At 37.0% G+C, this 72089-nt stretch overlaps 1 protein-coding gene, 1 long non-coding RNA gene and 1 other non-coding gene across 3 annotated transcripts; 2 read left to right on the forward strand and 1 right to left on the reverse strand.

Moving 5' to 3' along the window:
- The first annotated feature begins 14783 nt into the window (after positions 1-14783).
- On the forward strand, positions 14784-27211 carry LOC146545687 (uncharacterized). The gene is given in 3 exon segments (XM_085227030.1): positions 14784-15220; positions 15222-15454; positions 26910-27211. Coding segments are annotated over 3 exon segments (972 nt in total).
- A 2055-nt stretch (positions 27212-29266) lies between these two features.
- LOC146545688 (uncharacterized) lies at positions 29267-42326 on the forward strand. Its single transcript, XR_014880879.1, has 5 exons — positions 29267-29407; positions 36655-36786; positions 38100-38299; positions 39567-39714; positions 42016-42326. It is a non-coding gene; the product is annotated as an uncharacterized LOC146545688 (long non-coding RNA).
- Positions 33792-33863, reverse strand: TRNAA-CGC (transfer RNA alanine (anticodon CGC)). The gene has a single exon. It is a non-coding gene; the product is annotated as a tRNA-Ala (tRNA).
- Positions 42327-72089: the final 29763 nt, after the last annotated feature.

The raw sequence follows: 72089 nt of genomic DNA on the forward strand, positions 1-72089 counted from the left end.
CCTGGGCTTGCAGCAAAACTCCAGAGAAGGAATTTCCAGAAAAGATCTTTTCCTACTGGTAGTCAGCTCTTCAATGGGTCTAGGAGAGGTGGAGCCAGGCTTCACCCATTCCAGCAGCACAGGTGAAATGCCTTCATCTGTGCTCCCATGGCTGACTCATTGCTCACCTCAAGTGATCAATCACAGGTTCCGGTCATGATTCAACAGTTCCCATACAGGTTCAAATGTTGGTCTGACCAGCTTATTACAAATCTTAATCAGGGAGATGTGGAAGGGGAGGATGGACACTATTATGAATTAGGGTAATGGGGAAGGGAATGAGGGTGATAGAAAAGATAGGAAAGAAGAAGCAAGGAGTCTTTATAGGAAGCAAGAGGGAGATAGTCACCACCATGGATCCAGCGTGGTTCATAGTTCAGTCACTGATCTTCAGTAGTGGTGGGTCATTAAGCACTGTTGTTCTGTTGACAACAACAGTGACCACAGCGATGATGGCCCCTTTTCAATGGTAGTACCAACCTATTTATAAGTCCAAAGTGGTTGAGTCAGCTCTCCTTGGAGTGGCAGCTTCTGGCTCTGGGATCTCAGCAGAAACTCCTTTGTTCCCATCTTCCAGGCCTTGCCAGTAGATAAGAGGGAGCAGGAATGCCTACCTGCATCCTGTTTTTCACAGAACACAGTATCATTCCCCAGTTTTCCCATACCAAGCTGGAGCTATTTAGTCACAGGCCAGATCTTCCACCACTAAACACTCCTGAGCACTCTCTTCCGGAAGCGAGCAGCTGTGGAGGAAGGGGCTTTCAAATGTCCACAAAGTGATGTTTATAATAGATAACTGCTGTTATCCACAATGTTTGTCAACTTGGTCTGTAGCCATTAACCTGAGTTTTCCTTATAACAATATTTTTTAGGAATTTATCTTAATATCCTACAATAGGTATTAAAATTCAGTCAACTAAGTCACACCATGAAAGTATCTTTTCAAGCTTGATGTGACCAGCTCATATATAAAGTGCAGTTCTGAAAATATATATAGTTAGGAAAACATGTATAGCTCTGATGGCCTGCTTTAAAGTCTCAACGATATCATTCTAAATTTCATAATGACATAATGAAGTTCAATTAGGAACATTATTGTTACTGCAATAAGAAAACTCAGTGACAATGAATAAATTGTTTCTCGGAGCAGCACTGCATGAAGCTTTGATAAATATTGTACTGTGTTTTGCCTATCTGTTAGTGGGTAACTAGTTATCATAAGACTACTTCACTGTAACATTATAACTGTTGATTAGCAAGCAGAACTCAGAAACTAATATTTTCACCCTTTAAATACAAAAAAACATTTGTTATTTATTGTTTTCCTCTGGTTTAACTATTCAGTTGTACAGTGAGCTTTAAACACATTGCAGTGAATCACAGTAAAATATATGAGGCTTTATATTTCATTAGTACCAACTAATAGGGTAACAAATAGATAACAGTTCTTTTTGTTTCCTAGAAACTCATTAAGTAAAAATAAAATAAAATAAAATAAAAACAAACAAACAAAAAAACAGGAAAAAAAAAAAAAAGCCAACCAACCAAACAAAAAATTTAAGAATTTGTACAAAAATGTATTTGAATTGAGTGGATAATCGTTTGGACATCTACATTAAGATCTTCTACTAGCAGCTGAGATAAACACTTTATGTGTGTTTCCCTGACCAAAAAAAAAATAAAATAAAATAAAAATAAAATCTTTACTGATCTGTTAATATTTCTCATTTCTCACACTTGAATAAAACAGAAGTTTTCAAAGGCTATACCTTCTCAAAACAAAATTATTCAACCACTGGACATCAGAAACTAAGTAATTACCATCAGAAATGCTATCTAGTGAATAGCTTGTGAAATTCATGTAGGTCATTGTCTTAGGTTAAGACACTATTTTAAAGTTTTGTCAAAACCGTAGGCAGTAGAAGTAAACATTTACAGTTGCTTATGTGTGTTCATATAAATGTACATGCAGTAATATATATTTTTTCCTAAAATAAATTGGTAATACAAAAGAGACCGGGGGAGGAGAACAACAACAACAACAACAACAACAAAGTAAAAAACTGTAAAACTTTATTAATAAAGACAGTGACATAAAAGTGAACCTTTATGACATTTCACTTTAAAGATAAACAAAATTAAAAGCTTTTAAGATACTGTAGAATTATTCAGATTGTTCTTTGAACAAGATGATGTTCAGCAGAGTTGTATTTGTTAAGTTCTTTAGTGAGTTCCCTTAACTCATGGACAATGTTTTTAGTTCTTAATTAGCCTCTGCTCTAAGCAAATCTGTCAACAAAGAACTGAGTAAAACCCTTACCATATCTTTTACTTAGGAATTAAGAGGATGAGTAATCACAAGGAAGAAAAAAATTACAGATGTGAGGAAAAAAAAAATAGGGCAGATGCTAAGGTACAATAGAACAAGAAACCTGACAGTATATCTTTCTGAATAATGCATGTTTGGTATTTGTATTTTTGTCTAGAGAAAAAAATGAGAGACATTCTCCTGTCAGCCAGAAATAATCTTAGGGAAAATGAAAGAAAGTCCTGTATGTATGGCTGAACATTTTTTCCTAGATTATTTTTATTATGGAGGAGTTACAAGCTGCTTGTTTAGGAACATGGTAACACCCTGACTAGAACATAAAAATGTGAAAACTAGAGGTCTGATTTTTTTAAAGACAAGTTTTACAGAGATGCAGCTACCACTACATTCATTCTAGCTGATCCTAAGATACATCAATATCTTGAAGTATCATTCAGTGTTTACTTTATTAGCAATTGCCAAGTGAGTCTGCTGGGATCTTCCTGTGCTACATTCAGTCAAGAAATAAATGTGTTTTGTAAAGGTATTAAGGAAATAAGTTTCAGACCAAGCACCATAGGTAAATGTCAGTTCTAATAATGGAACATAAGACAGAGATGCATGCAAATATTAGGCAAAATTTTAATAGCAAGGGTAATATATATAGTATTCTTTCACCTTTTGTCCATTTAAACTGCTGTCTTTATTGACACATCCCATTTCAATTTATCTCAAATTATATACTCAAACAGTAATTTGAAACACTTACTAATAATGTGTGTCCAAGATGCACAAAAAAAAAATACATTCTTCTGTTTCTTATTTACAGATGTATTTTTCATGATGCTGATACAAAATAGTGAGATTAATGCACTACTTATTGACATATGGTTTCAGTTAGTAATGTTATCTTGAACTTAATGAAAAAAGTAGAAAATCTTTACAATAAAAAAAAAATGCATAAATGTCTAAGTTCTTTAAGGTTATTTCCAAGAACTATTTCTTCAGCATACATATTTTACTTACAGTATCATTATTTCAGTGTTGTATACATTTATCCTTCAGCAATTCTATATTAAAAATCCATGAGAGCATAAATACATGAAGATCGTCTTTCAATAACTGTAGTACTTAAGAAGGAAAAGCATTCAGATGAAACCTTTCCAAAGCACACACAATTGATTTTATTGTCTGCAACATACTGGTTTATCAGTAAATCTCAATTTGACACAAGAATTGCAAAAAATTGAGAGTAAAAAGAGAAAAGGTCTTGGGATGTTCTGTGACAGACAGGGAAACAGGAATAGAGGGTGGATTTACAAAGCTTCATAGAAATTTAATAATTATCATGATTTATTGAGGAACTGAGAAACGACCATTAAAATTTGCAGCAGCTTACATACTGTTTGCAATAAAATCCTATGCAAACTAATCTAATCACATTGTTATACCATTTGGTGTACACACTTGATTTCATCAGTCTTCTTCTATCATTTACATGTAAAACAGATCTTCCAATTCCAGACAAGCATATGTCTTAGGGTAGCATAGGTTTGGGTATTTCTTAAATATTTATGTCTTCCTGAAATCTTGTTCTTCTGTGAAGCTGAAGCTTTCTCTAAACTAGATTTTTCATGCTTTAGTCAAACAACCATTGTTTTGGCTCTCCCCTCTCCCCCCTCACCTTGGAAAAATAAGTAAGTAAGTAAGTAAGTAAGTAAGTAAGTAAATAAATAAATAAATAAATGGGCTTATGTTGGTATTCAGGGAGACATATATTTCAGAGAGACAAAGCATTCAGTTCCTAGATTCTATGAAGAGTTGTTAATTATTTTGTTGCAGAAAAGAATGCAAAGAAAATGAATGTAATGGATATCTGAGTCTGGGCTTTCTTTGATTTCTTTGATTTTTGTAATAAAGTTAGTTAGGTTTCAGAGAGATACTGTTTGTACTGAAATTTGTTATTATTTCAGTTATGTCTTACCTGAAGGTATTGATGATGGCTATTCTCTTTTTTTTTCTTTTCTTCTCCTTTCCTCCTTTCACTTAATAAACAAACCAGAATAACTCATTAAGCTAATTTAATTTATATATTTTATTTTACTTTCACAAAAGAAAAAGGTCTATAATTACAAAGATAATTACAATAATTACAAACGTTTCCATAACTTTTTTATCTTTCACTCCTAAGTCTGTCCTTAATGTATTATCACAATGCACAGTTCTAGAATAATACTGTTGGACCTTATTTATGTAAGGGAAGTGGTGTTCAAAACCAAATGATTTGGTTTTTGTCCACCTTTGTAGACTGATTTGTCAAAATCTCTCCAAAAAATATGAGGAGTCCTTGTGTGAATTATCAGTACTTACACAGCCTTTGCACAATCCAACAGAAAAAGAAGACCGAGGGAGGATCTGATTAACATTTTCAAATGTCTGAAGGAAGATGGGAGGCAAATGGATGAGGCCAAGTTTTTCTTGGTGGTGCATAGTAAGAGGACAAGGACATTGAACTTGAACATAGGAAGTTCTGTACAAACATAGTGAAGAACTTCTTCATGGTGAGGGTGATGGAGCACTGGAACAGTTTGCCCAGAGAAGTTGTGTAGTCTCCTTCTATGGAGATATTCAAGACCTATCTGGATGCCTATCTGTGCAACAAATTGTAGAGAACCTGCTTTAGCACAAGAGTTGGACTCAATGATCTCCTGAGGTCTCTTCCAACCTCTGCAATTCTGTGATTCCATGTAATTCTCCTCAGTATTGATAAGGCACATCTTAAGTTCTGCATTCCATTCTGGGCTCCGCAGAATAAAAAGAGACAAGGAGCCACTGTACAGTGAGTCAAATAAAGGGATCACAAAGATGTTTAAGGGACATGAGCATCTTTCATATAAAGTAAAAGTGAGAAACCTGGAGTTATTAAGCCTGGAGAAGAGAAGGCTCCAGGTTATTTTTATCAGCACGCATAAATATTGGATGGAAGGTACTAAGAGGACAGAGTCAGGCTCTTAGAGATATCCAGTGACTGGACAAAAGTCAACAAGAATACATTAATATTCAGAAAACTCCTTGTAATCATAAAAAAGAAAGAAAGAAAAAAGCCATTATTCTATGGCTCTGTGATTTGTGATTATTCCAAAAATAATGGTAACTTATTAAAAAAAAAAAAAGAGGAAAACAAAACAAAACAAAACAAAACAAAAGAGTAAAAGCAAGGGAAAAGGAAAAGGAAAAGGAAAAGGAAAAGGAAAAGGAAAAGGAAAAGGAAAAAGAAAAGGAAAAGGAAAAGGAAAAGGAAAAGAGAAGAAGAAAAAATGGCAAAGCTATGTGCTATGCATCTTTTAACTTAAGTTATACTCCGAAAAATTCATATCAACCACTTCCAATTTATTGAAAAATGCACAAGATTCAATTGTCTAAACATCAGCATCATTGTAGGCATTGTGGGCATTCTTCTTGTTGATCCAAAATTTTATGAGTCATATCTGTGAACCTGATTCTCATATATGGAATATCTTATATCTCAGAACAGTGTATATGTTTAGACAAATTAGTTTCTTTCTAATATGCTTGTGCTTGGAAACTTGTAATTTTGTCTTAAATGGGAATGAACAAAAAGACTTTGTAGCCACAAAAAAAGAGGAATACCTAGCTGAAGTAAAAGATTGGAGTTTGCAGTGTCCTTGATCTCTAAGTTTGTGTGAAGGGGTGTAGATAGAATAAATTGTAATCCTTTTAAAACTGATGACAGTGAAAAGACACAAGTGATTTGTGAGCCTGACAGGTTTGGAATCCTTATACCAAAGATTAAACATAAAATATTTAAAGGGGAAAAATAAATAAATAATAAATAAATAAATAAAATTTTAGAGAGATTTTACATACTTTGTATTTATCTCATGGTTCTAGGAAGTCAGGAACTTTGCCTGTTGAATCTTCCATGAAAAGAACGGAGCTCTCACAATGTCACTTGAGTCTATCATTTAAACAAAATGATAATTAAGAAAAACCTGAGCTTAGCTGCAACTGCCTTTGTTGTTGTTGTTGTTGCTTTCCCTTCAAATCTAGCTGTGAAATAGAAATTACTCAACATGATTGTTTGGAATGGTAGGAGCAAATGAACTGCCACATAGATGTTTCATTTTTGTTTTTTTTAACTCTTAAAATGTCTTGAAGGATTATGACAGGTGCTAAAGGAACTGAGTTCTACAAAATTTACAAAGCAAAGCTTACTGTTCTCTCCATGACTCCTCCAGAATTTATCTTAGCCTTCAAAAATAGATTTTATTCTGTAAGTGCTTCTGTATTTCATATATACTGGGGAGAAAGTTAATTTTTTTATTTTTTTTTTAAGACATGTAAAATCACTTTTAAAATGGTGAAAAAGCAGAGCGATGAGAGGAAAATTACTTTTATGAAGGTAGAATATTAATGAAAGACTAGGCAAAGGAAAGAATAAATAAATGTCAGAAATCTGTTGTGTCTAAAAGTACCTACTGCAGTGATAAGCTTTAAAGAAAGCAGCATCATTAGAAGTGATTTTAAGTACTTCTTCAAAAAGCCTAGATTTCTGAGGCTTGACTAAGGTTTAATAGAACAGAAACAGCATTGACACAAAAGGGATTATTACTAGCTTTGTAATTCTTTTTTATATAGAAAAGCTGGAGGGGGGGGGAAGGGAGGGGGAGAAGTCTTCATATCCTCAATTATGTTTGGCTTTGGAGGACAATCCTTGGTCATGGGTTCTTTTCTTGGAAAATTGCTGTAATAGGATCATCCACTGTGACTGTCCTTCAGACAAACAAAATAACTTTTGGAGTACAGGAATAAAGAAAAGGTTTCAAGAGCCTTGTGAGATAAAGATGCTAGAGTCTCAAATGGCTCTTTGTAGAATCATGGGCAAAATATAATGCCTCTACTATCTATATCATGATGTTTTCTAAATCACATTGAGTACATTGAGGTGAAATGAATTAATGGTAGTTAGCTGTTACTAATGCTGGAATTCATTACTCTTTGCCCATTTATGATCTAAGTCTAGTTTTAAATACTTTTCTAGCATTCATATAAAATTAATGTAGATAAAAGTTTTCCTAAACAGCGATTTATTCTACTTGTCCTAAAAGGTAGGCAAAGAAAGAACAATACTAACGAAACAATGATGTGAGGGTACAATATATACCGTACTGTGAAATGCATTAAAAGGAGCAAGGAAATTTCCTATGAGGAATTTATTGAAAAGGAGATACATGCTACTACCTAGTCTAAATTCACGTTATAGACCTAGTGGTGCAACACAGCATTAGGCTTACTTTGTATGGATAGATGTAAATAATCTCCCTTTGGAAGCAGAAAGTGCCTGTTTGAACTAATCCAAAGGCAGTACAGTAAGTGTGAATATTCTGTTGTACGTAGGTCACTCCAAAAGTAGTGGTTTCTCTGGAAACTATGGAAACTCCATGGAATTCTCTAACTCCAGTATAGTGTTAGAAAGTGGCATTCCTTTTAATTCACAATATGTACTTTACAAATCAAGCACATACTCTTGGAGTTTAAGTTCTGCATTTAAACAGTGAAGACATATGTATGGATACATTGGCATACATATTCATTCTTTTCCAAGAAGTCATTGATACATGCTAATGTCTCTCTGGGCATGCACAATGATAGCTTTGGGGATCTTTGCTCCCTTACTTCATCCTCATGACAGTAGTCTTCAGGTTCCTTCCAGTGCCTGCTGGCCAACATTTTAGATGTTTTTCCCCAATCTGGCAAATTTCCATTCCTTGCTAGGCCATAATAAGCAACTTCCTATCTTGGTGCACTATAACTCAAAATAAATAATGTGAAACCCAAGAAAGAATCCTTGTACCTGGTGGATGCAAAGACAAATTTAGTCTATTGTGACTTCAGTGCTCCAGTGAAGCAAGGATCTTTCAGAAAAACAGGACTGTTCTCATACCAAGCAACATTAAACTGGAAACTTTTAGAACTAGTACACATCAGTTCCTTTTTTCTTAACTAATACATTCATCCTAAAACTAATATATAGATCCCTATTGCTGAACCCACCTCATAGAATAGCTTGAGTTGGAATGGAGCTTAAAGATTACATAGTCTGAAAACTTCCCCTTCAGGGGCAGTGTTGTCACCCACTGTCAGGTTTCCCAGAGCCCCATCCAACCTGTTCTTGGATGTCTCCAGTGATGGAGCATCCATAACTTCTCTATACAACATGTTCCACTGCCTCACCACCCTATGAGCAAAGAACTTCCTAACATGTAGCCTAAATCTCCCCTCTTTTCATTTTAAACTCCTCCTTCTTATCCTGTCACTAGCAGTCTGTAAAAGAAAGTTGGTCTCCATCTTATCTATACGCCCTCATTTAAATACTGAAAGGCCTCAATGAAGTCTCCCTGGAGCTTTCTAGTCTCCTGTTTGAACAAGACCATTTTCTTCAGCCCTTCTTCACTAGTTGGGTCTGTCAACACTCTGATCATCTTTGTGACCCCCTATGTATTATACCATACTGTCATAGCAATATATTGTCAACATATGTCAATGTTGTATTAACTGAATTAATTTTAGCAGAAGGAAAGATAGGTGTTTTATTACCTTCTAACTTTAAGATACATAAATTTAAAAACAGGATTTCAGTTTTCAGGAAATTACAATAGGAAAAAGAAATAGTCACTCTGCAATTATGTATATATATCTGTTAATATATATGTATGTGTGCATATATATATATATATATATATATATATTATTTTTTTTTTTGCCTGATCTTATCTAGTATGAAGTCATTCCGTGGATATAAATGCAAGCTTGATTTTCTCAGCATAACTCAGGAGGCATGGCAGAGAACTGGTCTCTAAAGGAGACTTTCTTTTTTTTCTCCTCTGCTAATTCATATCCAGAACATATCACCAAAGTAGATTCTGAAGAGATCAATACAGAATAAAACTTGGAAAAATAAGTTATTACTGCTATTGTTAGTTGTCAACAGACTACCACAACCTTGGATGACTCACCACTACTGAAGATCAGCACGACCAAGACATCACTAGATCAAGGAATAGTGAATCACATTGCTTTGGTGTGTTTGTATGTTTGTCTGTCTGTCTTTTCCCATTTTCTATTTTTTTCTTTATCTTCTTTTTCACTCTTTGCAGTAGCCACTGCCTAATATTGCTTTACGTGTAATTCTTACTAATCATGATTAGCGAATTAACCAATTTTACCTCCGAGTAGAATATTAGTTGTTAAGAAAGCTCCCAATAAATTGCTGTGTATTATTCCTCCGAGTCTTGCATGACTCCATTGCGGTAGTGACCCTGCTGACCAGGAGAGGCACATATCAGGAGACATATTCACCTCCTCAGAACCCTCTGAGTGGGATAAGATGCCATCTAATACATCTTAATAGATAAAATTTTGGTATGAGAACTCAAATTATTTTTACACATAGAAGATTTCAAGTAGCAGAAATATGATATCATTTTGTTTAAGCTAATGAGGAAAGAGTGAATATTCATGGAAAAACTATGAAACTAGTAAAGAATCTGGAGTCAGGTCAATGTTTGTCAAGCTGCCTCACCAAGAAATCATAAGAACTGAAATCTAAGTTGGTTGAGCCATATTCCATCTACCTTGTATGATTGTTTAGGAGGAAAACGTACAAAATCATAGCAGAATCATTAATAGTTCTGAGAACTTTCTATATAAGGAAACAATTTAAACAAATAATTATATAAATGGTCTTATTCAATCTTGTAGGGATATTATTAATTCAAAACTAAATGCTGATAAGAGTAATCAATCCACTGCAATTATAAACACATCCATCTTAATATTTTTTGCAGTGAAAAAATCTATTTGTACAATATTGAAGGTGACTTTACAACATAGGGTATTTTTAAAGCGAGTATAAGAAAGACTTGACTCATATCTCTGTTGTCAAAGATGAGTTGTTTCTTAGTTACATTCATAATAACATATAACATAATACTTCATAATAACAGTATAATATGAAAAACCTGAGGCATGACCTACGAAGAAAACAGCTATCAGCATTTGAACATGAACACATGAAAATATTACTTGCAAAATATAACAGACTGTCTTTCAGTTAATTTCAGGAAAATATTTGAAGACACATGAACTGATCCAGAGTAAGAACTTACAGACTGAGAAAAACAAATAAACAAACAAACCCTGAAAATACAAAGATTCAAAGCAAGAAACAAAGAAAGCATAACAAAACAAAAATCAGTGACTTGTGTCAATGACAAAGTATATAACCACAGCGTAAACTAATTTATTTTCTGAAGAATTATATAATAACCTACTAAAAAAAAAACAAACAAAAAACAAAATAAAAACACCTTGTGTTTTCATATTTTAAATTGCAGAGAGAAGCATGAATTAACAAAGTATTGTGATTATTATCTCCTACTTGAAGAGCAAGTACAGTATACAAGGAGATGAATATAATGATTGGTGTTCTTTAGGTGAATTGTTGCAGTCTACTCTAGAGCCCACACAGACATTTAATGAACATGATCATTTCCTCCATCATGCTTCATCTGCTCTTACCAAGAGCAAATCTTTTTTTTGCTTAAAGTCATTTAATATAAATAAATATATATTTTTAAATATGGGTAAATGATCTAGAGACAAGTAGACCTGCTTAATGCTAGTTCTACAAGATGGAGTGCTTTCATAACTCCTTAACAGGTCAATGGGAAAATGTGAAGTAAGGCACTAAAATCCCTGACTGTTGAAACAAACAATGAGATATCAACAACAAAATATTTTTCAGTCTTAATATTCATATGTAGCATAAGTACTTAATTTTATCATTCATGTTTTAAAATATTTTTAGCCTAGATACAAATGAAATGAAATGTGTTTAGCCTATGTTGCTGCATGGATTCTTTGCTATCTTGGTTACAATCAGTGTCAAATATGTGTTAAGACTTAAATCCTTTATTTCATATTACTCTACATTACTAGAAAAAGACTGATAAAATACTCTGAAAGAGTATGAAATTTGTGTGGAAATCATTTACTTAACATGAACTTCCTTGCATACTGAGTAAGCCCTACTTAATATACTTTGATGCACATTAATCAATAAATATCATCTGAAGCACATATGATTGTGGCAACTTTCATACCAACTTCTATTCCGTGTATCATATGCATGGAACAGTTAGAGTTGGAATGAATCTTAAAGATCATACTGAAAATATTAAAACCATTACCCTTTTCCTGTCTCTACAGTCCCTCATGAAGAGTCTCACTATCTTTCTTGTTTCTATTTCTATTGTATCTTCGTGTTTTATTCTTTGTCTATCTAATATTCCTCTGGAGCATGAATTCAAATATAGCATGGCCACTTGTCAAGGTTTTATGACTTTTGGTTATCGGTATTCTATATCATAACATCATGTAGTGCACTGGGAGTTAAAGAATTAATGCTACAGTTCCATGGATCATGGATAGTTCCGGGTACCTTGCTCTCAGAAGAGAAGAACTACATACTACATACCCCAAAGAACTTTGCATTATTTGTGTTTCCATTTTCCGTTCAGAAGGAAAAGATGAAAAGCCGTTTGCAGATTACTTTCTCCCCTTTTGACTGCCTAGCTTGTCCTTGTTGCGGGTGCCATCTCATCACAGCATTAGAATAAGGCCTTCAGCTTTTGGACACTCTCTCTCATTTTATTTGATTTATTAGCTTCAATTGTAATTATATTGTATTATAGTACGTTATCTTGCATTTTGATGTCTTAGTAAATTAGCTTGTTTCTCCTCAGATCATTGCCTCTGTTTTGTTTTCAGGCCCATCTTTATACCCTTTTCCCCTTTTTCCCTTTCCCAGGGCATGGGTCCATGGTCCCCCTGCCCTGCTAGTCATGGAACCGGGCAGAACCAGTCCGTAAACTATTGACTGTACACTATAGCTCAGGCAGCCTCCAATCCTGATGCCACCTATGAGTTCATTGGCATCAGTGAGCAATGCAGGTCCAATTGCATCCCTCCTGGTGGGGTCGGCTATTTCTTGACTCAGGAAGTTATCCTCAATGCATTCCAGAAGCCTCCAGGTTTGCCTACATCTCTCCATGCTATCTTTACAGCAGATGTCTGGGTGATTGAAGTCCGCCAGCAGGATGAGCACCTGCAATCACAGTGCCTCTTGTAGCTGGAGTTAGAAGGTCTCATCAACAGGCACCATTTGATCGGGTGGCCTGCAGTAGGCACCATCACAAGGCTCCTTTTGTTACCTCAGTCTCTGTCACTTATAGGCCTCCAACTTACTCATGACTGTTCTTTAGAGAAAGCTCTTCATATTTTATTCCTTTCCTGGTGTAGATAGCAACACATCCTTCCTTCCTTCCTTGCCTGCGCCTTCTGAACAACTTGTAGCTATCAACAGCCACACTCCCACAGTCATGGGGATCATTGCATCAGGTTTTAGTGACGACAACTATATAGTGATTTTCAAGCAGTACAGTAGCTTTCAGCTTCTCCTGTTTATTTACCAAGCTGCATGCATTGGTGTAGAGGCACTTCAGTTGGGTAGCTGATCTTGTTACTTCCTTAAAGAATAGAGAAAGTTCAGAGTCCTTTCTCTTAATTGTCATATGGTTAGCTTTATGTTCCCCAATGTTTTGCCCTCTCCCACCATCTGACATAAGAAGGCTGCGTTTTGCACAACTGAAAGGAAAAAAAGAGGAGTAATACAAATAAAGACAAATCACAGAAAATTAAAAAAAAAAAAAAGTTATATCATCAAGGAATACAATACTTTATTTTTGAGTGTGAGATTTATTTTTATTTTCTTAAATTTAATGCATACTTATTTGTTGTTACTCTGCATTGTCAGCTGAGAAGAATCCAAAGACATCTAGCTCCAAGAAGCCTATTGAACCTCCTTGAACATTCTCATTTCCCTACATTAAGGCCAAGTGCCATCCTGGGAAAATAATCTGTTGAATGGAATTGTTGTGAAGTGCTTTCCTGTCTTAATTTTCTGTCACATTCCTTCATAAACTATATCAACTATTGTAATAATTTACCTGTGATAATTCTTGATGGATGCAGAAGTATATAACTGAATGCCATCTTATTTTTGTTGAGTCATTTAATTTAGAATACTTGGCAGTAATGACCCTAACGTTTCTTAACCTGTATGTCTACAGTTGAAGAATGAAATACAAAGACAGAAAAGTTAATAGAGATCTCATCTTAAATTTATAAACATGAAGTTTCAGGTTTTGCATAATTTGAGCATGAATAATAACTTACTCATTAATCTTTACTTTTTCAGTTATCTTAAATTTTGAAGGAGGTGCTTGTATGCAAAGCAGCCATTAAAAGAAAACAAAAATATAGAAGTTTTGTGTTTGATATAAAAGAGAAAGAAAAAATATATAAATACTACATATACTTTATTAGAGATTTTTCTACTAGCATCAAACAACACTGTAGGTAAATAAAAGCTCTTTCTAAAACCATTTGAAATGTGAGAATTTTATTCCCTTTAGAAAACAATTAATTAAAATAACAAAATATAGCTACATTCCTTTTTTTAAACATAAGTAATTTTTAAAGCTCCACTGAATAACAAGAATCAAATCTTTACAATTAAAATATGCAGAGAATTTCAGTGTCAATACATAGTCTATTATGTTGCATTTTACCTGTTCTCCAAACTGGAACTAGAAACTCTAGAGAAATAATTGTATTTCAGAACTTGGAATCAAATGAAACACATAGTTTTCATGCCATTGGTGCTCGTTCATGGCATGCAATATTATAAAGACTAAAATGGCTCACAACTGAAGACTGAACCCTGGTGTAATTTTGTCATAGGTTTTGTATCTGACTTTAATTAAGTTCTTTATGTCAGATTGATGGTGGATTTGACTGCAAGGTGAATTTTATATCAGTCTGTAGTTTACTATTCATTATGTTTTTGTTCATTTGTTTGAATTTGTTTCATTCATCCAAAGCAGGGTTCACAAACTGTTGTGTCTTTGATGATCAATCACATACAATGAACAGTAACTAGTTACTATTAACAGTTCAAGAACTACTGTCAGTATTTAGTAAGTTTGATATACCTGCTTCATCTTTGACTAAATTTACCTCAGATGTTCCAGTTTTTGCCCACATGTGAATGAGTTCATATGAGTTCAAACTTCATATTTCTTCTGATATGATTTCAGGATTTAGCATACCATATTGTACCTTGTCCTTCAGCAAAGCATTGCATATGTGTACTTGTATATCTTCCTTTTGAGAACTTCTGGTAAGTAGAATTCATAGTTTCTGTAAGTCTATAGGTCCCAGTGAAAGGCATCCCAGAGCCCTGAGGAAAATTGGTGACATTGTATCCAGAGTGGTGGTCAATAGCTCAATAATGGGTTGGAGATCAGTGACAAATAGTGTCTCTCAGGGTTCAATACTTAATATCCTGATCAACGGTATAAACAGTGGGATCAAATGTACACTCAGCAAGCTTGTGGATGACACCAGGCTGTATGGTGCAGTCAACACGGTCAAGGGATGGAATGTAATTCAGAGAGACCTAGACAAGCTTAAGCAGGTGAACCTTATAAAGTACAATGAATCCAAGTACAAGGTCTTGCATCTGGATCATAGCAACCCTCATTATCAGTACAGCCTAAGAGGTGTAAAGATAGAGCACTGCCCTGCTGAGAAGGACTTGAGAGTGCTGGTGGATGGCAAGCTGGACATGAGCCAGCAATGTGCCCTCACAGACCAGAAAGCCATCTGCATCTTGGGCTGCATCAATATAAGCTTGGTCAGCAGGTCAAGAGAGGTGATCATGCTCCCCCTACTCTGTGCTGGTGAGACCTCGTATGGGATACTGCATCCAGATGTGGAGTTCTCAGTACAGGAGAGATGTGGAGCTGTTAGAGAGCATCCAGAAAAGGATCACAAAAATGGTCCAAGGGTTGAAATACCTCCCCTACGTGGACAGGCTGAAATACATGGTGCTGTTCAGTCTGAAGAAGAGAAGGCTCCAGGAAGACATGATAGTGGCCTATCAGTATCTAATGAGGGACTGTAAGAATGAAGGGAATACTCTTTAGCAGGCTCTGTTGTGATAGGATGAGGAGAAATGGTTTCATACTAAAAGAGGGGAGATTTAGATAGGACATAAGAAAGAAACTTTTCAAAAATGAAAGTGGTGAGCACTCGAACAGGCTGCCCAGAGAAGTGGCAAATGCCCCATTGTCATGGTTTTCCATAGGTATTCCGTATCATGACACCGTGCAAAATTTCATCCGTGAACAGATGGAATTGAGATGGCTGCTAGGGAACTACAGTTCCCAGAGTGCTCCATTTCTTCTCCCTTAGCTTCTGGGATGAAAGTGATATGGTCTTCTCTCTTATCTCTTTCTGCTCTACCTGAGCTTGTCACAAGGTTGAGAGATACTTTCTCTTTTCTATTTGTGTCTCTTATTACTCATGATTCCTTTTTTATTGTATTATATCACATTCCTTTAACATTTTTAGTAAAATATCTTTCTCCTTATCTCAGTCAGTTAACTCCTCACTTATCTCTGATTTCCCATGGGGAAAGGGGCAGGATTAGCCCCCTTGTCACAGACAAAAGGCCTTCAACCGGCAACACTCATTCCTGGGGACATTCAAGGTCAGGCTGATTGAGACTCTGAGTAATTTGATTCATTCAGGGGATTTGGACCAGATGACATTTAAAGGTCCCTTCCAACTCAAATGATTCTATGATTCTGTGAATATGAGGCTATGCTAGCTCGTGCATTAAACAGAAATCTCATTGTTCTTGCAAGGTGCAACTAACTTCTTCATATCTGAATTCAGCATAGAATTAGTTCTCAAATTACAATCCTTAAACTTCTCAAATAAATAAAATAGGGAATTAGTGGCTTACACAGTATGTTCATCCAAAAAAGCTTGAATCACGTAATACAGAATGCCAAAAAGCCTTTTTTTTTTTTTTTCCCCCAAGAATTTCCTATTTCACCTATCCACTTCTTACCTGAGAGGACAGGCCTCAGATCCAATGTTTCTTCTCAATTAAAGACAACTTTGCTTGTTTTTGTGACACATTGGCATACTCCTAAAAAATATTGTCTCTATACATTATAATAAATCAATTATTTTTTTTAAAATGGCTGTGCTTTTTGAAACTCATACTATTTTTTTATTATTATTATTTTAGCAAAATATTAAAAGATACTTCCTTAGTATATGCTGCTTTCAGTAAGTAGGCTAGCTTCCTTTAGAAATGTTTTTTTTTTTTTGGTTTTTCACATTTATTCTTCATGTTTTTTAAGTATTATACTTACTACAGTAATACACGCTTATACAAAAAAAAAAAAAAAAAAAGAAAGAAAATCTTCCATATATTAATATGCTGAATAATACTTTATGAATTAAAGCTTTATAAGATACTTGTATATTTTTCCTGTAGTATGACTATCCTATTACTGCATGTTAAGGATCAACAGAATGTCCGTATCACAAAGGGAAACTATAGAAAAATCAATATTTTTAGAAGATAAAATAATGAGAATTTTAGGTGCTTGAGCTATCCAACAAAAATTAAGAGATGTCTTTTGCACTCTTGATATGTACATGACAGCTGTTCTAAAAGTAAAGTCACCTATTTTATTATGTTGACTAACCATGTTAGAGGTGGATTTTAGTGGTATAGCAATACAGACGGAACATTCCTGCTAATACACTATTAGATTTTGTCACCATGTGACAGATGGCAGAAGAGCTGCAGACTGTCAAAATGGTATCTAATGTGGAAGTGTGTATGAAACAAAGGTGCATAACTGAATTCTTCCATGCAGAAAAAAAACCTGCACCCAATGACATTCATTGATGATTGTTGAAATTTTATGGAGACAAAGCAATGTATATGAGCATAGTGAGGTGGTGGGCGGTGCATTTCAGAAGTGGCAATAATAATGTGAGAAACAAGCCATGTTCTGGAGGGGCATGCACAACTAAGATGCACCACAAAATGAGTGTCTTGTTTAGCTCTCTACACAAATCAACAGATTAAGACCAGCAAACTGTGTACAGAGCTGAGTATCAACCTCACTACATTGGAAATGACGGTGACAGTGCTAGAAAATTGCAAATTTTGTGCCAAGTGGGTACCACAAATGCTCACATAGGATCAGCAATCACACCATATTCAAGTTTGTCAGGACCTATTGAAAAAATATGAGGCTAAAAGTGATAGTTTTAAAAACAAAACAAACAAAATATCCACAATATTTTACTTTTTTTTCAGTCATTTCTCCAGTGATTACGCTGAATCTTCAATTCTACATCACAGTTCTTCAGTATAGTACTATAATCATCATTTGAACAGTTGTTACATAATTATAGCACGAATAACAAAACAGCTGATGCTTTACTAATGGCAAAAAATTCAACAGAGAAATAGAATCAAGGAAAAATAACCATGACTTCAAATTAGGAAAAAAAGCTTAAGATTCTTCACAGCCCTAATTATGAAAGTGACTGTGGTTACAAAGTTTTATTATTATTTTTAATTAAAATTATATAAAAAACAACAATACTATTGTATTTAAACTAATAGCACTAAGAAGAAGAAAAAGGAAGGAAAGGAAAAAGAATCATTAAAAATGCAATGTAAAGTTTGTTGTGAATCAAGTAGGAAAATAGGACAAATTTTCTCTTTAGTTGTTCTTAAAGAAGTGATCAATAATATTTTCAGTTCATCATCTAATGATCGTGTTGATCATCTGATTAACAGATTCTGCTCTATAATGATCTGCAATGGGATACCTAGATTGTTGTATCGTTAAGAAGGCTTTCTTTTGCTTTCATTTTTGCTCTTGATTTCAGACAAAACAATGGAAGAAATTAGAACTCTGAGAACTAATGAATTTGAATCAAGATACAAATCCAGATCAGTTGCAGTGATTGACCACAGCTGACAACACATGAGCATGGCTGTTTGTCCAAGTCATATTCTTTTTTTGACATTAAATCTGATATTATTTCTCAGAGGTAGCTAGTTGTTACATGATTTTTTCTGAAGACATAACAGAAGAGTATAAACTAATGTAAGTTAATTTTTAATTATTAATTCAATTATTTAAATCATTATTTACATTCTTATATTCAGATTTTGAATGCTACTGCTTTTTCTTACTATGTTCATAGTTTGAATTAAAACTTAGTTGGGGAAAAGAAAAAAAGAAAAAAAAGAAAGTAAGATTCTTAGTTTGACTCTCCTTTCTTCATGGGAGACTTGACTGACTCAAGTGATACTTGTGATTGTAACTGATTATTTATGGCTCCCACCCTCTCTCCACAACAAATCTGAGACTTATTGTGTGTCTGGCCTTTTGTTTTATTTTCAAGGATATACCATATATGATCCAAGGCCTGATTCTTCATTCATTTTGTTAAAAGTGGAGAAACACAGTTCTTCTCCTTGAAAACAAATTGCTCTGGAGGCTGAAGTCCTCAGAGAATTCCCAGTGATTTTCTCAACGTGTCTGAGATTAGTGTATTGTATACAGAATTGCAAACTCTTCTGCAAGGAAATATGATACTTTAGCAGTGACTAGACAGCTTACAAAATGCACACTTCCTCATATTGGGACAGAGAATCACATAGAAAACATATTATGAAGGAAAATTACAAGTATGTAAGACATGTCAGGATCTATCTGTCTGAGATCCTAGCAACTTTAATATAGAAACATACTCTTTATGCCTATATTAGGTTGTCTCTTTATATTGTATGAGGATCTTGTCATGTTGAATCTCTGCAACTTGCCCAAGATGGCAGTGCAGTGCCCTTTCTTATGGGTAAGTAGAACAAAGCACTAATTTGTTTCACCAGCTTTTGACCATTTCTTTCACCTCCACAGATATGTCATGTTTTGCCGGTAATATTTCCCCAGGATCTGATAGTCCATGATATACACTAACTGGTTAGTGTAACGGTTTTCTATCTGTCCCCTTTTTTTTCTTATTTCAGCAAAGGAAACATTTACATGAGCAATTGCAGTAGAGCAATCTATGCTTCTTTGCCATCACTAAATCCAAGAGGAATTAATATTTTAATATTTAACTGGCTTTTCATAGGATAATCACAGAATCACAGAATCACAGAATCACAGAATTGTAGGGGTTGGAAGGGACCTCTAGAGATCATCGAGACCAACCCCCCTGCCAAAGCAGGTTCCCTATACCAGGTCGCACAGGTAGGCGTCCAGGCGAGACTTGAATATCTCCAGAGAAGGAGACTCCACAACCTCCCTGGGCAGCCTGTTCCAGTGCTCCGTCACCCTCACCGTGAAGAAGTTCTTACGCACATTCGTGCGAAACTTCCTATGCTGCAGCTTATGTCCATTTCCCCTCGTCCTGTCTCCACGTACCACTGAAAAGAGACTGGCCTCACCACTATGGCCGCCACACCTCAGATATTTATAAACCTGGATCAGGTCCCCTCTCAGTCGTCTTTTCTCAAGGCTAAACAGACCCAGTTCACTTAGCCTTTCTTCATAGGGGAGATGCTCCAGGCCCTTCACCATCTTTGTGGCCCTCCGCTGGACTCTTTCCAAGAGATCCCTGTCTTTTTTGTACTGTATAATCTTTTAGGCCTCTGTGGTTTGACCACAATTTAGATTTGGTTGGCCACTTCTTGCCATGTCAATATAAATAGCTATAGTCAGGGTACTTATCTGTCATTCTAGGATCATGCATGTCAGTAATCTTCAAGAAGGAATATGTGTCAGATATGAAAGAATGATTTTTTAGTATGATTTTTTTACAACACAGGTCCACTCCAGCCACTATGGATGCTCAGTACATTATCTATTACCTTTGACAGGATAATTTTCAGGTCACAAAATAATGCATAATACATGTATCTTTGCAACAGCTCTGAACAAAATATCTCATCTCCTTTTTTTGTTCATTTTTGAAATGAAAATGCAGAGCAGATAAATAGCTGTGTAATAATATGTTTTTTCCCTTTCCTCGTATGTTACTCATTGCATCCATGCTCTTCATAATAGATGTATAGATAGATAATTCATTGGCTGGATGATTGCTCTTAAGAGAGTTGCAGTCAATGGTTCATTGCCAAGTGAGTGACAAGTGGCAGTTCTCAGGGATTGATGCTGGGACAGGTGCTGTTTAACATCATGAGGCTTATTTTTTTTCTGGCAACAAATTCCTCATGAAGAAGAAGAGGTTTCTGCCATGAGAAGCCTCATGACCTGCCTCTCTCCCTCCTGGACTTGCTCTGTGCTCTAACACGATGCTGAAGAAGAACAAAGGTGTCTGCCATCAGATTCCTCACTACAGAATTCCTGCTTGCTGATGGACTCTCCTGGGCCTGCTACCTGAGTCCTGCTGCTTCCTCCTGTCACCTATGATTTACAAAATCAAACTCTATAACCCAGAGTTAGGTTATAAAGCAGGTATGTTTTTATTCAGCATTTGGCACCAAGCTGGGTGCAAGGGGGATAGCTCCTCTGAACTTGTACAACGCAGGACAAAAGCTTGGTACAGATATAGGCCGAACTAATACATAATCAGTGTTTTTCCCAGAATTCATATACATATTCATTACATTTCCAAGAACCCATCAGCATATGGTCCCTCCCTCTTGCACGTGCACCATGGGCAGTGGGGGTCTTCTTCTGGTGGTCATGGGATGAAGGCTCATTGTCTTCAACCGAAGTAATCTGATCCCGACCTGTTCCTTGTGTGATGTTCTCTTCAAGTTTACAATAGAGTTTCAAGATGTTCTTTTCTTATCTGGCCTCACATCCTGATTACCTGCATTCATATACAATAGTTAACCCTTATCTTGTCTTCTCTTTACTCACATTCCTATACAATAGTTCCCTTATTTATTGCACATCCTGCTTGCTACATTCTTTTGTCTTGTCTTCCTTTACAGCTGGCCCATGTTTACCCTTCATCCCCTAACTCACCTGCTTGCTGCCCAAAGCCGGCCATGCTGCTGCTGCTCTCTCTCTACCCCCCTCCGCTAGTTCTGCCTTGGACCTTCGAAACGTCGTGCAACGGGACTGCTGCTGGATCCTGGTGGTGACTATCCCCACTTTACGCAATTCTTGCTTCTTTCCTATCTTTTCTATCGCCCTCCTTCTCTGACCTGTCTCCCTGATTAGGATTTGTAATAAACTGGTTGGACTAACATATGAACCGTTGTTTCTTAATCTCACGCAATGTATACAGATATTAAAAGAACCTCATCTCCCTCCTATAAATTGGAGCGAGACACTCACTTTAAAGGAAATGGGTTGTTTCATTTTTAATGCAACTTGACATTTGTGACAGGAAAAGTTAATGACATTGTAAAACAGCTTTCAAGTTCAAAGACTAAAATAAACACATGCATGTTACACAGCTTTGAACTCTTCAAGAGATGAGAAGAAATTATTTATAGTGTCATATGAATGGAAATAGATATATCTAATATGAAAAGAGAGAGACTCTCAAATGGTAATTACAGCTAGAATAATCTGCTTTCATTGTCCAAATACATCCTCCTTATTTCTTAGTATCTGACCTGACCATTTCAATGCAAACTTTCACTTACTCTACTATAACTCAGTCATCTGGCCTTAACAAAACTGTAGGAATCTATGGAGTAATTCATAAGTTAACTTAGTACATCAGTATACAGCAGTGTAAGCTTTTTTCATTATATATTTATCCAGAGAGAAAAATCTTAACATGTATCTGTCTTTCTCCTCATGCTCTTCCCCTGCTCTGGCATCGATACTTCCCATGAAATGCAGCTCTTCATGGAGTGTTCTTCCCTCAGGTTGCAGTTCAAGATCTGCACCAGTATGAAACCATACCATAGGATGCACTCCTTACAGAATAAAGTGCTCCAGTGTGTGTCTCTATTGGGCCATAGTTCTTACTCATAAACTTGCTCTCCTTGTGAGCTGAAATACTTGCTAGGATCTTGCTCCTCCAAGGGCTCTATATCAACAATATCTTCCTTCGGGGTGCATCTACTGACGTGCGGAACAACTCTATAACCACAAAGTAGTTATAAAATCAGGTATGTTTTAATCAATGCTGCGCAGACACTGGGTGCAAGGGGTATCGTTCCTCCTAACTTGCACACCGTTAGGAAAAATCACACTACAGATACAGGCCAAACTAATACATAATCAATAGTTTTCCCAGAATTCGGATACATATTCATTACACCCCCAAGAGTTCATTGGGGAGGCATCCCCCCAGACTGGTTTCTTCTTGCCCTGTGGAAATCTAATCACCTCCTTGCCAAATGTCCTCGGGCTGTTCTCAAACCTTTATCCTTATGGCCTTCATCCTCCTTGCTATCCCAGACCCAGTGTCTGCCATCCCTTATTTTCTAACAGGCTCTACATTCTTGCTTCTATAAACTATCTCTAACTATTCCCCTTCACCCTCCTTATTCTCAGTCACTGTGAAGCCTTCTTGCCTTTTTACTTTCACTTATGGGTCCCTTCTCACCTTTCACTACCTGCAGAAGCTTGGTATTCTCCATGGGCTGCACTTGGACAACCTGCTACACGGTGAGCTTCTCCAGGGGAATCTCTGCTCTGACACCTAAAGCATTTCCTCCTCATTTCTTCCCTAATGTGGAATCTGCAGAGTTCTCTCGACTCTTTTTTTTATTATTATTTTTTCTTTTATTTTTTTCCCCACTCCTAACAACTCTTGCCCATCAGTAGCTCTTGCTAATTTATCTCAAGAAGTTCAGTGAGCTACAGACAAGCAATAGTTTCATAAATGGCTTAAGATATTACTGATAATTTTACCAAGAATATATTACTAGCCAGCTTGGCGTTCTTTTTTTAGTGTTCTTTTTTAGTCTTTCATAAATTTTTAGCCTTTCTTAAATTTGTCAGCACAGAGATGCAACCAATATCACTCATTGGCTCAACTTTGTCCAGCAGTGGGTTTCTTTTGGGGCTATCTGGAACTAGCTGTTTTACATGGGAGCATCTCCTGGTCTCTTATCACAGAGGTCATTCCTGCTGCTCCCCTTCTACCAAAACCTTGTCACATAAGCTGAGTACAGACTATCATTGCGGTTTATAAAATTACATTTATATCTTTGAAGATTTCCAGGCTTTTAGCTGCTCAGCCTCAGAAACGACTACACAGCCACTTGTAAGTTGTGAAGTTACAGGTTCCGTAGTCTGTTATAAATGTGAAATCATATTCTGCTCGTTAGAGGAATTTTTAATTCTGGACAAAGAAAACATATGCTGTAGGATGTTAACAGCAGAGAGGGGAAGCATTTCCATTCAAAGGAACCAAATGTTTTTTGTATCATCTGAAAGAATACATTGTAGAATAAATTTTGACATATCTTTACTGCTTTGTGATTGAAAAAGCATGAGGACTTTATTGAAAATGGCACAGGCTTGATTAATTATTGATTTGGGCAAGTATAACAGAAGCCTACTGGACATAAGAGTGAATTACAAATATATTAGAATGGTACATAATTGGCAGTGTCAATACAAGTAGATGCTATAGTAATACTATATTTGGTAGAAGACAACTGTTTTTCACTGCAGAAAGTAATTACCTGTGGAATTACTGCTCCAATGTACTTTGAGTATTTGTCAACTCAGCTGCACATAGTTAGACTTTTATTTTAAAAAATGTATATGCTGGGTCAAGCCCTATAGCCTTCCCTAGTTAGTGTTCTACAGCTTGCTTTGTCACTAGATAGGAATATTCTTATTTAAATCTCCTAATTGGCAATGCATTGATTGAAGAAGAAAATTTAGATACAGTACACGAAGAGAATCAGAAAAAAATAGTTCTTAATTTAATTAATTAAGCAAATGAAGAAAAAAAATATTGTTTAAAAAATGAAAAAAAAAGAAAACAATATGTTATTTTCAACTATTCATCAACTCTTTATTTAAAGTTACAGCTGATTATTCTGGTTCCTGGATGACACAGGTTTAGAGTTTATTTATCACACAACAATTGTTACACTATTTTCTTAAAGCACATTTTGTTTTCATCTTCACCTTCAATAGCTAGAATACATTTGTTTCAAGTAGATAATAAAATAACAAGAATAATAATAGTAAAAATAAAAAAAAAAAAAGCACAAACCTCTGTTCTTGATGTTTTTTTCCTTTTAGTATATGTGAACTTAAATCAAGCCAGGCAGGATTCTGAAGTGACAACATCAGGCTAGAAGCAATTTTCTTCTTGAATTTCTCTCTCATCTTGAAAGAAGTTGTTCTTGTACCGCAAGAGGAAACTTTTTTTCAAGACTTCCAGCTTAAGAGGGGCTAACAACTCTTAAATAAAATAGAAAATACAAACACAGAATCACAGAATCACAGAATGGCCAGGGTTGGAAGGGACCTCAAGGATCATGAATCTCCAACCCCCCTACCCCATACAGGGCCACCAACCTTCACATTTAATACTAGACAGGTTGCCCAGGACCCCATCCAATCTGGCCTCAAACACCTCCAGAGACGAGGCATCCACATCCTCTCTGGGCAGCCTGTTCCAGTACCTCACCACTCCCTTGGTAAAGAACTTCCCCCTGACATTCAACCTAAATCTTCCCTCCCTCAACTTCAAACCATTTCCCCTTGTCCTGCAGTTACCTACCCTTTCAAAGAGTTGATTCCCCTCCTGTTTGTAGGCTCCCTTTAGGTACTGAAAGGCTGCAATCAGGTCACCCTGCAGCCTTCTTTTCTCCAGGCTGAACAAGCCCAGCTCCCTCAGCCTGTCTTCATAGGGGAGGTGCTCCAGTCCCCTGATCATCTTTGTGGCTCTCCTCTGGATCCTCTCCAACGGCTCTCTATCTTGTACTGAGGGCTCCAGATCTGGACTCAGTACTCCAGATAGGGCCTCACGAGGGGCAGAGTAGAGGAGGACAATCACCTCCTTGTCCCTGCTGGCCTTCCCTCTTCTGATGGAGCCCAGGATACCATTTGCTTTCCAAGCTGCAAGAGCGCATTGCTGGCTCATGTTAAGCTTCTCATCCATCAAGACCCCCAGGTCTTTCTCTGCGGGGCTGCTCTCAAGGATCGTCCTTCCAGTCTGTATGGATGCCTGGGATTCCTCCTGCCCAAGTGCAAAACCGTGCACTTTGCTGTGTTGAACCTCATTAGGTTCGCCTGGGCCCACCTTTCAAGCCTGTTGAGGTCCCTCTAAATGGCATTCCTTCCTTCCACCATGTCAACCGCACCACTCAGCTTGATGCTGTCAGCAAACTTGCTGAGAGTGCACTGGATTCCATTATTGATGTCATTGATAAAGATGTTAAAGAGCACCGGTCCCAAGACAGACCCCTGGGGGACACCGCTAGTTACCGGCCATTGATGACCACCCTCTGTCTGCGGCCTTTTAATCAATTTCTTATCCATTGAGCAGTCCACTCATCAAATCCACATCCCTCCAATTTGGAGATAAGGATGTGTGTGGGGGACCATGTCAAAGGCCTTGCTTGAGACAAGATCAATGACATTGGTCACCTTTTCCCTTGTCCACCAATGTCGTCACTCCATCACCGAAGCTCACCAGATTGATTAAGCATGACCTTCCCCTGGTGAAGCCAAGCTGGCTGTCTTGGATCACACACTCATTCCTCATGTGATCAAGCATGTTGTCCAGGAGGATCTATTCCAGAGACTCACCGGCCTGTAGTTCCCCGGGTCCTCCTTGCTCCCTTTCTTGTAAATGGCAGTGACGTGACCCTTCCTCCAGTCATCCAGGACCTCACCTGACAGCCACGACTTTCAAACATGATGGAGAGCGGCTCGGCAACCACCTCAGCCAGCTCCTTCAGAACCTTGGGATACACGCCATCCGGCCCCATAGTCTTGTACACATTCAGTCTCATGAAGCAGTCTCGGACTTGCTCTGTCCTTACAGTGGGGGGGATTTACTGTCCCAGTCCCCACTTTGAGGTTTAGGGATGCAGGCTCAGGGACGTGAGAAATACCGGATTCCTGGTCTCCAGTGAAGACCGAGGCAAAGAACTCATTCAGTACCTCATCCTTCTCTTAGCCCGTTGAAGCCAGTTTTCCTTATACATCTACCAAAGGAGGTACACTTGCTTTGGCCTGTGTCTTCTGGCCAATGTACCTGTAGAATGTCTTCTTATTGTTTTTCACATCCCTCACCAAGTTCAGTTCTGCCTGTGCCTTGGCTTTCCTGATTCCATGTCTGCAAGTCCACACAGCATCCCTGTATTCTTCCCAGGTGACACACCCTTATTTCCAGAGCTTGTATGCACCTTTCTTTGCCCTCAGCATGCCCAGCAGGTCCTTGCCGAGCCATGCTGGTTTCCTGCCTGCTCTGCCCGCTTTCTTATTCAGAGGGATGGAGAGGTCTTGAAGAGTAGCCAGCTCTCCTCAACATCTTGTTTTTTAAAGAGAGCATCCCAGGGGATATTGGCCAACAGTCCATTGAACTGCTTTACAGCTTAAAGTTTGCTCTTCCAAAGTTCAGGGTCCTGACACCACTCTTTGCCAGACCCATATCCCTCGAGATCACAAACTCAACCAGGATGTGGACACTGCAGCCCAGGCTGCCTCCAACCTTTATGCCTTTAATGATCTTCTCTGCATTGGTGAGCAGCAACGCTTCACCTCTGGTCCATCTGTCCAATACCTGGACCAGAAAGTTATCATCAATGGATTCCAGGAGCCTCCTCTTGCAGCTTGCCCCTTTCGGCTTCTGGCTGCCCAAGATGGCACCCAAGGTGAAGAAGGAGGCCTTACCACCAAAGACGTAGGCAAAGGCTAAAGAACTGAAGGCCAAGAAGGCTGTCCTGAAGGGAGATCACAACCACAAGAAGATCTGCACATCGCCCACCCTCAGGAGGCGCAAGACCCTGCCCCTGCGGCGGCAGCCCAAATATGCCCGGTTGAGTGCCCCGAGGAGAAACAAGTTTGACGATTATGCCATTATCAAGGTCTCTTTGACCACAGAATCAGCAATGAAGAAGATAGAGGATAACAAACGTGTTATTACAGTCCCAATTTAAAAATAATAGTAATATTAATAATATAATAAAATAGTTGGTAGCAGTCATACAAAATGGCATATGAGTGTATTTACCACCTTAGGGAGTCAAACTCACATTTATTTTCTTTCAGAGGAAAGCCCTAAATACCAGGCGGTTAGTTTGAGGATAGTATGGAACAATCACTTTATGCAACCACATGAGGTTAGTCCAAAAGATAATGGGTGAACCAGACATTATAAAGAAAAAATCAACTCTGGCTCAGCTGAAACCAGAACAGCACTGTACCAATAACACTTTGAATATATATATATATGTACATATATATATAAATGTATATATATGTATTCATACATAACAATGATAATAACATTTAATGCTTTACTAGCGGTAATTTTGTAGTAACTTGCAATATTAAAATATAAACTTGCTGTTAATATTTGTGAGAGGTAGATTGTGTTTTTGCAGTGGAAGTTTTCAGTATTTTCTGTATATAGCGTAGGATAAGTAACCTTTTACAAAGAAAACTCCTGAGCAGAGTAATCTCGAGACTGGGGTGTTCCAACCTAGGTAGAATTGGCATACGCACGGTAGTAAAGGAGAGACAGAATGAGTGAAAATATTGTCCTCCTATTGCTATAAAAAGTCCAGAACATACCCAAAGACAATGGGTTGGTAACAGACATTGTATGGAAGTGTAACCATATTTATGGAAGTGTAAACATAACTATGGAAGTGTAATGTAGCAACAGCATTGGAAGACTGTGAGCTTGAGATGCTCAACCAATGAGTGCCAGGAGAGGCTTTTCCTGTGTCGGACCCAGGTTATATAGCAGAATGGATTTCACTGACTAGTGCAATTTCTCCCTTATCAGTAGAGGGTATGTGTCCATTATTGCACTAATGAATAAAGTGCTCTTCACAGAGATCTTTGCCTGATTAGAAATTTTTGATCTTGAGTGTGTTTCTCGCATATTGATCGTTATTGCTGTTGAAATCTTGCTTTTCTGATGGTAATGTAGTAACTTGGAGCCCTTTGGGTCACTATTACAAGACTTACTGAAGTCTCGTGTCCTTCTATAGAAGAAACTCAGAGATCTTCTGTAGCATCCAAATTGCACAAAATATTGTGCCAATGTTGCATTTCTGTGGATCACTAGGAGAGCTCAGATCAGTCAACTTGTTCAAGTCAAGTCAATTTACCTGCGGTTTACAAGTAGAGAGGGAATGGTGATAGCTGTGATGGTTCAAAGCTGTCTTGGGCATAGTGACAACAAAATGATTGAGTTCTCTATTCTTGGTGAAGTAAAATGTTAGTAAGTTTACTATACAGTTTCTTAACCTTTCTTTTTATTATAAATACTAATTACAGTAAGCGATGTGTCAAGGGAGATTTTCAGTTAAAAATGTATGAACTTAACCACACATTCTCACATCTGTTCTTGACTTGACATTTTTCTAAGTCTTTACCGAAAATTGTAAAAACTAATCATCTTTTCACTGAAAAGCATTTCTAATAAATAGAGTTTTAAATGCAAGTAACCCCTGAGCTTTTATTTTAGTTCACTATTATTGTGTTGGGGACCCAAAAGGCCCTTAATTGAAGAATGATCCTGGGATGGAACAAAGTATTCTGACAGTTTTAAGGGAAATTATATCTGTGGCTGTAGCAAGTATCTTGTTTTTCAGAGAAAATTGACCTTGGTAGTTTATTTTGTTTTTACAACAACTTGTTTTGCAAGCAGGTGATCCACTTGGGCTCTGTATCACGTGTTGACCATGCAGCTATGGCATGCTAGTGAAAAGAAGCCTGCTGACCCTGGAGAGAATAAAAGCAGGAGAGAGGCTGTGGTGGGTGAGAGAGGAAAAGTGCATTTTAAAACAGTTGGTACCCTGCTGACACTACCTATAAAACACACTGCTGGCATGTTTCTTCTCCCTTTCCTTTTCAGAATTTCACTCTCTCTCAGGATTCGGTAAGTAATAGTGTGCTTAGTTGTGTAGGGAGCTTCTGCATGCTGCTTACTGGTATTATCTAAAATGCATGTGTGAATGTGTGTATACTGAATAGAACTCGTAACCCTCTGTGCTGTTCTAATAGTTTGCTTGCCTCTGCTCCTGAGACAACCTGTCTCTGAGATCCAAACATACCCTGAAACAACTATTCTGCTAAAACAAACAAACAAACAAATAAATAAATAAGGAGAGTACTGAATTTTTTAAATATGACTGTAGCTAGTGTATACACATTGCTTTAGTGGAGGAAAAAAAAAAAAAAAAAAAAAGAACCTTACTTTTTCTGGGATGAAAAATCAGCTTACAGTGAGATCTTAAATAGAATGGCTGTAATAAAAGGAGGCATAGAGATCACCTAGTTCCAACACTCCTGTCGTGGTCAGGGTTGCTACCCACTAGATCAGGCTTCCCAGGGTCCCACTCAAACTGGCACTGAACACTTCCAGGGCTGGGACATTCATAGCTTCTCTAGGAAGCCTGTTCCAGTGCCTCTGAGTAAAGAATGTGTTCCTAACATCTACTCTAAATCTCCCCTCTTTCAGTTCAGAACTGTTCCCCTTTGTCCTATCACTATCTATTTATGTAAAAATTCTTCTTCATCTTGTTTATAATCTCCCTTTAAATATGGAAAGGCTGTAATGAGACTCCCTGAAGAATTCTATTCCTTGGGCTTTTAGCCCAACTCCCTGAATCTTTCTTCATAGGAGTAATGTTCTGTTTCAGCTCTCTGATAATCCTCATGGCCCTGCTCCAACAGCTCTGCATTGTTCTTATGCTGGATGCAGTACTGCAGCTAAGTTCTCACAAGGGTAGAGTAGAAAGGAAAAATCTTCCCTTCCCTGCTGGCCATTTTTCTTCAGATGGAGCCCAAAATGATGTGGCCTGAATGACCCCCATTGAGTGCTGCTGTGCCAGACATGTTAGAACTCCAGTATGAACTGGAGTCAAAAGCAGCCAAATTGTATGCCACCACTGACATTGCTAACGCCTTCTTTTCCATTCCTTTGGCCACAGAACATAGGCCACAGTTTGCTTTCACTTGGAGGGGCATTCAGTATACTTGGAACCGTTTGCCCCAGGAGTGGAAACACAGCCCAACCATTTGCCATGAGTTGATCCAAGCTGCACTGGAACAGGGTGGTGCTCCTGAGCACCTGCAGTACATTGATGATATCATTGTTCGGGGCAATACAGCAAAAGAAGTCTTCACGAAAGGAAAGCAAATAATCCAAATTCTTCTGTAAGCTGGTTTTGCTATTAAGTGAAGCAAAGTGAAAGAACTTGCCTAGGAGATTCAGTTCATAGGGATAAAGTGACAAGATGGGCGTCGTCAAATTCCAGCAGATGTGATTGACAAAATCACTGCTATGTCTCCACCCACTAATAAGAAAGAGACCCAATCTTTTCAGGCCGTGGTTGGCTTTTAGAGAATCCATGTTCCAAACTATAGCCTCATTGTAAGCCCCCTTTATAAGGTGATGCAGAAGAAGGGGTCCTGAGCAGCAGCAGGCTTTTGAACAGATTAAACAGGAGATAACCCATGCTGTGACCCTGTGCCAGTACAGATGGAACAGGATATAAAGAACATCCTCTACACTGCTGCTGGAGAGAAAGGTCCCACTTGGAGTTTGTGGCAAAGAGCCTCAGGAGAGATCTGAGGCCGACCCCTGAGATTCTGGAGTTGGGCGTACAGGGGGCCCAAAGAGTGCTACACTCCAACTGAGAAGGAGATCTTAGCAGCGTATGAGGGGGTTTGGGCTGCTTCCAAAGTAGGTAGTACTGAGTCACAGCTCCTTCTGGCACCTCGACTACCAGTGCTGAACTGGATGTTTAAAGGAAAGGTTCCCTCCACCCATCATGCTATTGATGCATGCCACTTGGAGTAAGTGGATTGCACTGATTACACAATAAGCAAAGATGGGGAACCTCAGCCATCCAGGAATCTTAGAGGTGATCATGGACTGGCCTGAAGGTAAAAAGTTTGGAACATCACCAGCAGAAGAGGTATCGCTAGCTAAAGAGGCCCCACCATACAATGAACTAAAAGAAAATGAAAAGAATATGCCCTTTTCACAGATGGATCATGTCATACAGCGGGGAATAATTGCAGATGGAAAGCTGCTGTGTAGAGCCACACATGACAAATTGTAGGGGCCACTGGAGGGAAAGGAGAATCAAGCCAATTTGCAGAGGTAAAGGCTGTCCAGCTGACCTTAGATGTTGCTGAACGGGAGAGGTGGCCAATGCTTTATCTTTATACTGATTCATGGATGGTGGCAAATGCCTTATGGGGGTGGTTACAGCAGTGGGAGCAAAATAACTGACGAAGAAGGTGTAAACTTATTTGGGCTGCTGAACTGTAGAAAGACATTCCTGGCAGAATAAATGATATGGTTGTAAATGTGCGCCATGTAGATGCTCATGTGCCCAAGAGTCGGACTACTGAAAAATAATAAAATAACCATCAGGTAGACCGCGCTGCCAAAATTGAGGTGGCTCAAATAGATCTGGACTGGCAGAACAAGAGTGAATTATTTCTGGCTCGAGGCCCATGAGACCTCGGGCCATGAAGGAAGAGGTGCAACGTGTAAATGGGCTAGAAACTAAGGGGTGGACTTAATTATGGACGTTATTGCACAGGTTATTCATGACTGTGAAACATGTGCAATAATTAAACAAGCCAAGAGGATGAAACCTCTCTGGGGAGAAGGGTGATGGCAAAAGTATAAATATGGGGAGGCATGGCAGGTTGATTATATCACCTTGCCACGATCTCGCAGTGGTAAATGTTATGTGCTTACTATGGTGGAGGCAACCACTGGGTGGCTTGAAACATATGCAGTACCCCATGCTACCACCCGAAATACCATACTGGGTCTTGAGAAACAAGTCCTGTGGCAACATGGCACCCCAGAAAGAATTGAGTCAGATAATGGGACTCATTTCAAAAATTCTCTTGTAAATACTTGGGCCAAAGATCATGGCATTGAGTGGATTTACCATATTCCCTACCATGCACCAGCCTCTGGTAAAATTGAACGATACAATAGGTTGTTAAAAACTATGCTGAAAGCAATGGGAGGTGGTACATTTAAGCACTGGGAGAAGCATTTGGCAGAAGCCACCTGGTTAGTCAATACTAGAGGATCTATCAATCGTGATGGTCCTACCCAATCCGGCTCCCTACATACCGTAGAGGGAGATAAAGTCCCTGTTGTACATGTAAAGAACACGTTGGGAAAGGCAGCTTGGCTTCTTCCAGCTTCTGGAAAGGGCAAACCTCTCTGTGGTACTGTTTTTGCCAGGGACCTGGGACCACTTGGTGGGTGATGCAGAAAAATGGTGATGTTGAATGTGTACCACAAGAAAATTTGATGCTGGGGGAGTGCAGTCGATAATTCTATGTATATGTATATAGACGTGTGTGTAATGCGTTTTAATTGTTGTTTGTATATATGTAAATATATTAAGCATGATGTAGTGATGTAGAATAAGGGATGGAATGTCATGGTCTTGTGATTTTTAGTTTTCAGTATTCCACATCATAACATCATGTACTGCACTGGGAGTTAAAGACTTAATGCTCCAATTCTGGATACCTGTCCCTGTGCATCACGGAAGTCGTGGGATCCAGCCCTTCGGGGTGGGGCGGTCTCTTACTGTCTTGCAGTGGGTGTTGGAGGGTGCTTTCCTAGCTGTACCAAGCTTTTCAGGTTTGACTCAGTCTCAGGAACTCTCTCTCTCCTATATTTTATTTGATTTATTAGTCTCAATTTCAATTAGATTGTATTATATCATGTTATCTTGCATTCTGATATTATAGTTAGTAAAATACGTTTTCCTCCACAGATAGTTGTCACTGTTGTTTTTGTTTTCCTTCCTTGAGCCCCACTCCTATATCCCTTTCCCTTTTCTTACCCATTTTGTGTATGTGTAGGGAGCAGGAGGATAGGGGGGGGGACACCAGGGGCCTACTGTCCCCCTGGCATGGGCATAGATTGACCTAGTTAACTCCATGACACCAGGATACAGTTTGCCTTCTGGGCTGCAAGTGCATGCTGTTGGATTGTGTCCAGTTTTTGTCCACTTGGTCAATCCTCCTCTATTTCTTAAAAATGGAGTGATGTTTCCCTTTTTCCAGTCACCAGAAACTTCACTTAAACACTGCTACTTTTCAAACATAGTGGAGAATGTTCCTGGCATTCACATTAAAGCGGGATGCTGGAATGAACATCATGTGGCCTGAGAGACACATGTGAATTCATCCTCATGAGGCAGCCTCAGACATGTTCTGATCTTAAAGTGGAAAGAATTTTGTGTCACTGATCTCTGAAAAAAAGATAATGGAGATGCTAGGGATTGAACCCAGGACCTCACACATGCGAAGCGTGCGCTCTACCACTGAGCTACATCCCCACTTACAAATACTGAATATCCAATTATCATGAAAAGTGTTTTGTCAAATACCTTATTCCTGGCCCTCCATTGTGTGTCATACCACACCATAGACTTGTATACATTCAGATTCATTTGATGGTCTTGAACTTGTTCTTCACTTACAGCAGAAGGTATTTTGCTCTTCCAAGCCCTGCTCTGAGTTTCAGGGACTTGAGAGATGCAGAAAGCCTGACTGCCAATGAAGACTGAGGTAAAGAACTTGTTGTCTATCTCAGCTTTCTCCATGTCTGTTCTTGCCAGTTCTCCTTTTTCATTTATCACAGGGAGTACACTCCCCTTGAACTTTCTTTTCTGAGCAATGTACCTACAGGCTGGGGGATGACCTGCTGGAGAGGAGCTCTGCAGAGAGGGACGTCCTGGTGAACGATAGGTTGGCCATGAGCCGATAATGTGCCCTCGTGGCCAAAAAGGCCAATGGCATTCTGGGGTGCATTAAAAAGAGCGTGTCCAGCAGGTCGAGGGAGGTGATCCTCCCCCTCTACTCTGCCCTGGAAAGGCCTCATCTGGAGTACTGTGTCCAGTTCTGGGCTCCCCAGTACAAAAAAGACAGGGATCTCTTGGAAAGAGTCCAGCGGAGGGCCACAAAGATGGTGAAGGGCCTGGAGCATCTCCCCTATGAAGAAAGGCTAAGTGAACTGGGCCTATTTAGCCTTAAGAAGGCTAAGAGGGGACCAGATCCAGGTCTATAAATACCTAAGGGGGAGGGGAGGGGAATGGCAAGGACAGACTCTTTTCCAGCAGTGTGTGGAGACAGGACAAGGGGAAAACGGCCAGAAACTGGAGCATAGGAAGATCTGCACAAAGATGCACAAGAACTTCCTTATGGTGAGGGTGACGGAGCACTGGAACAGGCTGCCCAGGGAGGTTGTGGAGTCTTCTTCTCTGGAGATATTGAAGACTCACCTGGACACCTACTTGTGTGACCTGGTGTAGGGAACCTTCTTTGGCAGAGGGGTTGGACTCAATGATCTCTGAAGGTCCCTTCCACATTACATCTAGTAAATATCTGTGACAAAATGCAAAAGATATTTTAAATACATAGTAAATCATCTAGGTTAGTAAATTTCAAAACATTTGTAGTTTACCTTTGCAACACAGTACCTTTCTCTAGGTGTGATGAGCAACAGATGATTTTGAAGAAGTTTAGAAATAGCCAGAATCTATGAAGTGCAAAGCATCATAGGATGATCACATCTCTAATGTTACAGTCTGTCCTTTATCTTTATTTTCTGGAAGTTTACTTAAAACTTTTAAAGTAGATGAAAGTAATTTGGTCTCTATTGATGAATCTCTTAAATCGCTTGTCATACAGCATGGAATATCTCTATGGCTAGTTGAGATCAGCTGTCCTGTCTGTCTCCCCTTAATGTCTTATGCACCCCCGGACATCTCACTGACAAGGCAGTTTCATTATAAAAGTCCTTGATTCTGTGTAAGTGCTGTTCAGTAATGACTAAACACTTTGTTATAATCACTATTTTTATAAAAAATCATTTTTCATAAATTTTCATAAAAAAGGACAACATCACATGAGCCTCTATGAAGAAAAGTAACTCTACCCCAGCCAAAACCAGGACAAAGTCTATAACAATACATGAATAAAAATTCTACTTTTAACTTGTATGTCATAGTTCAAGTTTTGATAGAAATTTTTTTTCCTCAGAAGAAATTTTCGTTTTACTTCCCTTAAATCTTTTGGTCAAGAAGAAAGCATTCCTGATTGCACCATAAAGTAAAAGCTAGAGATTCCTACTTAAGGTCAGTTACTTTACAAATGCATAAATAATATATAAAATTAATCTTTATTCCTGCCATACTTAGGTATAATTAATTTTAAAAAGATTCTGCTTACACATCTCATTCTCTTACTTTCTTCTTGTATTCATTTGTTAACATTAACTTGTTTTAGAATTTTGCTAGGCATTGAGGTAAAAATTCTATAAAAATAGTGACTGAATGTCTACAAAGCCGTTCATGTTCCTAACAGAAACATTTCAAAACATCCCAGTCTTGTACAGCTCACACAGAATCTCAGGAGTCTAAGTAAGTAATGTAGCTACAATAGAGGGAGTGCTGTGGGCTTCTCAATTTTCCTAAGTCTTCACAATTTAAAGAACATATAGATAATTCTCTTTATACTGTTCTACAAGAAGCTATTGTAGTCTAAACATAAATTAACAAAAACAAAAATTTTATTGTGTACTTAGAAGAAGAGATTTTGCATTAATCCAACACAGCCACTTCTGCTGTTATAGAAATTGATATGGAAATTGAAAGCTTGCAGTATAGTTTAAATAAATGTTGATGACCAAAGGAATGAAATACGAATTCTGAAGATTGCCTTCAGTTTGTTATTTTATAAAAGTAATTTTAATTCATAACTATTATTTAAATGTACACTGTTAATCTATATTTATTCACATTTTTATTTGGTTTGTGTTGATTTGCCTTGTTGCTCTGAAGATATTACATCAACTTAACTACTGAAAATGGACTTTGAGATAATTGCATTTGTATTGCTTAGGAATAATACTACACATAATTAATAGAAGAGGCATCTCTCTTAGAGATGAAAGCTACAGGTTTAGCCTCGTAGATGTTATATTGAAGAAAGTTTTAAATATGCATTTTGTACTTCTTATAGTATCCACAATTCCAATAATTTTAATTTATTCTACTGCTTCAACAGTGCTCATATATAAGCTATGCCAGAAAAAAAAGCTTGTTAATAAATGAACATCTCTTCCAGCCCTTTCATCTGAATTTGCGGAACACTTTTCCATCTGGAACAACAGGATACTTGAAGTTTTATGTCTTGAGACATACAAAGCAAGACTGGGCATAGATGAGAAAACAGAAGAGAGGCAAAACAGCATCACAGGTAAAAGCTTTGAGATGAGTAGAACCAAGAAAAATAATAGTAAAAAAAAAGCACACGAAGAAGTTTATCATCACATTTTTTATGGTCTAAACATGTTTTCTCCCACTCATTTTTTGATTTCATGTCTGAACTCAAGTTATCACAAGTGAGAGACAAAGGGACACGATCAACCTCTTTTCAGTGGCCTGTGGGTACAGACAAGGGGAAATGGACATAAACTGGAGCACAGGAAGTTCTGTGAAGAACTTCTTCACAGTGAGGATGAGGGAGCACTGGAACAGTCTGCCCAGGGGGGTTGTGGAGTCTCCATCTCTGAAGATATCCAAGACTTGCCTGGACGTCTACCTGTGCAACCTGATGTAGGGAGCCTGCTTTGGCAAGAGGGTTGGATTTGATGATCTCTAGAGGTCCCTCTCAACTCCTACAATTCTTTGATTCTATGATTCTATGTATGTTTGTTATTATGTTTCAGTTTTTTTTTTACTTTTTTATGTTTTGTTTTTGTTTACTAGCTGTGGTTGGTAAATACAAGAACAATGAAAAATGTTATTAATGAGATCATGTTCTTGGAAGAAAAAAAGAAACATAAGATTGACAGAGCAGGAAGATCTACGTTCAATTTAATTGTTGCATTCCACAGTTCAAAAGATAGCAACTTCAGTTCTCTTTGTTTTTAACTTTTACAAAGCCCTTTCTGTAGCCTCACTTCATCCTCTCTTCACTGAATATATAAGTATAACCAATTGTATCATCAATGGATATACAGATGATGTGTATATATATATATATATAATATATATATATCCAGGAGCTTGGCTAACAGAATTTATATTGGAGTAATGAGAGAAAGTCACTCGCCCTGTCCTGGGCTCACAAGATGAACTCCAATAGAGCAGATCTCCAGAGAGATCCTTCCCCATTGGCAGTCAGCTCTTAAATGGGTCTAGGAGAGGTGGAGCCAGGTTCGACCCCTTCCTGCAGCACAGGTGATTTGCCTTCACCTGTGCTCCCATGGCTGACTCATTGCTCACCTCAGGTGATCAATCAGAGGTTCAGGCCGTGATTCAGCAGCCCCATACACCAATGGACTATGTAGCGATTCATTCAATAGTCATCTTATGTTTCCAATATCAACTTTACTGTGGCCTCAAGGATGGCTTCTGCTGGCTGAAAGCCAAAGCAGTTGCAGTAGCAGCAACAGCATCAGTTACTAATTTAAACTATTAACTTTACTTCTAGGATATCTAGTCTCAGTATAATCAATAGATTTTCATTTATTAATTTACTTGTTTGTTTGCTTATTTATTTCACAGAATTACAGAATCAGAGAAACACCAAGGCTGGAAAAGACCTACAAGATCATCCAGTCCAATCATCTACCTATCACCAATAGTTCTCACTAAACCATATCCCTCAACACAACATCCAAATGTTCCTTGAACACCTCCAGGGTCAGTGAGTCCACCACCTCCCTGGGCAGCCCATTCCAGTGCCTGACCACTCTTTCAGAGAAGTAATATACTTTATAATTTATATTATCATTTTATTTATATTATTTAATAAAAGAATAAAACTGGTCTCTGTGAATGTGTCTAAAATATACTATAATGCTAATTAGGTCCAAGATGTTAGTGTTGGCAGCCTGTTACTCTTATCCTGCCTTGTATTTTTATAGAACAGCTCAGCCTTGCTTCCTCCATATAAGCAATCCTGTGTCCAAAAATCTTTTAAATAACTGGAGAATAGAGTAAAATAAGTTGAATAGATAGTGATATAATTTACATGCTTTCAGCATAAATGCTGATCCTAATCTAAGTAAATCTATATGATTGAAATGAAGAAAAATAATCTGAAAGGCTGTAAGCTATTTAACCTGCATAACGCTATAATTTGCAAGTTGTTTCCCAAATATTTTATTGTCTCTCTGACTTGCGAACTGTCATCTGCTATTCAAAATTTATCTATCTGTCTGTCTATCTATTTATCTACCATATTACCTTTAAATTATTATAGATAGCTCTTGAATTAGATATTTTATTCCTTTGCCTCTCACTTTATTTCTTTTCCTGACTTTTTTTTTTTTTTTTTTTAAGAAATATTACTTGATTGTGTGTTTTAATAGGTTGCATGTTGGAAGTATTATATAATGAATCAAATATTTCATAGAGGACTAGCTAGAAATTAAAGAGTAAACAATTAGAGAAATAAAAGGAGAGATTTGTGAACAAAATGAAAAACCACAATATATAGATTTTTTCATACTCCTATAACTACTTGAGAGCAGAATGTTTTATTCTATGAGAAAGTTGTCCTTTTCAGTAGGGACAAGTATAGTACAGTCAATGGGAATATAAACATCTCAAGATGTGAGGGGATTTCAAATCACTAAAATAATTAGATTTTTGAGCTGAATTTACTAGACTGTATCCTCTAATAGAAAACAAATGCCTCATTTCACTAGGAAAAAAATTAGAATTGGAACTTATAAATGTCCCAAAAGATTTCAAGGACTGGGTCATTTGTAACAATAATAATAGCTTAAACAATATTAAAAAAAAAAAAAAAGAGAGAGAGATAATTGCACTGTTTTTGGCCTTCAAGTTTTACTCCCATTAATCAAGATAAAATATAGTCAATGTGTATTAAGCAATTAGTGTTTGAATATGTATGTTCAATAGCACCATTCAGAGTGATTTGTTTCTAATCAAAACACTCTTTATGAAGCTGGGATATGTAAAAGACCACTGGTAACGTCTTTTTTAATACTTCTTTATCTCCAGAACTGCAATGTCCCAAATGGTATGATATTGATATTAATGTCAGTTGTCTGCTAGAAGAACAGCGAGCTTGCAACAAGAAAAGACACAACAAAGAGATTTTTCAAATGTGCAGATGAAGAGGAAAATAACAAAGGAGAAACCAGTTCCTGTAAGAACAAGAAATAAAAACAACTTCGATAAAGTATGCTGTCTAAGTTAAATAACAGCACTAGAAAGTGACCCTCATTTCTTTTTTTTTTTTTTAATAACTTTTGTTGTTGCTATTTCCATTTTTCACTGCCCCTGCAGCATCAATATAATCATTTAGGGCAATGCTGTTTGAATATTTTAAGCAGAAAACAAAGCTGGCAAATTAAGCCTTTACAATTTGTTTTTTTTTAAAAAAAAAGCATAGTGTTAAGACATCAAAAAGTAGTATCCTGATTTTGTCGTAAATTAAAGTGTTTTTTAGTGGTCTATTCTGCTTTGTTTTGGTGGTATCTTATAGAAACAAAATGGCTTAAGGGTATATTCAAGGTGCAGGTAGCCACAGATACAACAGATACAAAGAGATGAATAAAAGCTATTGGGCAATGCTTGTGAGATTAACTCTTAACAGCAGTGTCATTGCCTTCCCAGCTTCCCAGTGCAGGATACTGTGTGAGTGGGCATCACAGCTGTCCTGAGCACTTGTTCTTCTGCTTCTACCTGTCTGTGAATCTGGCTCTGCCCCAGAGCACCTCACTTCTGAAGGTGAATTTTGACAGAATAGCCCATGAAGAAATAGGCAGTTTGTACTGCCTGAACATTGATGGATGGATTAGGGTCCACATGATCATATTAGTAAACTAAATAAGGCCCAGGCATGCTTTAGAGCACTGAGATTCAATTGTTTGTGACGGTTTATTATTCTTCTGCTTAGTATATTTCTGGATCAATATTAATAAATTTTCTTTCAAAATACACACAACCCAGCATGCAGTGCAGTATGGATGTTTCTTTTTCTGTGAGACAGGATAGATTAGATACGCTGCTCTGGTAGAAAAGAATATATATATTTTTTTTAAAGGGAAGAGACATGGGAATGTCATTAGGAACACTGAGTTTAAGCCAAGGGAAGATACAGCAGCATCTGAGGGTGGCAAAACTAATGGGATCACCTATGCCACTTGAAAGAGTGCTGCAGATTCAGAAGCACATCTGAAATGCTTATATAACAATGCACATATTGTGAAGAACAAACAGGATGAACTGGAAGCTTTGGTCTTTTACCAGAGCTATTACATCATTTGTAATAAAGAGACATTTGTAATAGAGAGTCCTACAGCTGGAGTGTTGAGATGAAGGAATACTGTCTGTTCAAGATCAGGGCTGTGATGTGGAGATGTTGCACTGTACATAAAGGAGAAAGCAGATTGCACAGCTCTTGCTATCAGGGATTCTGGAATAGAGAGCCTTTAGGTGAGGCTTAAGTAGATGGGTAGCAAAGGAGATGCTGCAGAGGCTCACTACTACTGGCTGCACACCCAGGATGATGTCATGGATGAGTTATTCTGCAGGCAACTAGAAAGAAATTGTGTAATTGGTTGCCTCTGTCTTTATAGGAGTCTTCAACTTCTCACACACAAACTGGGAATATTATATTGCTGCAACAGCTAGTTCTGGTAAATTCCTAAAACTTATTGAAGATAGCTTACCATAGAAAGTACTGAGCCAATAGGGAAAGGTAGTTCTGTTGCTTGAAAAAAGAGACGGCCTGTTGGGAGTGGTGACGGTAAGCAGTTCTCTTGGCTGCTGTGTCCATGATTAACTGAATTCAAAACTTGTAGTGTAGGAAGACAAAGATCAGATGAGTTTCTACCCTCTACTTTAAAGTATATCTTGTACTTCAGGAGAACAAACTTAAAGCTTCTTGGGAGCTAATTAGCAGTGCCCAATGGGAATCTGCTCTGGAGAGCCCAGGGGAGGTCCCTGCTGACTGAAAGTTAGACAACATTATACAAGGTGTAAGAGAAGGCCCAGAAAACTCAATTTGTTAATATAAACTGAATAATCTTCTGATTAAATAGAACTACCTCTTCATAGTCAGGGGAACATTTGTCTTCTAACTGGATTTAATAGCCAAATCAGAGTTAGGAGATAATTATGACATCTAGGGCTATGGATTGCAATAGCGACACAGAGTTCTCACAAAATCTGAGTATGAGAAAAGTCTGAAAGTATAAGACATTACCTTGAAACTTAACAGAACTGATTTTTATTTTTATACGGACATTTATTTATGAGATTATTTCCATGCTGGTCAGTTATCAGAGAAAGGAAACATTATCTCTGTAAAAAATAAGAATCTAGACTTAAGGATTCATATTTTTAGTCTGCAATTTTGTCATGGTTTTATGCTTTTTCATTATCGGTATTTCACATCGTAACATCATGTAGTGCACTGGGAGTTTAACTGTTAATGCTCCAGTTCCAGATACCTGTCCGGAAGAGAAGAACTTCATTCCCCAGAGGGCTCTGTGGTCAGAGAGGAGATATAACTCCTGGCAAGGTCACCTGATGCTCTCTTCTTCGTCGGCTCTTCTTTGTCTGTGCTTTTTCGCCTGCTCTTTGTCTGCTCTTCTTCATCTGCTCTTCTTCATCGGCTCTCCTCCTGTCTCCCTGCTGTTCAACTGTAATGCACATCTCACCTCAGAGTTGTGGTGAGGCCTATCCATGTTTCAGACATTCTCTCTTTCATTATATTTGATTTATTAGCTTCAATTTCAATTATATTGTATTATGGTGTGTTATCTTGCATTCTGATACTACATTTAGTAAATTAGTTTTTTTCTCCTTAGATCATTGCTGCTGTTTTTAATTACTTTGGGGTCCCCTCTTTCCCTTTTCCAGAGGTGAATCCACAGATCCCTCAGCCCTGCTAGTCATGGAACTGGGCCGAATGAGCCCGTAAACCGTTGACAAAATTTTCTTTTAAGAGTTAATCGTTTTGAAAATCAGATTGACAATGGGAAAATTAAAAAAAAAAAAAAAAAATTGTTTGCAAAACCAAAACAAACAAACAAACAAACAAAAAAAAAACAACTCAAAGCAAGTAAAGTATGCAGGAAGTTTACAGGAGGAATATTGTAAACATTTAAGACAGACTTATTCTTCAGACCCCGAAGGTCTAGCTGTGTCTGCATATGAGTGTTTAAGTTTTTAAAGAACTAGAGCTTAGTTTACTTTTCTAAGTTTCATAATTTGCTTTAGTCTCTACTGCATTTTGAGATACCGCACGATATCTTGCCTGATTTCCAACTGCCAGCTGAAAGGGCAGAGATCAGTTGCAGGTCCTGTCTACCAGCCTCATGTAGATGTCTCAAACAATTCTAGGAAGTTTTCAGTGACATTTGATATTTATGTTTACATACTACCTTCTGTTAGCTACCTTCTGTCTTGCTCCAATTTATAGGAGGGAGATGAGTTTCTTTTAACATCTGTATACCCAGCGTGAGATTAAGAAACAACGGTTTATATGTTAGTCTGACCAGTTTATTACAAATCTTAATTAGGGTAATGGGGAAGGGGAGGACAGACACTATTATGAATTAGGGTAATGGGGAAGGGAATGAGGGTGATAGAAAAGATAGGAAAGAAGAAGCAAGGAGTCTTTATAGGAAGCAAGAGGGAGATAGTCACCACCATGGATCCAGCATGGTTCATAGTTCAGTCACTGATCTTCAGTAGTGGTGGGTCATTAGGCACTGTTGTTCTGTTGACAACGACAGTGACCACAGCGATGATGGCCCCTTTTCAATGGTAGTACCAACCTATTTATAAGTCAAAAGTGGTCGAGTCAGCTCTCTTTGGAGTGACAGCTCAAATCCAAAGTGGTTGAGTCAGCTCTCCTTGGAGTGGCAGCTTCTGGCTCTGGAATCTCAGCAGAAACTCCTTTGTTCCCATCTTCCAGGCCTTGCCAGTAGATAAGAGGGAGCAAGGATGCCTACCTGCATCCTGTTTTTCACAGGACACGATGGTATCATTCCCCAGTTTTCCCATACCAAGCTGGAGCTATATAGTCACAGGTCAGATCTTCCACCAGTAAACACTCCTGAGCACTCTCTTCCGGAGGCAAGCAGCTGTGGAGGAAGGGGCTTTCAAATGTCCACAAAGTGATGTCGATTGTCACACGGTAGCACCCATCACTTGCCTCCTCAACAAATCAGTCAGAGTCTTATCACAAGAAATACCTCAGGAAGCAAGCTTTGAGCCAAAAAACAAAGGATTCTCACACTTCTAGTTAACAGAGCATTAGAATCTGTTATCACACTTTAAAGCAAATATCTATAAATGATCAGATGAGTAGATCTCTGTGAACTAACAGTGCTAGCAATCTGACTCTCATGCCTAAATTTAAAGCCTGCAAGCCAAAGCCTCAAGTGAAGTACCAAGATGAATACAGCTTCTAATGTTCAGACATTTAAATTAATACAGATGAATCCCACTCTAAATCTCTCATAATAAGGGAAAAGTGAATGGTATAATATTCTTTCTTATAGATGACCGCAATGAAACTACTACTACTATCTGTTCCAAAATTTTTCCTTTCCTTTTATTTATTTATTTTTTTTTGCCTTTCCTTTTCTCTTTCCATTATGCATGAATATCATTTACCAAACTTTCTGTAAATGTAAAGCTCAAGAGATTATAATGTGTATTCCAGTAGTGCTCACATTGGAGATTCAGCAATTGGAAAAGAATTACATAATTCATAGACTGCTCACATGCTTTGGATTTTGACCTATCCTCTGAGATCAAGGATTAAGGTGAAGAAACTTGTATCAGAGAACTTTGTCAAACTTCAATTACTGTTTTATTCAAGATAAGCTATTCTTTGCTGTTGCTTGTACGTAGTACGCAAGTAACAATTTATGCAGTGATCAGTCTTCACCAACATAAAGCAATAGCATAAAAGTACATGCATAGCATTAGATATATAAGGACTTATTGGTTTGCAATATTTCTTTTTCTTTTCATGGTTTCTCTATTTTTCATCTTTCCCAAATGTGTTGTAAGTAGAATTCAAGTCAACACAGACCATCCTGAAGGCCTCTGGAATGTGAATAGATTCTAAATCCTGTTTAAGTGATGTAAAAATCTTGGGGTTACTTTTTAGATAGTAAAGCATAGTAATCGTAATTTAATGCAAACAGTGAAGATCATTCTGGTGACTCTTTTCTTCTCTTTCCTTCCCAATTTATTCACTCTATTCACCAATGTTATATGAAAGATTGCCAGCATAGATCATACGTGCATATAAGTGCAATATAAATAAATAGGTGTGTTTTTTTTTGTTGTTTTTTTTTGTTGTTGTTTTTTGTTGTTGTTGTTGTTTTCTCTTACTTTTACACTTGATTATTTACAAAGCAGCCATTCTCCAACTGGGTTAGACATGGTGTCTGGTATTCTCTCAGACTCTGGGCATTTCTGGGTTTTCAGGACTCAGAAGTCTTAGGCATTTTATATGTTCAAGTTCTTACCCTAGAGGGGAAAATGAAGTTGGTGGAAATGACATAGAAGGAAAAGAACTAATCTGGCTGAATAATCCAGCCAATCTTTTTGTTCTGTTTTGCTCTGCCAGAATAGCATGAACTGTCTGGGCTATGACCTTCCTCCTTATTTACAAGAAAGACATTGCTGCTATTTTGGATCTAAAAACATTACACACTCTTAAAAATAAATGTAGGATTGTTTCCAAATTCTCTGACATGTTTTGTAGCAAACACTCTATCCCTTTCATACTAAAAGGACCTGTGCCTCCACTGCCTGGGCTCCCAGAACCACTGTGGAATCTGAAATACAATCTGTTAAGTGCTGCTTTCAAAATTATACTCAGTAGACAGTCAAATTCTTTTAAGATTAGAACTACTTGACATAAAAAACACCATTCAAGATAAAAATAAAAAATAAATAATACAATTATGTTCAAACACAATAATAATCTGCAGCCTTCTGACCAAATTTGGGCTCAGATCAGAAGCATCTGTTAAGTATTCTTTAGCATATGGCTTTTTTTTGGGTCACTTTTTTCTGCTCTTGACTTGTCTTTCATGAAAAGAAAAAAAGAAAGAAAGAAAGAAAGAAAAAAGTATCTCCTTAAAGAAAACTAAGCACTTATCCTGGTGAGTTTTTTTGTTGTTGCTGCTTTTCTTTGCTCTTGTTGATTTTTTTTTCTTTTTAATGTGCCTAAGAGATTAGTTGAATCAGCATCTGCTTTTCATCTCATTTACATTCAACTATGAACTCTGATTTCACCCACGTGTGTCTATTTCTACAATTTATGTGTGAACTGATTGCTGATGCTGCTTGATTTAGGAGTATCCTATCTGCCAACAGGGTATAGATTTATTCTTAAGCACCTTATTTAGAAATTGCTTTTCCAGTCTTTCTGCAAGACAGACTAATTTGGAGATATTTCACTCTTTTAACACTGTCAGTGCATAATGTTTATCAGTTATTTTGAAAATGTATGTATAAAACCCTATGGTCATAAAACCAGAAAGGAAAATTTAGAAAATCCATTTCTGTTCTCCAGTCCATTTTGTGATGAAAATACCAGTACAGAGAGTTTTGCTGGCAAAGTGTCCTATCCAATTTTTCTAATGATACCAATTACTCATAGTTATTGTATATGAATTTATGTTTTCAACAGAAGGTCTTCCAAAAAGATTCCCAGAGAAAAATATGTTTTTATCCTGTAGATGAAATCATTTTCAAAGAAGCAATATTGTCAATGAATCCCAGGTGTTCCTGGCTCCCTTTGTATGGGAATGTTAAGAGGGAGCATGCTGACCAGTAAGCAAGGAAGTTTGATAGAGTTGAAAGTTTGAGAGAGAATTCAGAACTGCAGTAACAGCAAGACAAACTGAAATAAAGGATCTAGTTATCTACTATTAGATATACGAGTAAATAAATCAAGACAGGTTTTAACATTTATTTAACATTTCTTGGCATGAGCAGGAAAAACTGGAAAGATAGAGAGGACTCATCTGCTATTCAGTTATACCTTTCTGGAGCAACATGAGGAGTATATTAAAATCCTTCTTTTATATTATACAAGACGAATCATTTAGCGATGCAGCACTCAATGAAACAGATGTCTTCTAGCCAAGGTTGTGTGGTATAATTGTCCAGAAAAATGACCACCAGTGTGACTGCTACATACTAACAAATAATTTCTGTCTTCTTTTTTATTAATAAGAAAAAATGTGGTCATATTTTATTTGCTTACAAAGTCCATTCTTGTGACAGGTTAAACTAATGATTATGTAATTTTAGAAATTTTTATGTTTGGATGCACTTTTCAATTACTTGTAAGAGAGGTAGTTCTGTCTAGAAGGAAACTGTTGAGTTAGCTTTTTGATTTTCCAGTGTTTCTCTGAATCTCAAGCCCTAAACGTATTAAACTTATACTGTATTTCAGAAGCCCATATTAAAGGTTTATTCCACCTTTCAAAGTAATCAAATGCTAAATCATTCACAGATTGCAGTATGTAAGTTCATCAGGTTAGAATTCTTTAAAGTAGTCATTCTCTGTTTCAGTGGCTTCCCTGTATTTCTGTATAAAATGGATACTTGTCCCTATGAAAGTTCTTAAAACCATCCTTAATGCTATGAGTTATCTGATATTCTGATATTGTATTATAAAATTATCAGAAGGAACTAATTTTCACACTCGGAGAGAAACATCTTTTCTTGAGAACAAAATGATATTTTATAAATGTACTTTATCAGCACAGGATTCAAAGTGACATAACAATTGACTTTGATTAGGTGAAATGAAAAAAATCTTGTCAAAAGTAATGGTGGATTGTTGTTGGCTCTGGTCAGATGTTTTTTGATGTTGGAAGCATCAACAAGGTATTTGCAGATAAGCTGTGAGAGAATCAATATCTTAATAACAGATAAAATATAAGATGAGGAATAAATAGGGAGAAATACTATGAGTGAATGGGGATGGTTAAATCTTAATTCATGTGTGTTTAAGGATCATATCAGACACAACCTATATGAATGCAAAAACAGTTCTTTAGAAAAGCACAGAAATTCAGCATAAATAGCCACTACTTTTCAGTAAGCATTTAATCATAGAATCATTTTATTTGGAAAGGACCTTAAAGACCATCAGTCCAAACATTAACATAACACTATCAAGTCTACTACTGAACTATGTCCCTATTTATTTAAACATCTCTTAACTACCTTCAGGGATAAAGACTCCACCACTTCCCTGGGCAGCCTGTTCCAACCTCGTCATACTTTAATCAATGATATACTAGTTTCTCTTGGTCACTGAAAGCAAGTCTGTGAAGTACACCATCCACACTGTTTTCTAGAATAAGAAGGAGAGAGGTGAAATTTCTATTTCTGCTTTCCCTGGCTTCATAGCAATTGCAATCCTTAAATGTATATAGATAAAAATATATTAAAGGTAGTATGGTTGTATTACATATCATAGACTGACACCAGACTAGTAGTATCACTAGTAGTGTAATACCACCACCTCTCTGAGCAACCTGTTCCAGTACCTCATTTCCCTTATAGTAAAACATACTTTTTCCTTATATACCGTCTAAATCTCCACTCTTTCAGTTTGAAACTGTTTCCCCTTATCCTAACGAAATAGACCCTGCTAAAGAGTCTGTCCCCTTCTTTTTTACAGCTTCACTTTAGAATGAGCACTATCAGGTTCCTGAGTCTTCTCTTTTCCATGCTGAACAGCCCCAGCTGTTTCAGCCTCTCCAATAAGCAAGGTTTCACCTCTTCGACCATTTTTGTAGTCCTTCTCTGAATGCACTCTAATGGGTCCACATCCCTCCTGTGCTGAGGACTCCACATCTGGATGCAGTACTCCAGATGAGACCTCACCAGCACAGAGTAGAGGGGCAAGATCACCTCCTTCGATCTGCTGACCAAGATTCTTTCGATGCAGCCCAGGATACAGTTGGCTTTCTGGTCTGTGAGGCGACGCTGCTAGCTCATATCCAGCTTGCCATCTACCATTACTCCCAAGTCTTTTTTGGCAGACCTTTATTCCTGTATTCTATCTTATCATACCCCAACTTTTACTGACAATGGGGATTTCTACGACCCAGGTGCAAGACATTCCACTTGGATTTCTTGAACTTCTAAATCTCTTTGGATTTTATCCTGTCACTTGGGCATATTGGCCCCACCTCACAGCTTGGTATCATCCAGAAACTTGTTGAAAGAGCACTCGATCCCACTGTTAATACCATCAATTAATATTTAAAGAGCGCTGGTCCCAGTACTGAACAGTGAGAGGTACCACTTGTCACCAATTTCCATCCAGATATTGAACCATCAACTATCACTCTCTTGGTAGAACCTCACAAGCAGTTCCCCATCCATTGAACAGTCCACCCATCAAATCCATACATTTCCAATTTGGAGAGAAGGATTTGCAAAAGACGTTGTCAAAGGCTGAAGTCCAGATATATGACATCAGTAACTCTTCCCTTGCCAATTGACACACTTATGTCATCAAAATGATGGCCTAATGAAATGTCATGGCAACAACTGTGGAATGCATATGCTGTGCAGAAAGGGACAGAGAACACATAATGGTTGTTTCATAATTCATTTTCCTATACCTTTCATTATTTTTATAAGGACATTATTCAATTAAGGTGTTTTAGGGTAGTTATGTGGGAATAAAACCAAATATTTTTATGTACTTTGAAAATACCAGCTTTCATTAAGCAATAAAATGTTAGCCATTATGATTTATTTTGCTAAGTTTTACGGGTCAAAACTTAAATGTTGCTGCTTTTTACTTTATCTATAGGTAAATTCATTGTCACACATGCTTGAATGATTTCCTTTATTCTGTACACAGTCTAAATTTGAAGTCATTGGAATGCTGGCAATTCCAGCCACTGAAGTGCAGTTCCCTGAATATTTAATAGTCTTGTCTTAAATTACATGCTTTGTGGATGAAATAGTATACAAACACTTCTGCTGATTTCACTTGCAGTGAATCTTGAATTTTGTGAACATTGTCTTGAAGTGTTTTTCAACCATTTAAAAATTTCCCCACTTATAAAACTGTTCTGGAATAACTCTTTTATGATTTATTCACCGTAATACAATTTCTCTTGACATTTCTGTTATTTCCTTCTACAAGTGAGGTCACACTGACTTAGCAGGCAATTCCTTTTTATCTATCAAATCATGGACAAGAGAATTAGAAACCAAAAAGTTTTAATGTTGGGGCTAGGATTTTCTTCACTAAATGAACAATCTGTACTCAGATCTAATTAAACAAAACAAAGTAAAACCCAAAACACCCTTGTTATAAAGCTAAGCTGTCTGGACACACATTTTTAAGGAAATGGATCTATTGTTCTCTCAGTCACACAGTGTCTTTCTCAATGGATTCTTTTCATAACTTTGAAACTCTATTTTATTTCCTGATGTGATATTTCTGAGTAATTTTCTTTATATATGTGGTTACAGCTATTCTTATGTAAATGACTCAGTTCTCACTTCTGATCTCTCTTTTCTATTTAATCCATCATCTATCATTTTCATTTTATCGTGGTATCGTAATTATTTTTCTATTTTATTTTAATAAATATTGGGATGCAGCTTAAAATAGGATTATTCATACAAACAAGGCAAAAGGACTTTGACTTAGAGTTCTGTCTATGTTTTGAATCTGAGAAAGACAAAGTGCAAGACATCCAATCAATGAGTGGCAAAATTGTTCATGTAGTTCCATGTTTTCTTACTTGTAAAATGTCTAAAGAAAATATGTGAGGCACTATTGTGCGTAAGTTGCAGAGGGTCTTACATTCGCTTGCTACAGACATTTGCTGTTGCAGACAACCAGGGCGTTTGCTGACCTTTCTCCCCTTTTTATTTTTATTTTTATTAATGCTCTGAGAGATTTTCAGAATTTCATTACTCTGACTAAAGGTAATTCAAATACAAAATCTAAAATTATTCACAGTTATCCTACATCTGTATGTTTTGTGTCTGTAATATCCCATAGCTTAATCTTTCCTGTGTTAACATTTCAAGTCAATACCCTGGTACGAACTCTTCAAGGCTCTACAGCATCAGAGACCTGAGTGCAGGACATATATTACCTGAGATAAATGAACTCATCTCCACAATATAAAAATGACCTAGGTAGCAACAGAACAACACATGCATATTCTCCGGCAGTAAATGGATGGTAATCAGCATTTAAATCTACACATCTAAATGTTCTTAATGATTCTGGTCCCCCAGGGCAAATAATCCAAAAAGATTTGTAACTGCTACCTTTACATCAAGCTGTCATACCCACACTATCCAATTCTCACTTAGAATAGATTCCTGTGATTCAAATGTGGTCCTCGTGTGGGCCCTTTATGATAGCCCACCTATATATTATTTTTTAGCAGTTCAAGCTCACTGGAACGCAGTGAAGACTGTGTTGCAATGCATTAGTGTAGTTTTTATAAACCACACTATTGAACTTATATACCACTTACTGGATGGTCTATCATAAAGGCATGAGACAATGTTCCAAGTCTGGACTTTATTCCAAAATTAAAGGTTTCTAAAGGTTTGGTCTTGGAAAAAAAAAAAAAAAAAAGTGCAGAATCACTCAGAGAGTCTACCACATTCCATCAAAGTATCCTGTCAATAAGCAAAACTATTTGTATAAAAGGCACAAACTGTTCACACGGCAAAAATTGCTGAGCTTGAGGTACTACTGTCATAAGATAGTAATGAGAGTATCTGAATCTCAAGCATAAAAAGACACTCTAAAACAAACTGTGACTCTAAAACACTTGGACTCTTCATATTTTTTTTCTAAGACTTTTTGCTGTTTCATATGCAGTAAACTTCTGCAGCATAGGAAGTTTCGCACGAATGTGCGTAAGAACTTCTTCACGGTGAGGGTGACGGAGCACTGGAACAGGCTGCCCAGGGAGGTTGTGGAGTCTCCTTCTCTGGAGATATTCAAGTCTCGCCTGGACGCCTACCTGTGCGACCTGGTGTAGGGAACCTGCTTTGGCAGGGGGGTTGGTCTCGATGATCTCTAGAGGTCCCTTCCAACCCCTACAATTCTGTGATTCTGTGATTCTGTGATTCTGTGAAACTTTCAGGTGTCTTTAACATATACTAATGAATGTTGTGTACATAAATATAGTTATCACTTAAACAATAGAATCTTTGCAAGTTTTTTCTGTCTTTTTTTTTCCTAGTCAAGATTCAATTTCTCAGGCAGAGATGATTCATACAATGTTTTACAACACTTTTCAGAAATCTTGACTTTTAAACATTGATGACCATCTTTAGCTAATCTCATGATCAGAATTTATTGACCTACCTAATGAGTTTGACCTTGCATTTCTACCTGGTTCCAAAAAAATTGCCAAACTTACTAGTTTCCTTTTGGAATTACACTTACATTATTGGCAGCCCTTCTTTCACTAATTGAAAAGTTCAGAACTAGTATCAGTTGGGTTGTCCTCTGCAAAAACTTCTTTATTTTAAGACTATATTAAAATAGCATAATGTTACTGCATTCCCTGCCTTGCATCACAGTGTGATAGCCTGCTCCTGTGCCTTTAAGACTTCCTTCTTGAAGAATGACCAGCCTTCCTAGATGCCTTTACCCTTCAGGACTTGATCCTAAGGGTCTCTCCCTACCAGCATCCTGAACAGTTCAAAGTCCACCCTTCTGAAGTCCAAGGTAGTGTTTTTGCAGTCCATTCTCTTGACTTCATCAAGAATAGAGAACTCTACCATTTCATAATCACTTTGTCCAAGACAGTTTCCAGCCTCCACATCACCCACAAGTCCTTCTCTGTTTGTGAACAGCAGGTCTAGCAGAGCACCTCTCTCTAACTAGATACATTAAGCAGGTGTCTTCCACACACTCTAGAAAGCTCCAAGACTGCTTCTTCTGCAATGTATTGTATTTCCAGTATATATCAAGGAAGTTAAAGTTTAATAAGTGCTGGCAATTTTGCAACTTCTGCCAGCTGTTCATAGAAGTTCTCATCTGTCTCTTCATCCTGATTAGGCGGTCTATAACAGATCCCCACCAAGATGGCTCTCCCTTGATCCTTACGCCTAGAGACTCCATCTTATCAGTCTCAGCCCTAAGCTCAACAACATCAAAACAATCTCTAACACAGCCACACAACCATCCTTCCTTCCTTGCCTGTTCCTTCTGAAGAGCTTATAGCCATCCATTGCAGTACTTCAGTCATAGGACTGATCCCACCATGTTTCCATAATGGCAACTAAGTCAGTTTGCCTGCTGCACAATAGCTTCCAGCTCTTCCTATTTGTTATCCATGCTGCATATGTTGCATGTGTAGATATACTTAGGCTGAGTCCCTTGCCTAACCCCCAATCCTGTAATCATTTCCTTAGGCTCATCTCTAGCTGGCCTGGTTTTATCCCTTTCCCCCCTCACATCTATTTTAAAGCCCTCTCAATTAGCCCTGCCAGCTCTGGGCTAGAATCCATTTCCGTCTTTGAGACAGGTGAGACCCATCCACAGATAGCAGGCCAGATTTCAAGTAAAACACCCCATGGTCAAATAAATCAAAATTCTCACGATTGCACTAGCCTCTCAGTCATGTGTTTATGTGATGGATTTTCCTGCTCCTCTAATGATCCTTCCTTGCACTGGAGAGATAGAGGAAAATACAATCTGTACACCCGCTGTCCACTAACTGCTCCAGAGCCCTGCAGTCCTTTTTGATAATCCTCAGGCTTCTCTTAGTGATTTCATCACTTCTGGCCTGAACTATCAATAAAGAATAATAATCACAGGGGACAATCAGACTAGTAAGTTTTCTAGAAATATTCCTGACCTGGGCCCCAAGGAGGCAGCGCACTTCCCTATGGGTAGGGTCAGGGACCCAACTTCATCTTGCTGCTTTAAAAATTGCCTAGGAGAGCTTGGAGATCTCAATTCTAGACTTGCATAGGACCAAAATATTATAATCCACTACTCAAAAATTTTCTGAAGTGTCCTCATTTTCTGACTTTGAAACACCAGTTTCTTTGAAATTGGCGTGAATGGATGCAATACTTCCTGTTTTCTCAGTGCTTAGCTTAAATGCAATATAACTATCTGCCTATGCCTACTTTCAGTGGAACATTTGTGACACCTTTTGGTGTTGTACATGCTTTTTAACAACTCTTTAGTTCTGAACATGCTCAATTCTATGTTAAGGGAGTTCTGCAACTCCTCAAGGACAATTTGCATTTGCATTTAAAAGCTACTGAATAAAATTCATAAGCAAAATTGGAAGAACATATCAGACATAAGCACTTCTCCCTCCCAAGACAGTCTCTCGGGCACATAATTACAAAAGCAGACTTCCTCTTGCTTAGTTTCTCTGCTACCCAGTAAATGTTATATTCTTTTCTGCATAATGGTAGAACTACAGCAGAGAGTATTTCCTAATATCTGTCTAAATCAGCTTCCAAAAATGTTAAAAGCCTGTGAATTTTCTCATATCATTATATGCTGACTGCACATCAGTACTAGAGACTCTACTAAAGATAAACTGCATTTTTTAATTTATTTTTTATTTTTCCCCAGAAAGTCTATGTGAATAAGAAGTAAAGCTTTTCACTACACATTACTTTGTGGTGAGATAGAACTCCCCACAATCAGAGAAAATTACACACAAAAACCTATGAAGATAAAAGCAGTGATGAAATTTATGGTAGAAATTGTACTAGTATGTTTGTTGTATGAATACAATAATTTAGTATAACAGTCTATCAGTAAATGTTATGATTCAGTACTGTTTCTTCATCCTTTAGTATCAGAAGACTAATACATACTATTAAATATAAGATTAAATTTAGCAATAGAAAGAATGCTTCAGTCTCTGAAGTTTATTTAAAGAAACAGAGCTACTAAGTTTAGATACCTTAGAAAAAAGAGAGAAAAATATCATGCAATCAAACTTTTGGCAGCCTATAGTTCTGTTAAAATATATAAAATGCATAGCTTGTGAAAAAGTGACTACAGAATTAGCGGAAAACCTATGGGTCAGGGTGATAGACACTGGACAATATACAGCAAGTATACAGTGGAAGTTTTGAGTCAGGAAAAAGATTCTATAAAAGCAGGTCATTAATTAAGAATTTAAAACTAGTTAAATTTTAAAAATAGTAATATAAATGAGGACTTGCATTTGTATAACTGGGATCATAGTCTAGCCAATACATTGAAACTCAGTGAATTGGTAAATAGTCTTTTTATTTTGAATTCCACATGCCATAGTAAGAATATTATCTTTAGCAGCCTTGAGCCTTTCATGCTTTCTTTTACTTCTTCCTTCCATGTCAAGACATACACAGCTTTGGATCTCTAAAACCATATACTTCGGGAATACCAACTGTGAGATTACTCTAAGAATCAGATCTGTTGGGTAAAAGGGATAAAAATAAAAACATTTTTAAACAACTGTTCTTTCTGCAAAATTGGATCTTTCCTTAATGATAGAATCTGATCTTCTGTTCCCAACTGCAGAATAAGTTACTTTTGAAATTTTAGTAATATCACCTTCTTTTCATTGTCTTTGAGATATGGCGATGGGCTCTTTCCTTGATTTTCTCCTCCCCTCCTTCATTCTTGCTTCAGCTTTATTGCTTCTGTTATCTTCCCTTCTCTTCTCTTAGGCTGCAATCCTAAAACTTCTTCCAACTGAGCATTTTCATCTACAAGGGGGACAACGTTTTCTGTTAACTTCTTTTCACAATTTTTCACCTATCCCAAAGAGGAAAAGGAATTATAGAATAATAACAAGCTGCAATTTTCTTTGTACTGCTCAACGACACTCCTTTAATACAATACTTAAAATAAGTTCAGAGCAAATATACATTTTTTGATACAAGAAGATATGAGAAGAAATATTCATATCTCATTCTAATTCAAAATAATAAAATGGAATTAATATCTTTGATTAATTATTGGCTGCTAGTTGAGATCAGCTGTGATTGTTATCAAGCATGTTTGGATAAGAAAGATCTGGGGAAATTACCTGTAAGGAACACAGAGTTGTCTTTGTAACTTTTGTGATAGGTAACTTTTTAGTCATGGGTATGTTTTTCAACCTTTTGAGGCTAGTTCACTTCACTGTGAATGAAAGTTCCAAAACCACTCTTATTTTGCAACTTAAAGTTCACTTAAAGTGACAGTTTCTTTAACTGTGAACAACTGAGATTAGAAATAAAATAAGTTTCAAGATATTTTTTTCTTAAGCTATCTCACAATATTTCAAAAACAAGAGCCATTTGTGCAATTCTGATCAGAATATTGGTCAAACAAATAAATACAGTAGAGACAATGATAATTTAATGCACAAGTAAAATGTTCCAAGATGAAGCACTTGAACTGCTTAATAACATGCAGCAACTCTAACTGAGGTATCTAGAGTGCAATTATTTAAACTAGAATTTAGCCAGTATACAGAAATAAGATCCCAACCCACTTCAATGTTTTAAGTGGCTTTTCAATCACTGTAAGTATATAAAACCTCAGTTTCAAAGCATTAAAAATCAAATAAGCAGTGAAAACAAAACAGAAGCAATCAAGCAAAAAAAAAAAAAAAAAAAGAAAAGAAAAAAAACGAAAACAAAACCAAAACCAAAAGACCAAATGGAGAGAGGACCTTCAGATAATGAAATTCAATACAATTCGTATAGTTGAATCATCTAAACATCAGTGTATATTTCAAATTCAATCTTTTTAATCTTCTATGTCTATTTCCTTTTACCCTGGTCATAAACTCTAAAGAAACTAAGGTTTTCCAATGAAGATGGAAATAATCTAATTATTTTTATTTGTTTCTGGCTTATTTGTTTGTTTTTACATGAGATTTTAGAGAAATGCAAACATACCTGTTCTTCTTAGGCCATTTTTTCTCTTTAATCTTTTTTTAATATGAGTTTCTTCCTTGACTAGGAAGAGTAGAATTGGCTTCACGTTTAGCATTAGAAATAGAATACTTGCAACAGACATCACTGCAGTTATTCTAAAACATTCTGTACTTGATTTCAAAAAAAAAAAAAAATCCCTATTTCAGACAGTGATACTTGAGCTGGGCAAATATTTAAAAGCTGGACTCAGAAGAGTAAAACTAAATCTAGAAAAAAGTAGAAAACTGAAACTGAAATACTTTAAATGCATAACTTCATCTCTATAATTAATAGTATTCAGTCAAACTATTCAAACAAACTGACATTTTTAACATTCATTGCTAGTTCTATTTTTTCATTATGTGTATAGTATTCATAATTTTTTTCTAATTTTAATATTATTGTTCCCATCACCCCCAAAGATTCTGTTTTTCTTTACAAGCTAGAGCAAAAGACCAAGAGTAGCAATGTACTTCAATTTAATCTAAACTTTGTTTAAAATTCAGAGAAAAAAATAAAATAATGTAAAATCAAAAATTCTAAAACCATCAAAATTTGAGTTAAAAAAGAAAACATTCAACTAATTTTCATGTCATTGATTCAATTGACCTTTTTTCACAATAAATTCTTTAGACAGATGTTCTTTATGATGTGCACACTCCCTTTTCCTCTTCCTCTTCCTCATCCCCATCCCCTTCCTCTTTTTCATCCTCTTCTTCTTTCCCTTCCCCTTCCTCTTCTCCTTCCTTTTTCCCTTTCCCTTCCCTTTCCCCTTCTGTTTCCCCTTCCCCTTCTCTTTCTTTACCTTCTTTTCCCTGTCATTATATTTAGGTGATTAAGATTTTGTGAAGGATATCTTCACCTTTTCCTTTGCATTTTATTACCCACGATCGTGTGACAGTTATTTGTCTAAAAAGAAAAGTCTTGTCCACTTAGTATCTCCCTGAAGTGTAAGATGTTTCTTGTTAGTTTCAATCATGTAACAGTATTTTGATTCCATTTTGACACTAGCAAAGTTGAGAAAATATGAATTCAAGAAAGCGTCTATTTTTCTATTCTGAAAACAACAAATAAACATTAGGATTACATATTTTCTAATATCTACTAGATAGAGATTGCTTTGGAATTTCAGTAAGATTTAATTAAAGTTTATCCATTTGAAGAGAAAATCAATATTAGATGAATCAACAGCAGATCTGTCAGTGAAGGAATATTCCAGAAGCTGGAAAACTGGTTTGTATCATCCTGAGATACTGCTGTTGCAAAATACTTTTAACATAATTGCACAGAATGCTTGGAAACAGCAGTGAATTACATTAGTACATTATCTTGATAAATGATCTGACTTCCACCTAAATTAAACACCTGCAATCCAGCTGAGTGCAGCCATATACTGAAAATAGGTTCACTGTTTTTTTCATTTCTCTCTGGTAAAGTATGAACTCAAGATCTGGTATTCTGTATGCATGTGCTGACTCCGCTATTATAGATTTTTCATAGTTTATTGCTTAAACAAAATAAAAAGTAGGACCTGGAATTTCCCTTTAACAAATAAATCTGCTATCTGGTTGCATTTTAAGAACTGTTTTAAAAGACAGTATTAAGATCTAAACAAAGTCTATACTGTGGAATGATATGAAATGATCTGAGTAGTCCTACACTGTTCACATGTAAAGGCCATTATTAGTATTGCTTAACCTTATTACCTTTCAGTAACATTTACTTCTTTAATTAAACTCTACTGGAAACTGATATGCACTGTACCATTTCAGATTAGGACTGATTTTAATAAAGTCAACATCACTGTTTTCAGTTAAAATGGTGAAAGTGTGGTGCTTAATCTCTGTGTGTGATGAGTGTGATGAGAATGCTGACTGAAGAAGAAGAGTGTGAATAAAAGTAATTTGTGGCTCTGATTGGATAAGCACTTGTGTGGACAGTTTGTGTCCAGATGCGAGGGAGATTTGTTAAGTGCTCTGCTGACATATGGGGATGGATGGAAAATTATTAGAAGGAGCTTGAGATGTACATAAGGGATGTTAGAACCTGCAATAAAGAATTAGAATTGTTCACTTATCTGAGTCCATGTCTTCAGTTCACGTATCTTGAGTTTGTTCTGCAGGGTAAAATGGTGAGTTCTGATTGTATTTTTTATACTTTACTGAAGTATCCACACTATAAGTCCCACTAATCTGCTGGTGTAAAGTGCCAGATGGTGGGACATGTCTGGCGAACTTCTACAGCACATTTTATGTGTTATCTATCACACAAAATGAAACTCATTGATACGGTCAAAGACTGCAATATGATGTGAGCCAAAACCAGATAAATATATGGTTCAGATAAATATACACTCTTGCTCCAATATGACCCACTAGTGTTGGAGAGGGGGATTTGTGCAATGAATGAAATCATGTTCCAGTGTACTCTATTTCACTGAAATAATCAAAAACATAATTGAAACCTGGGATATGTTTGGTAGTAGCCGAGCTCTTTTGACTGTGATAATTCCTCTAAAAACCTCAAAGTGAAAAGGCATCTAGACTCAGGAATCAAGCTGAAGAAGTGATGAGAGATTTGAAGAAAGGGAAATGCCTGAGAACACCAAAGCCAATGTGGAGTTTCTTGAAATTAAGAACCTATAGTCTACAAAGCAAAATAATGCTTTGGCTTTGAACTTTAACATTAAGTTGGAAATCGGACTAGATGAAGTTTTTATGGACAACAGGAGAACCTCCTGAACAACTCTAGGACACAGAAATTCTGTTTCTGCATATTAACTTGCCTACTATTTGTTGGAGGGAGTAATTCCAATCTTTTGAAAGTTAGATCAATACTTGCTCAGCATGTTTTGTGTATTTCTCTTAATTCACAATCTGCTTATTCAGATTTATAAGCAAAACAGTTTCACTTTTTTTTGAGAATATCTCTTATGTTCATGAATGAAATTATGTGAATGAAGCTTTCAGTTTGCTCCTATCTTGATACCTTTCGAGGCTTTGAGAATCTATCTAGCTTCAAAATTATGGGAAGAGAGTTACTGGTCCAGTCACAGATAACACACAGAATCATATTTAGAATAAAAAATGCTGCCTTATGATCTAGGAGTTGGTGAAGTCCATCTTGAGGAGGTAGGAGACCAAAAAACTAGAAATCCATTGATTGCTGGAGTCATTAAGCTGTTATATGCACTCTTTCCATTTCCCTGTTAAATTTGAATAATTCATATTTGAATGTCACAGTGTTCTCAGATGGCTAATGGATTTTCAGTGGATAAATTTTCTTACACTCACTATGTCAGTACTTTTTTCTATCTAAATTTAATGGCTTTTTGTATTCATTTTCATTATCATTAATAGCAAAGTAGGATTTGATCTGTTTGTCTTACTCCATTTTTCTTTCCAAGAGAAATAGGCATGTTTATAACATGTCTACAGAATTATTTCCCACTTCCCATGAGATGCAGCCATAAACTCTGTACAAATGTGCAATCACAGAATCACAGAATCACAGAATCACAGAATTGTAGGGGTTGGAAGGGACCTCTAGAGATCATCGAGACCAACCCCCCTGCCAAAGCAGGTTCCCTACACCAGGTCGCACAGGTAGGCGTCCAGGCGAGACTTGAATATCTCCAGAGAAGGAGACTCCACAACCTCCCTGGGCAGCCTGTTCCAGTGCTCCGTCACCCTCACCGTGAAGAAGTTCTTACGCACATTCGTGCGAAACTTCCTATGCTGCAGCTTATGTCCGTTTCCCCTTGTCCTGTCTCCATGTACCACTGAAAAGAGACTGGCCTCACTGCTATGGCCGCCACACCTCAGATATTTATAAACCTGGATCAGGTCCCCTCTCAGTCTTCTTTTCTCAAGGCTAAACAGACCCAGGTCACTTAGCCTTTCTTCATAGGGGAGATGCTCCAGGCCCTTCACCATCTTTGTGGCCCTCCGCTGGACTCTTTCCAAGAGATCCCTGTCTTTTTTGTACTGGGGAGCCCAGAACTGGACACAGTACTCCAGATGAGGCCTTACCAGGGCAGAGTAGAGGTGGAGGATCACCTCCCTCGACCTGCTGGACACGCTCTTCTTAATGCACCCCAGAATACCATTGGCCTTTTTGGCCATGAGGGCACACTGCTGGCTCATGGCCAACCTGTCGTCCACCAGGACGCCCAGGTCCCTCTCTGCAGAGCTCCTCTCCAGCAGCTCATCCCGCAGCCTGTATTGGTGCATGCAATTATTCCTCCCTAGGTGTAAGACCCTACACTTGCTTTTGTTGAACCTCATCCGGTTTAAGAAGAAAAATAAGAAAAACAAAACAAACAAACAAACAAAAATAAAGTGTTTTACTTCCCAAATAGCATACATGGGTAAAAGATTATTAATATTATCGACATCCAAAAAATTGGTTGTTTTTTTTGTTTGTTCTGTTTATTTTTGTTTTAAATTTTTTTGGTTTTCTAATTTTAAATACTAATTCATGTGGCAAATAAATGTGAAGTGAAAGAAATGTTTACACAATATTAATGTTTTTCAAATATGGAACCTTAAATACTAACAAATTATAAAATTACTGATAAAATACTGATAAAATACTGATTACAAGGTCTTATGTTTCACTATTTTAGGAACAAAAGTCCTAATTCAATAATGCTTTCTAGTAGTTTAATTAATTGTATTTATTTTATTGTATTTGTTAATATGGCAGGGAAAATTTCTCAGCTATGCTGAACTGTCTTAATATATGTGAGGTAAAATTCAATTTACCTTAAGACTGGTGACTGTCTTATCAACCCTATGTTCTTATGGGCATAAAATGTGAATAAAAGGGTTCTGGTTGAAAAGTGCTATGCAATAGAATAAAAAGTGAAACAACTTAGTCTTTTATATCAAATAATGTGTCTTGTCCTTAGCTGATTACTACATCAAGCAGGCTTTTATTTTAAAATGTTGTTCTAAATAAGCCCTACACTAATCTGTGAGACCTGTTTCAAAATATTCAGGCATTCAGGAAAATTGAAAAATCAGACTAGAGTGACAAGTCGTAAAAAAAACAAATGCTAACTGATGACATCACTATGGCATTAACAGTCAGAAATGCAAGGAGACTACATAGCTGCTACTCTAGCAATGGTGAGTAATGTAACAGTCTTGAACACAATAACTACAGTTGTTAGAACAGGCTGTCCTGTCCATGTTCTTCCTGACACTTACCTTTTCAGCTTGCAGTTTTCTTGATCCTTTCCTGGTCAACCTGTGTCTGGCTGGCCTACAGCACTTCTTAAAAATGACTATGTGAATATAACTAGGATGGATAAATGCCACAAAAGTAGAGACTGAGACAATTAAATCAGTCAACAAATGTCAGTTCAAAGTTGCATAGGCTTTAGCTGAACTCAGTAACAGACAGACCTTCAATATGTAATCTTACAAATTAAATCTGTTCCATTATAGTTTAACCTGCAAGACCTGGTATAAGATAGTTTGTAGAGATATAACAGAAATAACTGTGTCAATTTATACTAGTTTTGACAGGGTTAGATTTGATTTTATTCACAATGTAGAGTTATGTTTTTTCTCTGCAATAAAATTAAAATTGATAGCAAACCAATGTTTTAGTTATTGCTGAGCAGTTCTTATTGCCACGCCAGTGAGGAGGCTGGCAGTGCACAGGAAGCTGGGATGGAACACAGCCATGACCACTGACCTAAATTGGCCAAAGAAATACTCTATATAATATAGAATCATCCTCGGCAATAAAAGATAAGTAGAAGGAAGGAAGAAAATAGGAATATTCTGAGTGGTGGCATTTGTCCTCCCAGTAAATTATTAGGAATACCTGCTTTCTTGGAAATGGCTCAATATCTGTCTGCCAGTGAAAAGTAGTGAATTAATTCATTGTTTTCCTCTTCTTGCATGCACAAAGCTATTAAACTGCCTTTATCTCAATCCATGAATTCTCGTGCTTTTATCTTCCTATTTCTCTCTTCCATTCCACTGGGGGGCAGTGAGTGAGTGACTGCGTGGTGTTCAGCTGCCTGCTGGGGTTAATCCACGACATAATACAGTAAATAAACTAAGTGTTATATATTTACAAAGGTTAACATTTTATATCCTAACACTACCAGTTCTCTTCTGGTCTAACCGAGAGATGAGTGAGTAAGTATGAGGGTTAGCTGCATATCAGGATTATCCACCACCAGCATTATAATTCAGATAAGACCTAAAGGAATTTATCTGGGTTGTTACATATTGTTTACTGAATGTACTGGGTAATTCAAATCAATAAATCAGTACGCAGTAGCAGAAGGGTTGGCTTGCATTATTTGAAAGTGTCCCAAAACATTAAAGTCAATCTCTCATACAACAAGTTACAATTCATCTCCAACCAATTGTGTTTTATGACATTATTTGATCTCAATTTTGTTGGTGTGAACAATTTAAAAATGCATTATTTAAAGTAGTTTTATACTTAAAGAATGTTGGAAACTTTTAATAAGTTCTTTGTCTATTAAAATTCTTTTCAAGGATAGTGTTATCAAGTCAAGCAAAAGGTAAACTAAATACAAAGCCAAAATGTACTTATGCACTTATGAACACAAGTATATTTCCATCGTCAGGAAACATTACCTTTCAATTAGGAAACATTCCTATTCAGTCTATAATTAGTGACATTGTTTGAGGTTGCTCTAACTACTCCAATTTAGAAATAAACATATGAGAAAGAGTGATTAATTATAATATGCTACATTTCCTTTATCTATCAAATTCTTTATTTGTTTTTATTTTTACTTTTCTGTTTCTCTTTTATATTGATACCAGCCTGATACATCTAGCAATTTTCATTGTTTGTCCTGTATTTTGTTGTTGCTGTTGTTAGTTGCCCTTTGTTTTCCTTTCTGGATTAGCATGGTATCAGCTGAATAATTCAGTTTGCATCATTTAGTCTCAAGTACTCTCCAGTTTAGTTCTGTGTGAACTGTGGTATTGATATTTAGCTAATTAGTTTTTTTTCCTCTGTAGTCTCCAAGTTTGGTGTGCTTGACTACAAATTTTTACACGTGAAAAAAATTTCTGTTCTTTCCTTAAAAGACATTTTTGTTTGCTTGTTTTGTATGCTTTTTTTTTTTTTTTTTTTTTTTCCCTGTGAACATAAATTTAGGATTTGAAATAAATACGAGTTTTACTTGAGTCTGATATACTTCACTTAGTCTGCAGTCTGGTGCTGATTACAAGTTTTATGAGGGTTACAGGAATTTTTGGTAATTCAAAAGTTCAATTTCAAAATAAAAATATATATATATATCACTAGTTTGTTATTCTTAAAAAAAGGAAAGAAAGAAAATACATATTTGACAAGAAAGTTATTTTTAATTAAGCTTCTTTACATTTATTCTCTCTTTTTTATTTTATTTTATTTTTTTTTTAGTATATATTGTAGATGCTTTCAGTGTTTTTTGATTATTGTATGTGTGACCATTTCCCATTGTTCAATTGGGAATATATACATATGTTTCTGGAGTCATTTAAAAAGACACGTGCATAGAACTATTTGAATGAATCTCTCTAGATTAGCTGTAGAATTTTTCTATTTAATTTCTTACAGTTGTTTTTTTTTTTTTATATATAATTCAGAGTCCTTATCTAAATTTTTCACTTTACTCTAAGTTTTTACCCTAATGTTTATTATATTACTTTTTCCTGCAAAAATAACCTAGCAATGCAGTTTAATATTATTTATGACTGAACAATGGCAATTTCACTAAGTTCCCTTTTGGGAAAATGAGTTTTTATAACAATTTAAGTTACAGATAATTGATTTCATTACCTTTAACAAAAGCATTTCCTTTCTTGTCTTGTCATTTTCTGTATCTCAGTTTATTGAATGGATCATTTCTCATTATTTAAGGAAAGGAAAAGATCTGTGAGAGTGATTTTTTTTTTCCTTGACAATATTGAAACACCTCTGTGGTGGTTTTCCTTTTTGATACATATGTAAAAATGTCTTACATTTTCATCATAAGAGAGATTATTAGGACTTACCTCACTGCCAGATTTACTTCAGTACTTGAAGTAAACAGTGAATGATGTTACAAGCTTCTCAGTCATTGTGTGAACGTGTTGTTTTTTTTGTTTTTTGTTTGTTTGTTTGTTTGTTTTGGTTTGTTCCCTGGAGAAAGATTGTAAAGAAGTTCTGTCTTTTTCATGCAAGACTATAAACTAGACTCAGAGCTACAGGTGCTTCTAAAACTGAGGCATTTTGTTAATCCAGTCTCATATATAAATTAGAGATTTTTTGTAGTCCAAAGGTCAAAGCACTCAGTTATGATTGTGGAACAGTCAGGATTAGGCTTCGTTTTTCCTTTATGTGATTGAGAGTTGCATCTTCAGTGTCTCAAAATAGTGCTTTGATCCATCTACATCCAAACCCTTTTATCAAGTCTTTGTTAATTACTACATTTGCGATAGAGAGAATCATACACTACAGTTAAGGAACTAAATCAGCAAACTTGATGGAAACAATCTGGATTTACTTTGCTGATTACTTAATAAAACATCCTTATATATGCTATGAGGGAATATTTATTCTATTAAGAGAGGGCAAGGGGATGAGCATGAGCACTACGTTTGTTGGCACTATTCAGTAGTTAGACATGATACGTAGTGTCCTTTGTTTAGGGAATGAATATATTTTAACAGTCAGGATACATATCTTGTTTTCTGGTCCCTGAAAAGTGAAAGAATTTCAAAAAGACAGCATGAGAGAATGTTCTTGCTCTCCACCTATAATTAATATTGTGAGCTTCTGAATGTAGTATCTTCTAAGCACTATCTGGGTCAGATTCTTTTTTCAGATAAAGTGCATTTGGGAATATGACAGTCTGTCTGAACTGAATTACTGGAGGGGGGGGGAAAGCAAAAAAAAAAAAAAAAAAAAGCAGAACACAGCCTTCAATTTCACTATGTCTTCTACAGTTTTGAGTCTGGTGCTAATTTTAGACAAATAATAATCAGACCAAATTCTGTGGCTAACCTAAGTAGAATGTGGTCTGGTTTTTATATTCTGAAATGGCATAATAAGGATTTGAATATTTTTCTGATAAACTCTGCTAATGCATAGGACGCTATAGTATATCCTAGTTATTTTGATAATTATAATGTATATTCAAAGGGCTTTAGTACCTCACTATTTAGGCAGCAACTGATACAGACTCTGAGAAACTGTGCTTTATTTTAAAAAAATCAGTAATTTTTCAGATTTTATCCTAGAACATTCATTACATTACTTTGTATGAAAAAGAAAGCAAGTAAACCCTAGAACAGAGTTCTTGCCTCAAAACAGCTGTTGTGTAGCTGCAATTTTTGAACTTCCATTTACTAGTTTGACATTTGTTTCAATTCAAGTGAATGCTAGCATTACTTAGCAGAGCTTCTGTATGGGGCTGCTGAATCACGGCCTGAACCTTTGATTGATCACCTGAGGCGAGCAATGAGTCAGCCATGGGAGCACAGGTGAAGGCAATTCACCTGTGCTGCAGGAAGGGGTGGAGCCTGGCTCCACCTCTCCTAGACCCGTTTAAGAGCTGACTGCCAGTGGGGAAGGATCTCTCCCTAGAGATCCGCTCCATCAGGAGTTCATCTTGCAAGCCCAGGACAGGGTGAGTGACTTTCTCTCATTTCTCCAATATAAATTGTCTTAGCCAAGCTCCTGGACTCTCTCACTCTCTCACTCTCTCACTCTCTCACTCTCTCACTCTCTCACTCTCTCACTCTCTCACTCTCTCACTCTCTCACTCTCTCACTCTCTCACTCTCTCACTCTCTCACTCTCTCACTCTCTCACTCTCTCACTCTCTCACTCTCTCACTCTCTCTCACTCTCTCACTCTCTCACTCTCTCACTCTCTCACTCTCTCACTCTCTCACTCTCTCACTCTCTCACTCTCTCACTCTCTCACTCTCTCACTCTCTCACTCTCTCACTCTCTCACTCTCTCACTCTCTCACTCTCTCACTCTCTCACTCTCTCACTCTCTCACTCTCTCACTCTCTCACTCTCTCACTCTCTCACTCTCTCACTCTCTCACTCTCTCACTCTCTCACTCTCTCACTCTCTCACTCTCTCACTCTCTCACTCTCTCACTCTCTCACTCTCTCACTCTCTCACTCTCTCACTCTCTCACTCTCTCACTCTCTCACTCTCTCACTCTCTCACTCTCTCACTCTCTCACTCTCTCACTCTCACACTATCTTACTCTCTCACTCTCTCACTCTCTCACTCTCTCACTCTCTCACTCTCTCACTCTCTCACTCTCACTTCACTCTCTCACTCTCTCACTCTCTCACTCTCTCACTCTCTCACTCTCTCACTCTCTCACTCTTCTATACAGCTTCTGAGCTGAATTATGGGAATATTGTATTAAAAAAGAAGTCATGAACAAATGCAGCAATTATAAATCTATTCCCATATTTGAGATGGATGTTAAAGTCTTTTTCATAATACTTATTTCTTTATTTCTATTAGTTCCCAACTACAAAATCACTCAAGAATGACATTTTTTTTATGATTTCTTCAGATTTTTCAATTTAATGCTTATGGTAGTATCCTTTTCATTTGCTATCTTAAATGTTATTGTGTAAGTTCAGTTGTCATTGGATTTCAATGCTTTTCAATCCGCTATTTTGACCAAGCCCCAAGTGCAGATTACCAGTGCACATGAATACATAACATTCTTCAGAAAGAAAAAAAAACTATGAAGCAGAGCAAAAATTGTTCACTTCTGTCACAGCTTAAAGACTGAAGTTCTAAATTTTAGAGTACATCTTATTATAGATTCTGGTTTCATGCAACAAAACAAAGAAATCCTTTCAAAAAGCAAACCATTTTAGAACAATATATCCTTCCAACTAAGGGGGGGGAGGGGAAAAAAAGGAGGAGAGAGAGAGAAACCCAAGCTGAAAAAGAAATGAATGTTTACAATCAGGGTGAAGTTTGCCTATACTTAGGTTTTTGTTTGAAGATGTATTTTTTTAAAAAATGAATTATATTTTATTTATTTGATGAAATCCTCCCATGGTTTCTATTTGTTTCACAAAGATTTAATGTTCCCTTACATAAAACCACTTCTATTTGTAAGTATTCTCTTTAACACTAAGAGAACACTGTATATTGATATCAAGCATACAAAAATGACATTTCTTAGGAAGATCTTGAAAAAAGGATTGAATGCAGTGCTATATTTTAAGAACATACTGATATAGTGTTTACATATTCTGATATTTTATGTCAACGTAGTGAAGAGAATTTGAAGTTGTTTGTATTTTGGCAATATGTCTCTAATTAACAAAATTGTATCACATACTGATGCTATGACAGCGAGGCAGGTCAGTGTTTAACATGTTAGAGCTGTAATTTTTGAAATCTAAGTTTGCACTCTGTGAGGGGAAAGGATTGGTTATTTACAAGATGCTGTAAGTGCCAACCATAGTCTCTACAAGGACACATCAGAAAACAGCTCTTCAAGCAGACAAAAACGTAGCTAAACTGCTAGCAGTTGCAAGCTTATATTATGCATGATTGTTGATAGCTCATAGTGTGAATGAAAGCTATTATGTTTCATTACAGATTTCAGTTTTTCTTAAACAGTCATTTTATCTGTGCTGCTCAGGACAATACAAAGACCAAGTTATGAAGTTTTTGGAGTTTAGGTTGTTATGGTCCATTTATATTTTATAAGCTGTGTGTTTATTTTGCTATAATTTATGATGTTACTAATGCTGCTGTTCATGTACAGACACTACACATGTACATATAGCACACAGAAAAAAACTCAGTTTTACATCATGTTACTGTAACTAGACATCTTGTTATGCCACCTTGTATCCAGAATAGTGCAACCAACAGGAAAAGCATTGCATTTGGAATTAGCATGCTAACAAGAGCTGAAAAATAATATGGAATGCTGCAACCAAATTCAAAATCTGACCTATGATCAGGCAAAACACCATGGGTTTGGTACTTGCTTCCTGCTCCCAAGATAGAAAGACTTTTTCACCATTTACATACTCTTATTCACCATATTAGCCTAGACTAGCTATGATCTCCTGCCAAATTTGCCGTCAAATTACCCAGGCAAGGTTGCTGCACTGTAGTGCAAGTACAAATACTGGATCACCAGTATTAGTCTACCAGACTACCAACTAATGAATGTTCCCTTTCCCAGCATGAGCCTGGTTTGGTGGCGTAGGCACAATGAAAAGGCTTCACCATACTGCTTATTATGTGTTATGATTTGGTAGCTAGAAAATACAGACCAGATGTGGACCAGAAAGGACAGCATAGTTGTTCTTTATGTGAGAAAGCTCTGCCTAGGGGTGAATGATGAACAAAGAGTTTGTGGGTAAGAATTACGGGGCAGGTTAACATGGCCACCTTATCTGAAGGGGGAAATTAATGTCCTTTTACAGACAGTTGAAAGTAACCTCAAGATCACAGTCACTGGTTCTCGTTGAAGACTTCAACCAGTCTGATATTTTCTGGAAAAGCAACACTAACAAGGTAGTGTTTGGACAGTCCAGGAGAATACTGCAGTGCCTGGAAGTTAACTTTCTGATGCAAATTGTGGAGAAGCAAATGAGGAGAGATGTGCTGCTGGGCCTTGATCTTACAAACAAGGAAGGACTGGTTGGAAATGTGAAGGCTAGGGTCAGCAGCAGGGACCATTAGATAGCAGAAATCAGGATCTTGCATGGCAGAAACAAGTCAGTAAGTAGGACTGCAACCCTGGACTTCAGGAGAGTTGGCTTTGACCTCTTCAAGGACCTGCTTGAATGTATCCCATGGGTTAGAGCATTGGAAGGTGAAGGGTCCCAAGAGTGTTGATTGACACTCTTCCAAGATTTAGATTGGCATATCCTTAAGAGTAAGAAACCAGGCAAAGGTGGTAGGAGATCTGCATGGATGAGAAAGGATTCACAAAAAACTCAAATGGAAGAAGTAAGTCTACGGAATGTGGAAAAGAGATCTGCCCGCATTGAAAGAATATAGGAACGCTGACAGGGCATGCACAGATGCCATAAAGAAGGCTAAAGCCCACTTGGAATTTAATTTTTGAGGGAAGCCAACAACAACAAGAAAGGTTTATTTTAAGTATGTCAATAGCAGAAAGAAAAATGAGGGAAAATGTGTGTGTCCTCTTTTAAATGAGATAGATGCACTTGTAATGGATCCCATAACTTTTCTTACATCAAATAACATAAAATTTTGATTTAGATAGGACGGAAATGAGACTCCAAAGTAATTAACAGAATTTAATCCTAGCTGCATAATATACATAAATTAAGATTTTTTTTTTTATGCTGCCTACTACTTTAATATACTATAGCCAGTCTAGGAACATATTGGAAAAGCCATTTTGTTTAACTACTTTTAGTATGTTAGGTACTGTAAGGTTAGAGACCTTAGTTCTTATCATTCTGACAAAGTTTAAGAAAAAAATTTAAATAGGAGAGTAACACAGAAACTATCAGAATTATAATGTCATTCTGTTCAAATATGTCCAATAGCTTCTGTGCAGCTCTACTATGTAAATTTTCCCTTACTATTTGATGGAGTAGGAAACACAGTCTCTAACCCTTTGGTATCCAAAGTAATGAAATTCATTAATCAAAAAAAGCTTTTTCATCCGTTCCAAGTGAATGGAGATGCAGCTATTACAAATATAACTGCAGTGCATGAAAATCATATAGGCTTCAGCTGGATAGCTATGATTGTATTTAAAAATTCAGATGAAAAGTACTCTAGGTAATTTCTTCTGGTTTATGCAACAACAACAAAAGAAAAAAAAAAAAAAAAAAACACAAACAAGCAAGCCACCACCAACAAAAGAACACCATTAAAATAATGTTTACTACATGACAGATGGGAGTGATAAATACTGATACCAGTTACCAGTGAGACTCTAGCATATTCCTGTATGTATTGGTGGAAGAATTTATGGGAATACATTTTGTTAAAGGAAAATAAAATTATACAAATTAAAAATATACTTCTAAGCCTATTAATTGGGTTAATTTTGGGTTAATTGTGAAAAAAACTTTTTTTTAGTTATTATAAAATCATAACAAAGTCAGTGAATGAATTGGAGTAATATTTTTACAGTGGGATAGCTTGCTTTCTAATCCATCTACGAAAATCTTATAAGTCAAGTATTCATCTGATAACTTCTTCATTTTCTCTATGTATTGGTGTTAAAAAGCCATGTCAAAAATTTCTAACAAGTTGAGTAATAAGATTTTTAGGAATCCAACCTCAAACATTGTGGTGGTTTCATGCAGGTGGCTAGCTAAGCACTGCTCTCTCTCTTTCCTGTCTCAAGGATACAGGAAGAAAATATGATTAATAAAGTTTCCTGGGTTGAAGACAAAGAAGTTACTATTTACTATAATTGACAAAACAGATTAAGCACAGGGAGATTAATATCATTTATTGCCTATTGGTACCAGACTAAATAAGAACTAAATATTCTCTCCCTGCACATCATCTTCCACCTCCTCTCCCCAAGTGACAGAAAGGAGGGGTATGGGTGTTGTGGTCAGTTCATAATGCTTCATCACCTGCAACTCCTTTACCTTTACTCCTTTCCCCTTCCCCAGATACCTCCACAGGATGCTGTTCTTCACAAACTGATCCAACATGAACTTCCCATATGCTGTGGTGGGACTCAATATAGTTCTGTACCAGAGGATGCAGTCCTTCAGAAACAGACTGCTCCACTATGGGCTCCTCTCCATGGGCTGCATTTTGTGCAGCAGTTTTTTCCTTTTCTAAATCTACTGTCACAGAGGTATAGTCAGAGTCACTGGCTCAGAGCTGTCCAGTCTCTTTGGTTGCTGGCTGAAAGTGGTTCTTATCTAACACAAGACAGCTTCTGGGCTCTTCTCACAGAGGCCACACTTGCAGTCCCCAGCTGCCAAAATCTTGCTACGTCATCCCAAAACCAACATTTACTGTTGTTGAGATTTAACACAGCAGGTAACTAAACACTTCCTCCAACAACTGGGATGGGTGAAAGAATCAGAAAAAGGTAAAACTTGTGGGCTGAGATGAAGACATGTATAGGGCAGAAAAGGGAAAAAGATAACAATAATAGCAATAATAGGAATAAATTTTATATATATACACACATAAATAAAACAAGTTATCAAGTGATACACAATGCAATTTCTCGCCATCAACTGGTTAACGCCCAGACTGTTCCCAAACAGTGGCAGCAGAAGCCCCAACCAAAACTCCTGGTCTTACTGTTAAACAAAATGCCATATGGTATAGAATAACACTTTGGCCAGTTTGGTTTAGTGTCCCGGTTCAGTTGCCTTCCAGCTTTTTGTGTACTCCCAGCTTCTGTACTAGTAGGGCTATATGTGAAGTTGAATTCCTTGACTTAATGAAAGAATTTCTCAGCAGCAACTAAAATGGCATGTTATCAACATTATTCTCATCCTAAATCCAAAACATACCATCCTATCAGCCACTATGAAGAAAATTCACTATCTTGTCAAAACCAGGACATCTTCCAGAACAGAATTA

The sequence above is a fragment of the Meleagris gallopavo genome, chromosome 1 (genome assembly GCF_905368555.1).
Source record: "Meleagris gallopavo chromosome 1, MGAL_WU_HG_1.1, whole genome shotgun sequence".
In the NCBI taxonomy this organism is placed as follows: Eukaryota; Metazoa; Chordata; class Aves; order Galliformes; family Phasianidae; genus Meleagris; species Meleagris gallopavo.